Below are 72,089 nucleotides of genomic sequence, written 5' to 3' on the forward strand. Positions count from 1 at the left end.
TCACAGTGTATGTAGTAGACATGGTATAAATAAGTAAAAAATATTAATGACGTATAGATAACAATCCCAACTTCAGTATGACTTAACAAGAAGGGAATTTGATAAAGCATGTAGAGTTAAAATGCAAGACTCACTGTCTGCACATATTTGCTCAAGTGATGTAAATTAGATTAGATTCATCTTTATTGTTGTGCATAATATACATGTACATAACCAATAAACAGATGGGGTAGCTAGGAAGGGATTAAATTGTAATATGTACAAAATAAACAAATCTATATTCAAAATGACATATTGTAATAAATAAATCCATATACAGTGTAATATTAACCTTTGGAATGTTATTTCCTAATTTCTGATTTCTTTTTCTGTATTCATATAATTTTCAGTAGTTCCTTATCCCTTTTGTACTTCTTTAGAATTGTGCAGCTGTAATGGGCACATTTTCCCTCTGGGGATCAATTATATCTCAACTGTATTTAAACTGGATGGACGGGAGCATCACTGTTTTAACTACTACATTGAACATATAAAAAGCCTTTGTAAGTAAAATCAGCTTGAATATATCTACTTCTGTATAAAATGTATAAAACAACACTTTTATCGTGCCTGTTTGTGTGCACTGGCATAATTATAAAAACAAATAAAAGAAAAGAAAAAAAAAAACAGAAATCTAACAGCATTAGTACTCTTCATCTTTTACATGTTAGAGCATACTTCACATCCCTGTACGAAGAATGATCACAGCACCAATAAATCACTGCATGGTCAGGTAAGTGTAAGAATGATCAGAACACAGTATGGGTCGGTGGGTGGTAAATTGTTACGTCAGCACAGAGCTTTGCTGAGAAAGGAGTACAGAAATGTCCATTTTGCCCTTGTGGCAACATGTGCACCTGCTCTGCAGTCACTGACTCTGAAGTGTGAGGGATCTGGAGCCGCTAACTAACACGGAGAGGAACGTCAGGCTTGTCGCCATGTCTGCTGCCGAGGAGTGGGACGACAATGAAGAGACAGAAGGACGCCAAAGGGATCTGTCTGTTGCGGAACGATGAGAGTGACTAGCTCAGCTTTGCATGGCCCAGTCATGTGTCCCCCCAGTGTCCCCCCGAGGCCCTGCGAAATGCTGAGCAGCAGGAAACCAGCACACCAGAACAGACAGGCCCAGCGGTAGAACCCACTCCACAACAACACAACAAGATACCCCACCATCACATTCATTCCTGGCACTATGCACATATGAACATCTGCACATAAAAACCTTCTTGGCTGGTTGCTGCAGTCAAACCCCACAATTCATATTATTTAGTTGTAAACGAACTCAACTATATTTGTCAAAAAAGAAACTGAAACCCACTAACACTATTGCAGTAATCGGCATTTAGACACATTTTCCACAATGCATTTAAAAGCAGATAAGGCTTGTATTCCTCCTCTAAACCACTAGGGGGTAAACCTCTCCACACTAGATGACTGCTGATGTATGCAGCAGGTCTTTCTGCAACTAACCCTGATCTCCAGGGCCAGACCTCCCTCTGCTCTGTTATCCACCAGTCTAAATGAACCAGTCCACCTCTGCTGGATTATCATGATGTAAGGCTCTCTTAATTGGATCCTCCGCAGTGTAAGGACTTGTTATTGTAATGCGTTATCTAGTCTCTTGATTTCTTCCCGCAGCATCTGGGAGATGTTGTCATTCCAATGATAAACACCCTTTTCACTTGAGCATTTATTACTATACACCATGTGCGAGAAATGGAGATAAATGAGTGTGTGAATTCCCGAGCTCTGATATGCTACTATAAGATTTCACCTCCTGTATACCCCAACACTCTGCCAGCAGCCTTGCTTTCACATGGAAGATGCACCAGCTAAAAAATGACCAGCAGGATTACTCGCTTTGGGCAGGAGGGAAAATTGTTTAGTAACCACACATTGAGGAAACACTCTTCAAGAAAAAATACATTTGATGTTTGACCATTTGGCCTTTCTTCTAAACCATTGTTTGATTGCTCAGTTAAACTACCGTTGTCCATCAGCAGCACATTTCCTTACTCATGCATCATAATGTGGTTGTGCGCTAAGTATTTTGGATCCATGACATGTATATGAAAGAGGATATTCATCTTGAAGTCCAGTAATATGATGAACTGATGTTCCTCCAGCATTTAAGGAGCTACAAATTTGAGTGGACATTGATGTAGTGCAGGGAATATGAGGAAACAGTGAAGCATAAAGAGACCCTATGTGACCTTCAGTGTGAGTGACTGTATTTGAATAAGCCTCACATCTGTTTTTGTTGGCTGGAATGTCAGAATAACATTCACTTCATGTCCTGGTGTGACTCCTGACCCAATGCCCTCCTGACTCAAAACCCTCATGTGTTTGACAGAAACATACTGTAGAAAACCACCTCTCTGCATGCAGAATGACTGTCCACTGCCACAATGAAAATTATCTTTTTACATCGCAAGTCATATTGGAATCTAATAAGAGCAGCAATTTTTGGCCCACCTTAACCTGGTGGTGAACTCTATAGTTAATACGCAGCGGTTATTATTTTACCATCAATCAACAGCGAGGCGGGCAGGGTGCTCGCTCACCTCACAGCGCTGCCTTGCCGTCTAATTTTGCCCGAGCTTCATCGTTTTCACAAACAATCAATTCCTCCTTAAGCTTGATTCAGGCAGCCTTGCCTTGGACCACTACACAACCTTTAATATGAGCTCCATTGTCCAGGCCCCCTAACCAGAGAGGCAGGAGGCAGCTTTGTTGGCCTGACGGGCCCTGGCTCTAAACCTGTGTTCCATCATGGCTTTTTTGTGGTATCTCTCCTGACAGGTCAAGTCTCTCCGTGTAGCTTTAAAATTCAAGATGTGGCGAGAATGTGATGGGACCCTTGAGAAAGTGGCTGAACTTTTGAACTGCCGTGCAGGGACAGTCGGGGCTACACAGACAATATTAAGTGGCCTACTGCATCGGCGCTGTCACTAATGGGGTAAACACTGACATACGAGCACAGTCTCAAACAACCATTCATCTGAGCAACTTTGCTAACCTTGAGAGGAGGCAACATCTTCCTGTCTATGACAATTCAAAACAAATACAGAATAGATTATTTTTATAAACTCATTTCAAAGAGGAATCACGCTTGAATAAGTTGCTTTGGCCCTGAAACCACATAATGGGAGTTCTCTTTGCCAAGCTGCACTGTGAAAGTTATTATGATGTTGTATTTATTACAGTACAATAAGTGCACACCTGTCTAATAAGGATTTCATTTGTGTTTCAATAATAAACTTTTCCCTTCTGTTTTATTATGGATGTGCTTGTCAAGAAAAAGGTTTGTATTCATTTATTTTGCTAATTCATTCAAGAATCTCACTATAATGATTACATCTTACATACTGGGATGTGTATCGGAACCCTAAAATGTTGCCTTTGGGTTTCACACAGCGTGGTAAACTTATTTGTTATACGTATGTCATTGCTGAAGATGAAGACATATGGCTCTTTTAAAGCTGCTAACAATACCAATCAATAATCATGAATGTCTCAGTATTGCCATATTTCATAAATCAGCTCCATTGTTTCAGGATGACAGTGATCATTCTCTACAGAGTCGCAGCGTGAATGCATGCAAATAATCCTTGTCTTGATCACAGTCGCTTGAATTGACCACACTGACTATTATTTTATGAGGTCCTGTAATCCTGTATCTAAGATGTAAGTACTTGCAGGCATTAGATGTGAAGCTAGATGGTAAAATAATCCTTCACTACTTGTGACAGGAAAAGTGAAGATTGAGACACATTTCAGATTTACATTCATGTTAGAAACATTTTTGACCTGTTTTAACTATCTATTTAAGCCCTTATAGTTAACCCAAGACCAATCCAACATGCCATAAGTATTGTTTTCATTCAGGCTACTTAGACAAACTTGTCTGCATGTCGAGGAGTTACTATTTAGCAGTAGATTTATGTTTAAGAGCACAGTGGGATAACCTGCTTGGCAAACGTTGCTGGTTCCCAGCCAAAGCTATCTGTAACACACACACTTTGAGTCAGAGAAGTGGGCTGAACTGAAAACAAACCAGTGGTATTGTCATTGTTTTTTTGCCCCTAAATGAAGGAAATTTTCACATGGATGCAAACTGGTCCCTGCGCTGCATGAAAGCCGGGGCTTCCTCTCAAATACAGTATGTGATGAAGGACAAAAGTGAAAATGAATAGGGCTGTCGTAAACACACAACACCTCACGGACACATTCACGCACCAAAAATAACAAAGAGGCTCTTCCTCGTGCTGCCACACAAAGCACAACTTAGAGTGATGTGTGCTGCAGTCAGGCAAAGGTTGAAGTACGTGGGAAAAAGCACAGGCACATAACCGCCGAGAGGCATTCAGCAGGAGAACAATCTGTCACTGGACGTTTTGCAGGGCTGTGACAGAGCAGCTAAAAATGACAATGTAATAGCTGGGATGACATTTTGTTTAAAAACCTGATGACAGAATGATCCCATATCTCTGTAACTGTAGCTGCTGCAGGTCTAGGAGTTAGCCATTATTCTCTACTTAGCCACTGTCTGTCTTGGTGGTCACTGTGAGTGCTGCTTGTAATGGGCTATGATGAGTTTGTATGACTTATGATAGGATCTCCCATGTCAGCCCATGTCATGCAAATATTTATGTCAAGTAGGAGCACTTGAGTGTGCAAGCACATGCTCTGATAGATGTGAATTCCCTGTTGGCTCTGGAATGATAGAACATTTCTGAGGCAGTGGCCCACTTCCTCTCCCACTCCCCAGGCTTGGCCACCAGCACTGTGCCAGGGCACTGCCCCCTCTTCCTCTGAGAGATCCTGTGATTGAGAGCGCTGAACATGGTGTTTACTTTGGCTGCACCTCAGAGAGAGGCAGAAAGAGAGAGAAAGGACAGAAAAAGACAGAAGAAAAGAGGAGCACACAGACTGCAAAAATTTCAACATCTCATTTCTCAACAGGCAAAAATCACTGTCTTCTCTGAGCTTATGGCAGGCTCACAGTCTTTATGTTCCATTATCCAACCATTTATAGATGTAAGATGATATAATGGCATCAAACACAGTCCTGTTTTGCGGGATTGTATGAGTCAGCTTTATTTATTCACTGTTGTAAGCAGCATTTAAAAAAGGGAGTAATTTAAAGTGTAAGAGCTGATAAATACTAGTTGTGCCCCCCCCACCCCCTCCATTGTTAGGGAGCGGTCTAAGTGGTGAACTCTCTCTTTCATCCTCTTCCATTGCCTGTGGCTTTCTCAAGCTTCAACATTCTTCCACTTATCTTTATAGCCATTAGCGCTGTCAGCCTCCCTGCATCTCTGCATCTCTGCTCAAGCTCACTGTGAAGCCCTTTGCCGAAATTCCATGAATATCAGTTGACAAGCGGGATGCCTTAAAACGTGAGTCGCAAACAAATTGAGTTATTTGTGTTTCTTGAAGAGGAAACAATGAAGAACACGATCTGGTGAGAGGGGTGTGCTGGCCTTTGGTTACACCTCCAGCCTGGTAGCTAACACACACAAACACACAGTACAGCCTGAGCTAGAGTGTGAAGTAAAGTGGCCTTACAGTATCTCATGGGGGGCAACCAGGAGGTGATGGTGTTGGGAGGGTCTTTCAGTGTGACGATAGATGCAATGACTGACTCTACGTATGCTCTACTGACTGATATTAAAGATTTCACTGTCGTCTAAACTTGGACTGAGTTGCCAATTTTTTTGGTACACCTGGCTAAAATTCATGCACTCTAATACATTCCTATGAGATCAAGCATCCACTAATACATTAATTACAATGCAGAGTTTTATTTACCTATTTATTGTCTTATTTAGTTATAGATATATGGTTCATAACTACAGTGATATGGGACGTACACTGAGTGGCCACTTTATTAAGTACAGTAAATCTAGCTAAAATAAATGCAGTCTAATACCACAGTCCTAAAATAAGTTGTAATTTAGAAGTGTTGATTTATATCAATGAAGGTAAACTGAATATTATAAATACCCCTCTCATATCTACCTTCATCAATATGAATAAAGGAGGAGAAAATATTAGATAAATCTCTTAGTATAATGGACAGCATCACAAACTATGAACAATTTGCTGGACATGTAAACAAAACAGCACCAAAACAACATATGTTGTGCTAAATGTTGCTATAATTAAATAAGACAAAAAGATTATCACCAATACATAAATAAAAACATAGGGGAAGAATGTTTTTTGAATAATCAGGATTTTAATAATTTTTTTTCTGTTTATATTCTCGATCAATGAGGAGGGTACAGTTTCCACCCCTCACTGAAGCAATGAAGTACTGGAGAAGTCCTATAGGGGGAGTGTGGCATCACCTCCGTTTGTCAGGAGGACACACACACACACACACACACACAACACACACACACCACACAAACACACACACACACACTGATAGAATGTGCAATCCTGTCATCAACTTGTAATTATAGACTTTAAACCTGCAAGATCCAGCCTTCAAAGTTTTATAAAATAAAAGAGGGGGAAAAATGTTCTTCAGTTTCTGCCGGTGTGATGTCTTTCACACCTTCCCACTTTTCGCTGATTTTAGTAAAACGTGACACACAACCCTTTAAATTTACACTTGGTTGTGAAGCTTCAGAGCCATTTAAGTCCAATTAGAACGAGGAGAACAACACATCTTTAACACCACCCTCTTATCCCAGCTGCCTTCAGCTATTGGTAATAGTCTAATCCCTGGGTGTAATAGAATTTGGGACGGACAACATGAGGATTTAGCTAATCCCCTAATAAGGACCTTCGTAATCCTCTTGTAAATCTTTGTTTACACACCAGGTTAAATACTGTAGCAACAGCAAAGGTCAAAAGGATTAACCTCACAGAAAGTGATCTGATGGCGTTTTTAAAAAGAAAAAAGTAAAGCTAGTTCAAAGGTACAAAGATACTTGGCTCGATTGCTCAAAATGTGGTAGAGATTTCAAAGCAATCATTTAATATTACCCCTGCAGATTAATGTCTGTCATTGTATTACACATAATGTTTGTGTAAAATGGTACAATTCCAAATTATTTTTTTTCTTTAAATGGTAAAAGAATAAAGTGATTCAACATGGAAACAAAAATTATGCAAAAGTAATACAGTTTTACAAGCACAATTTGCATAATTTCCTTTTAATGTTGCTTTTTTGTTTGATGGGCAAGTTTTTCTCCCATAATCGGCTATAATTTAATAATCGTATCATTATGACGGTTATTATATTTTAATTCCAGTACTATAATTCCCTGTGTGATGGTAAAAGTCCCTTTGAATTCTTCTGTGGATAGAAAATGTATACACTCCATATGCTCTCTGGCTACTGATGTCAAGGCAGAGTGATTAGGTGGAAGTGGAGTTTATGTAAGCAATGGTGAGCGCAAATCGGCCCCAGATCTCCCCACAAGATGCTCACACTCAGTGAGCGCGCAGCACTTCACACGGAGGATTGAGATATGTGATATTAAGTAGACGGCCATAAAACCTTGTCTGGACCCATGTGGTTGACTACAAGTAATAGGAAACAGTCAAAAATATATTCAAGTTTTCAATGAAAGCCTGTTGAAAGTGTAATGATGTTAAAGTGCTGTCATGGGAGTCCCAGCATGATGTTTTATTGGGTGTTTATTTTATTGGAGGACTAGTCATGAATCTAGGTAGCCTTCAGTGTTATTGCCACAGTGTGGTTGAGCCCCTCAGCCTGCATGAGAGATTTTATTAGCCAAACATTTGTTCCTTCATATTAAAAGCACCCAGGACTGTGTCTTTGCCGTTCAATGGTGAAAACAGCAAACAGATGTGTGTTTGGTCTTCAGCCTCCTCTACACATCAATATGTTACTGTGTTCTTTATGATGTTTTATTTACAGTAAAATGCAAACATTTAGTGGTATAACAAAAAATACAGGCCTCTACCTTTGTGGCATTTGGCATTTCAAGTGTGTAATAATTCTTATGGAATAACTGTTGTGAAGTCCAACAGCACCTGAGTTGATATAATAGCCAACATGAATTTCTGCTTGCATGGATGTGCCGTTTTGTGTAATGTGGTCATGACTCTGTGAAATGTTGATGTAATATATTAGTATACAATGTATCTGCTGCATGACTATGTAACTCTCACTATGTAGTTCTTTTAAAATGTATATTTGGATTATCTGTTTAGAAAGGGCTGACCAGGACCTGGGGTGGGAAATTAGCCTATTAGGTAGAAACCTTTTATACAACACATCTACACAATTGTTATGACCTTGACTGTAATAATTACGTATGTAATATTGTGCGCTGCATTGTCCTTGATAAATAAACTACTAAATAACTAAATAAAAAGGCTGTGTGATTGTTTATGAGTGTTTCAAAACCCCGGGGATAAAATAATCATTTATCAACGCAGAATGCTCAATTCCATAAACGTGGATGGGATGTTCAGCAATTTCTGTTATTCTGCTATTTTCCCAGCTCACTAACTGTTGGCTACACTGCAATAAGTGATAACTATGCCTATAATATTTGGTCCATGGGACTAAAACCATTACAATCAGCATTTGCATAATACAGTAGTGTAGTTGAACAAATGAGGAATATGTAATGAGCCAATCTGTGTGGGACAGAATGAACACTGCAAGTAAATATGTAATGATTTCCACATGGCTGCACATCTGACGAGAGGAACAAAAGCCCTCACTGTGCCTTACAAATGACCCTGATCACACAGTTGTCATTCTGGTCAACACTAAATATATCAATGACCTCACTACAGCTATTGGAAGGAAGTGCTGTAAATTAGGAAAGCATCAGGTGTGCATCTTAAAAGACTGGCCCTTGGCAAGTCAGTGTTGGACACGTAATCAGTACAATAAATACTTACTAGCTGTTTGTGCAAACTGACAGGCCGGTGACTGATGTGGTTGCAAGAGAGTGGGCTGAATGGATGGCACAGATCAGCCTGATGAGGTCAGAAAGCAATGCTCTTGCTGTATTTGGCCCAGCTGATCTCCAATTAAACAGGGCACTGACATCATACAACAGAGCAGACCATTTGAGCTGATCTGCAGCGCTAGCCAAGACAAGTCACACACACCTGCTTGGTTTTCACTACAAGCTCTTAAAGGAAAAAACACACGCAAGCAGACCAAAAGAAATGGTTGCACCTAATTTTGTCTTTATATTCAGACAAAGCAACTGGAAGCACAGTGGAGGTTCATCCCAGAAGTCTTCTGCTCTGATGTTGGGTAAATGATTTAGTTTATGTGCACGTCTGTACTGCTCAGGCAGACCCTGTGGGGAGAGGATAGTGAAACCCTTTAAAGGCTTCCTTGGCTATCACATTTCTGGCGTCAAAATACGAAGCCCCCCAGCCAATATATCTATGACCATTATCTATCAATTAATACATCTGTCTCCATTGTAGGGGTCCACTGCCCTGCTAGCGGCTTGACCAGGCAGTGAACTCTTGCATTCCTAAAAAACACGGTCATCCAGCCTCTGTAATTTGTCATGTTAGAAGTTGACAGTAAAAGGTCATCCACTCCCATCGCTAGAGGCAAGAAAAAGCACTAGGATGAAAGTGCACGTCCAGCTATTGCTGGGCTCTCCCTATTTGTATAAGACTAGGAAGACACACATACACATCTTTATCTAATCTAGACCACCTATCTGTCTTATACTTCCCAGACTATTTGAAAGCAGAAGCACTAGTGGGCCCTTTAAAAAAAGCATTCCAGCGCCTAATAATCCACGCATTACATGCCTTAAAATGAACTACCTAAACAGGCAATATTTCTGAAGCGTCAGGTTTTTGACAGCATTCATAATGTGAGGAAAATGAGGCACCTCTGTGTCTTCGCAACAAAAATATTTACCTTTGTCTAAATTTAATATCCGCTGATTTTAACCAAGACACTTTCACAGATGTTCAATGAAATATATCCCATCTGAGGGAAGTTTGAATTGAAGAAGGAACTATGTCGTAGCACTTATCATATTCATGCTCACTGTAGCTATCATGACATATCAGTGAGCCTCCACCAGCTGTATGTTTTAAGCTCCGGTATAGTTGCACATTTAGTTTTGTAGCCGACAATCTATACATTAAAATCGGGCCACCTCTGACTCCACTCCACAAAAGAGGGCATGTCTGCCAACAGCTCATCCATCATGCACAATAGCAATTGATTCCAAACATAAACAGAACATCTTTGATATTAGGGACAGCAGGATCACAGGGGGCACAGCAGAGGAAATGCACTTATAGGTATCATGGCCGAATAGTCCAGATCCTGTCTGCTGCCCTCTCTCCCCCAGACTGGTATGATTTAGCCAGGTCGCTCTCTTCCTGCAATTATTTTACTTCCGAAGCACAACACGGTCAGAGCCTATAGCACCATGACATTGTGGGGTTGACTCTAATGACTTCTCCAGTTCACCTATAGCTGAGCCATGACAACTATTAACCCATTATCTTCACTATAGTGCTCCCATAAAACAGCATACCTATGCAAAACAGTGTGCTGCTACTAGCAAGGAAGTTGAAAAGGGCTTGTTTCAGACACCAAAGACAGACATATAGGAGGACATAATGTAGGTGTGAGGGAACCAGTTTGTGCTACTGTGAGCACTCAGCATGTACACAAGATGAGGGTCTTCTAAATCCCAAGTAATTGTGGTAATAATGAGGAAGATGTGGTAGACAGGTTTGCGGGCACCTTTGACAACACAACTATTGTTACCATTCCTAACACTGATACCTTTCATTTATAATAGCAGCAAATAAAACCCAACTTGTCATTGCAGGAGAATAACAGTGAGTGAAGTGCTCACAACATGAGTATTACTTTCATGGTAAGCATTTGTTTTATCCAGTACTTTGGCCATTACTACCAGCAGACCACCATCCAATTCTCTTATATTTCAGTTGTGAAATATGGGCATGTTTTATTAATTATTCATTGATAATCCTGTTGCACATGATAGGAAGCAATTCCGTTAAGCTACATTGCAATATTATCAATTATCATGTTTTAATTCTTTCCCAAGTGGCTCCCCTATCTCCACTTACATCACCCTCCTATGCTCTTCCATGAAGCATTAGAGAGGCGTCATTAGTAAAGACCAGTGTGAAGGCTGCCCTCACAGGAGCTAATGGAAGTCGTAAAGCAGTACTACTCAGTGCATGGACATTACACACTGACCCTCCCAATCTCTCAGCTTCTGCAATTGGCTGACAGTGTGCACCACTGACATGGTAAACCACAGGTTCTTCAAACTCAATTTAGTCCAGCATTAAGTATTCTATGCCCACAATAATATTGAAATTCATACATGTATAAGGTTTGGGCAAAACACGTTGTGGTACACTTACCATTGCGATGATACAATTCCCATTTGATGGTAGCCACCAAATAAGAACAGCAAGCTGTGTACTGCAAGACTCATTTATCTTTGTTATAACAGACAAATGCTCCCTTTGGTTCACAACCAGAACAAGTTAAGATTTTTTGATGACTTGAAACTTCCATTAAATTTAATTTAAAATTCACTCCCTGCTGTGTGAGGAACTACCATACGTCCATGTCAATCTATATCTCCATATACCGGACAAAAATGAATTACCCATGGCGCTAAATGGAATTTGTTGCAACACAGCCTCAAATCCTTACAAAGTTTGGTGCTATAAGTGGATTAAAATCTCTCCATGATGTAAAAATATTCAACACAACTATTGGGTTGCTCAGTTTCAGGGAAATACTGCACTGCTGATGCACTTTAGCTTTGTCATCTAAGGTGAGAGGGGTTCAAATTTTTTGCCAGAGGGACCTGTAGTCTATTTGAACCCTTGGCCTTTAGTCCAGGGTTCAGAGGTGCAGACTCTGCTCCATGTCAGACATCCATTGTATTACCCTGTATGCAAATGAGGTGATCATAGGTATGAGATCAGTCTGCCATACTTATACAATAATCTGAATGGTAGGCAAGATATAGGTTTATACTCCAGATGCAAATGAAATCCAAAATTATAATTTGGTTTAAAGCAATAGTTTCATTGTGGAAAACTTACTGTGAAGAAAACTCCGTCAGCATGTGGTTGGAATGAGCCTTAGCCAGTCCCAAACACATAGCAGTCTCTGCAAAGCTGCTGTTATTTATAGCATAATACAGAACAACCGGTTCTTTTTACATGACTTTATTTTTTTTTTCTTTTAGAAGAGTTGAACTTGATGACACAGAAGCTACCAACGCTCTGACTTGAGTTCAATCAGCAATAATCTGTTTTATCAAAGCGAGAAGATAACAGTGTGCACACAACGTGATTCCGTCTCTCACACTAGACAACTTGCACCTAAGATATAATGTAATTTTTCCTGATAAAGAAAGCTCCACGGGCCAACGAACAGAATACAGAACTCCTTTGTTCTTAAGTCTGTCAATTTGTTAAAACCAAGGTAAAGTCCTCAGTAGGCAAGGAGTAATATCGGGTTCTGATGAAATGCATCCCCTCTTTGTGTTACTTGTTCACTGAAGTAGGTCAAACGCTAGCCTCGCATTGCCAGACCTATCTCCACATCGCTGTGTCAGATAGGTCTGCCTGCACTCGTTAACATTCAGCTAGGAGAATTTAACGCTGTGAGTTGTTTGGATTTCTTTAAACCAATCAGAATTGTCTTTGGCGATGCTAAGTTACCGTTGCAGCGAAGGAAGATATAATTCATTTAATTATTATTTAATTTATTAATGTATTTATCTATTTCCTTGCAACAATTGTGCCCTTGCAAAATAGATGGTGGGGATAGCGGATAGCAGGGAATGCCTGACATATACAAAAATAGATTTTAATCTCACCATGACTTTAAAGCTTTGGTAAGTACATGTTTTTTTTTTTATTAACGAATGTCCGTTGCATTCAAGCCATTGCCAAATGAGTTGATACAAAGCTAAATAAGATTGTCAGCTCCACAAAATTCTCTCTGTATTTCTCAACATGGCTATGTTTAGAAACTTGTCGTCCGGCGACTTTTGCGCGCAGAAAATCTAAAGCCATCAGTATGCTCCAAATTGCGTGCTTATGAAATGGTCAAACGGTGTCTTAACACAACTACTCCTGTTACTTTTCGTGTGTACAACAAATATTGCATCCCTCCCTTCTCTATGATTGGTTGTTCAGAACAATTATAAACACTTTGTGTTGAGCATACCTCTGCCTTGATCAAAATACATTTTCTGAACCAGTGTATTACTTGTTAGCACTTTGTCCTTAATATGCATAGCTTACATTCATTAAAGATACAACTGTAGGTGCATCTCATGGCATTGAATCTTTTTACTTCTTGAATATGGGGGAGGAAACGAGTCGAATGAGGTACAAAAGAGATGTTGAATCTCTTTCTTTCCTCACCGTCTGTGGGGATCCTATTCTGCAATAATGGCGAAGGGCTTGTGACATTCACTGCTGATAGAGGACATCATTTCACAGGAGACCTCACAGAGCAGCTAGACCCGGAAGAATGTGGCCAGATGGAACTGGGCTGAATTGTCAACATTTCCCCGTTGACTAGCCAGCTAAGCAAGTTGTACAATGCAGGCAGATTTTTACATCCAGGAGGCAAGAAACACCACACACAGCTCCCAAAAAAAAGCCACTAAAACCAAACTAAAGTAAGTACACAGAGCCTCCTGAGTGCCTCGTCTGAGAGGGATAGGACAAAGGTGAGGACTGTCTGTAATAAAGCCGTATGCCCGCTGTTAAGAAATGAAATGTAAAGCCATCACCGTGATCCATCTTCATTAAATAATTTCCCCTCTCCCTTGCTCGCGAGGGTATCAGTTTCAAGGGGTCAGGTGCTATTTTTCCTCCTCTTGGGTGTCGGCATGTGTTTAAATATACTGTAGAGTGCAGCACCAGTGCAGTGCAGTGAAGCAGAGGAATGGGAGGCTATTGGTCCCGTGCCGATTGGCTGCCATTCAAGGTTACTCTTGGAGGGTTTCCCATCACCCCCCTCTAAGTGATACATTGCAATCTGACAAATGCAAACTGTGACATTTAGGAAAGCACTGGGAGAATAACTACTGTTGTGTTGTTAATGTGGGCTCCTCACTGCTAAACTAGATTGTTGGGCAGGCAGCTTTACAAGCCTGATGTCCATTACACAGCCGGATCATTTCATAATTACACTGCATGCACTTTTCTCTTTTTTTCAGCCCACTGTCGGCAAATATTTTAACAGTTTTATGACAGAGAAATTACAGACTGAAGAACTGTCAGCCATGTGTATTGGCAACTGCAGTAAAACACAAAATAAAATCGGTACACTGTGCAGATATTGAGTATTAAACTGTAATTCCAACATCTAAGCAGGGCATTAAGATGAAAGTACTTTTTATAGGTAAACAAAACTGTGTGTGCAAAGATCAGATGTTGTTTAGACAACGTAATTACATGATTTATGCCCTTTTTTCTAATCTAAGTCAGAGATGGCCTCTCCATTTTTGCTGATTCATAGGGAAAATACACCAGGACAGATCAGATGAATTGCCTTTTTCTCCAAGTAGTGTTTGTCTAAATAAGAACTCTGTGATCAATCTTCAGTCTTTCAGTTAAGTTTATTGTCTTGACTGGCTCCTTGTCTGAGTAATAGCTAGGCATTTTCAAATAGCTGATTACCTCATCGCGTCTGGGCAAATCTGTTATAATTTGAGTGAGCACACATCGCATTAACTCGTTCAGCCAAAAAAAAACATGTAAGAGGTGTAAATCCTTTGGTATCTCAATATAATTCCATACGCAGACAATTGTCAAAACATTAAAACCATGGCAGCAAAATTATATTGTTTCATGTTGAAGAAATTACAGAAAGCAAGAGGGAACCGAAGGACTCATGGGAGAAATTTCTCTCTTTTTGTTCCCAAATGCACTGAGCTTTTCCCCTTCTATGGTTGCAAGGCATACATTAATTATATTGCTCACAGGAATTGCTCTGCTGCCATTGTCGCCGAGTTACCGCCTTTCGCTACATATCGGCTTCTTCTTCTTTAATGTGCCATTTAATGCAGTTTCTCCTAATCCAGTTCATAGATAGAGGTGAATGGAAATGGTGCTGTGTGTGTTTTATGCAAATTGCAAGACAAGGTGATTAATTTATAATGGGTTTCAGTGCAATTGAAGGCAGCGGGAACTGATCAAGGGCAAGGACATTATAGAATGGTACAGGCTGCATAGGGGTGGCTCTGCTTGTTCTGCATTGTACCACAGCATGACAGTATCTTATTACATCTAGACAAAACACCTCCCCCATTGATAATGAGCATTTTTTCATGAGGAGGGACCGTTTTTGTCTCATGCTGTATTTTTTCTGCACTGAGTTGCACATCATTCTTCATCTGGCTAAATCATGTATTGATCCAGCACTATATCTCATATCCATGCACCATAATGTGTTGTGTACTGTGCATGCAATGTGCCAGAGCCTTTCTGAAATCAAACCACTTGGAGATTTTCTTTACTGTGGATGCTACATAAAAATTGCAATGGATCAACATCCACAATGTAATAGTCTTTACATTGGCTAACTAACACGTGTTTCGTACGGACGTTGGCAAGCTCTTCGAAAATAAAACAAACACTCATGCACATAAACTAACAATATTTTCCCTCAAATATTGTCTCTTATTCTCTCTGTCTCTCTCACATGCATGCAGCCACCACTGTTAATGGAACAGCACAGACTGCTGGATATAATTTCCTTGCCTGGGGAAATAAGACTGGAAAACTCTGTTTATACGTTTGATGCTATTCGTTACTGATTGCTGAGCAGGCCTCGACAGATTCAGCAGTGTCAGTTGAGAGATTTGCTTTTGTCTGATAGTGTATAAAACATAATTGCATAATTCAAATATGCAGAATCTGATGCAGTGCCAACCAGCTGCGATGTTCTTTCTCACAGTAAGTTGATCATAACATACAGTGTGTTAGTATTAAAACCCCTCTTGAGTCCCTCTATTGATCTGTGAATACAGTGAGCATGTTTTATTTATAGTCACATTATTTATATATTATATAGAGGCAAGCCACAGAGAAAACCTGTTGAAAGTGCAACTATCTCATTGAAAAAAGGGAAGGTTTAAAAATGTATAGGTATATTTTCAGTGATTTACAGGCATACATTGACTTTCAAATGATGAGCCAGACTTATAGCAGAGTTTATGCTGAAGAAAAAGATACCAAGCATGTGGGGAAATGACACGTTCTGCTAAACAAAGACAAAAATGAATGTATAGAAAGTCTGCAAAAAATAATCAAAATTGACCTTGACTTTAAAGGGTTTAAAAGCTGTTTTATAATTGATCTAAAATTAAAAAAAAAAAAAAAAAGTTATGGCCATTTCATAACAAAGCACTGTGTAGTAAAAGAAGACTCCTTGTCCTCCACAGTGCTATTAAAACAGATTTCTTTCAAACTCACTGGTGGCTATCTGTCCCAGCTGCTTCTCATGAGTTCGAAATTAAATATTCACCAGTGCTTCAACAACATTTATACTATGCCAAAAATAAGGTGTCAGTGCAGTAGGCCTACAGTTACCATTTTATTTAATTAATTGACTGGCCATGTTTTTTTCTGCACCTGTGTAGATGGCAATGCAGAAGCCTTACAATTTAGACTCATGCTTGTGAGTCATTCCTCCTTGCTGCTTAGTGGAAAGGTGCTTTGTATACTTTTTACTGAAGAGAGCAAGAGCCCTGAACAGCCCAAGAGGTTTAACAGAGACACAAAGCAGCAGTGGCACCGTTCATACCTTCAGGTGACAGAGTGCTGATGATTATAGCAAGGACAATGCCCTGCATGTGTCAAACAATTGGCAAATAATTTATGTCATCTTTTCCACTGTTATTTCCATGGAGGGCACTAACTGTGTTGCCAATATCAAACCTCCTGCAGAGGAAAGGCAAAAAAGGGGTGTGCTACAAAAGACTGATGGAGGGAGAGAGGAAGAGGGAGCAAAAAGAGTGGATTGGGGGAGGGGAATAAGTGCCAGGCTCAGCTTTTTCCTGACTGAAGATGCACAGCCATCTGTGATGAGACAAACACACGTATGGCCATCATTTGTCCAACATCTTACGTGATGTGAAGGCTTTTCACTCGCCATGCCAACCTGTGTGGCAGATGATGTATGTGTTTCTTCAGTCCCGTGATTACTAGCATGGAGCTGCAGAGCAATGCTCTTCACCTCATCAGTTCCACAGGCTGCGCTCCAAGGTGGGTGAGGGATTCGCTGCAAGATGGCTTCTGACACACAGCACAACCAAGGCATACCAGCATGAATATTATACAGTGCATTTCACCACAGCCACCCACTGTGAACAGATCAATCGAGGTGGATGAGGTGAATTAGAATTTTAATAGAGTACCTAGGTGCAGTAATTAAAAAGAATGATTATATTTTTCCTAAATGTATGAAAAAGTGGATGGTCCACTGGGGTGTTGCTAGCTGCTTTTGTCTTATATGTAGTGTACACTTATTTGTTTTTATAATGTTCTTTGATGGAAACTTTTAAGTGACACTAGAATTACAACAAATATAAATATGATAAAAATGTATCTGGATTATTGTACTATAATGATATATTATTATTACTTCATTTCTTCGTTATAGTTTTCTTCCTTTTCAAAGGGTGGTTAATGTTTCTTTTTATATCCAGAATTGTTCAGAAAAACAAAGCTTTGTTTATCTACCATGAAAAGCAGTTGACCTGCATGTACATGACACTTTTGCTTTGTCCGCTGACAGCCATTAATAACTGCCAGGATTTAGGCAAGAATTATTAAATTTCACTTAACTTGGAAAATTAAGCCCATTGCTCCTTTTGGTCTATAATTATGTTTTATGGCCATTGGGTGATGCATAACAGGTTTGTATACAACATATACGGCACAAGCAAAAAGGTAAACACAAAGAAGATTAACCCGTTGTCACTAGATAAGCTGAGGGACAAGCGAGTGATAATTGTTGTAGGAGCGACTGGAGCAATAGGCTCTTTGAGAGAAAGGTAACAAACCAGCAAAACAATACAGATGAATCACAGTGGAGGATCTGCTGCTGCACTCTACCATCCACTGAGGCCCTATTAGAGACGGCTCACAAGCTTTATGTTTCAGCCACAGGCTTAGTTACAGCTTTAAAAGCCCAGGCTTAAAAAAACTCCCTTGCTTTTGAAAGTCTAAATGTAATTTAGGTTAATTATTTTTTCGTGAAAGTTGAAGAATTTACTATTGTCTGTTGTTTTTTGAAATAATTTACTCATCAAATATATTGTAATTGAACTCCTGACAATGTGACCTGTCAAATCCTCTAATAGAACAAGTGTCTTGCTATGTTAACCAGCAAGACAGGAAGGATGTTATTGCTTTAAAGTTCACTAAAAAAAATCTGTGAGACTAGTGGACTTAGTCTCAATTGGAGCACCATGGGCTGTCTGTCAACAAAAATATCGCCATTGTTCGGTGGCTTCATCCAGAGAGAGAGAGAGAGATGTTTTTGTAGGGTGACCTGGGCAACTATGCTGTGTCAACTGGTGTCAGGCTACAAGTGCAATATACCAGCTTGCCCGCAGGCTAAACCCCTAACGAGGCCCCTTGTGTCCCAAACAACACAACCAAAGATAAGGCTGCAAGACTCCTCCTTGACAAAGATTTCTGGTTGAAAGGGCCAGAAGAGGTGACACAGCCACACTGACTAGACAGGAAACTGGTCAGCCAACCTCTGTTTTTGTATGTCAGCAGATCGCAGTTGAACTGGACAGTGTGCACAAACATGGGTGCATGAAAAGACACTTGAAGAGGTATCAGGCGGTGCTAACAGTGGGAGCTCATCATCGGATGTAAAAAGATAATCTTCTAATGTGCTTAAGATTTGTTCTTTTGTTCCTCCAGGGCAGAAGTTAAGGACTCTCCTCTAATGGTACCACAGAGGAGGCTTTGTCTCTCATCAAAGAAGAGGAAGTCCTCGGCTGCAGTAACTACGCCATGCTCCTCAGACATGTTACAGACGATACAGAATCTTTCATGTTCCAGTTAAAAGGGAAGAGGGACAAGGGAACAACCCAGCCTTTAACCCTCGCATGACTTTTCAGAGCATGCGGTGATTTGTCTAAAGTTTGAGCCCTCAAAATCGATGACCAATCATTCACTGACCAGGGCAACAGGCCTTAATGAATTCTTTTACATTGACTTAGATTTGTGTAGATTTTCAGATGGTCTAATTAAATTCCATGAACAATGCAAGTTTTTGCCTTTTGGATACAAACCAGGCCATCCAGTTCGGTGGTTCTCAAAATGGGACGCAGGAAAAACTCATTAGGTTTCCCCTCACCTCCCTCAGCTGTGGTTGAGCTACAGCAGGTTAAGTGTCACTCAGAAATTAGCGTTCTCCTGGTAGAGCAGTGGACGCCACATCAGCTGCTACCATTTTTGTAACTACATTAAACAAACCCTCTGAAGGCCTCAATGATGCATGCAATCTTAATTTTTATTACAGCAATTTATTATACACTCCCCAAGCTTATGACAGCCATGACTGTCATTAACAGATTAATTATAATTTCCCCTCGTGCTCAGAGTTAAATAGAAACGTGAACACATGCAGGCGCCCCGTAAAAACAATGAGAGTTGGATAACCGTGTTTCATCATTCCAGTGGCTTTACCCTTCAACCTTGCTGAAAGTAAATGAAATGAAGAAACCAAGGGGCTGGCTTCTCAGGTCTTTTCTGCAGCCACTGTGCATAACAAAGCACTCAGACACAACATATGCATTTCAAAGAGCTAAATCTCCTCCCAGTTCATCTTGTGCCAAGAAACTCTTAACAGGACTAGATTCCATGAAGAGTTTTAGCCTGACCCAAAATTTTGAAGAAGCTGAAAACACCCTAACCCTGGCTTCAAGCAACTCACAGCTATTTGCTACCCCTCAACTGCACAACAGCCTAGTTAAGATGTCTTGCATTAAGTTAGCGTTTATAACTATAAAGTTGTTTAACAACCCTGAAAACTGAAAAATAGACAAATTCTACACTACAACATTTCCCTTGCTTGCTTCTCATTAGACCTAGTTATACATTCAACTCAATTTCCATTAGAAAAAGAAGTCATTACTCTACAAAGAAGGTGAGGACACATACTGACACATCTGTCAAAGTGCCTCAACTATATTCTGGAGGCAACAGCCACAGCGACACTTATGAAACTTCTTGTTAACATTTGAAGATTACTGCACATCAAAAAATAATAGAAAACAAAGTTAACAATAAAAGATAGCATGTTAGAAAAGGTGAGAATAACAGATAAAGAAGTAGCGGCTTGATTTTCACTAAATTTGAAGGGTTACTGACAATAACTACAAAGTTTAAACAAAGTGTAGACATGATGTAGCCTACACATTGCAGTATGCCTGGCTGAATGATCATCTAACTCTCCAACTAACAAAAGGCTTTATCAATGATACTGTAGCTCCAAAAACATGCTCTGAAGAAGAAAGCTAAACGTTTACATTTTTCAACTTAACAAAATTGGTATTAAAATGATGCTAGATGTCAGCATATTTAACTCAAAATAAAACAATTAGGCACTTTGTTGTTGTTTTTTACCAAAATCACACATATAACATCACAAAAACAAGTCAGTGGACGAGGTTTTTGGCAAAGCCAGACTAGTGAAAATCACACATATGGCGTTTTTCCACTGCTGGTAACGGCTCGCCTCGGCTTGGCTCGGCACGGCTCGGCTCGCCTCGGCCCATTCTATGTTCGTTTTCCATTGCAGATTGCGTAAAGCCTGAGCGTGGCTGGTCACTATAGCAACGCGTGATGACGTAATTTTCAGCGCGACTCACAACAGCACGTCGGCTACTCGCCACAGCCAGAAGAAATGTTTTGTTTCAAAAGAAGCTGAAGGAAGCAACAAAAATCACCGCTAAAAAAACGGGAGTTTGGGAATTCTGACGGAGTTCAGACGTCGACATGACGGTTGTTCGCCGACACAACAGGGTAAGTTAAGTTTCCTGGTAACGTTAGCTAACATTTGCATGTGTTCAGCGTCGCAGTCAGTATTTACTATACGCTATAAAGTACATGAACAACCATGATTACACACCAACATGACTGATGCGGACTGTTTGTGTTTTAGAGCATTCACGCTTTGTAAAATCGCCGCCGCAGAACGTCTGGTGGGCGATGTCCGACCGGTGAAACCTCTGGTTCTGACTACTGGGCTTCGTATAATCTTTATGAGAGTCACGGAGAGGCTTATGACAACGACTGGGATGCATCTGGGACAGCAGAGCCGGCGGGGACACTGTCACAGGGTGCAGAGGAAGAAGACCGGGATGTTTGGGAGGGTTTGATGCGCTACTTTGAAAAGCTAAATAAAAACTTTTGTTATATATATTGTCTTGTTTTTTAAAGTAACAGTGTGCAATATTGGAAACGACATGAAGCCGCTAGTAGCCCGAACAGTTGAAAAGTGAGAATAGTGCAGAGAGTGGATAATCTGTCGGTGTCGGGCTAGATTTGTTTTAAATGTCCCGTTTGTTCTGGACACACACTCCGCACTCTTGTTTGCTAACAACGCGGTCATAAGTGACGATTCTCTCCAACCAACCAGCAGTCTGCAGGTAACCACGTCACCTTTTGGTATCGCCTCGGCTCGCTTGGAACCTCGACTGAGGTAGTACTAAAAAAAGTACCTGGTAGCGGGTCCCAGGGACTTTTTTTTGTAATGGAAAACCAAAAAAAGCGAGTAGAGCCGTGGCGAGTCGAGTAGATACCACGCAGTGGAAAACCGCCATTATATGCAGCTCCTAACAGCCCAATTCAAGCAAGCTTCGTCCCATGTACTGTACAACAGAAATACACACTTCAGTAGTAATTACACAGCATTTCTTCAAACTACATGTAGCCTGGCCAATAAATGCTAATCAATTGCGTGTCATTACTGAAATAACCATGCATTGAGCCAACATGGCATCCTTGTTAGCTTTTACACACACTTACCCAACAAAGCAAAACTACAAAAATCTGATATAATGTCTCTCAATAACAATCATAATAGGAAACGAAATATTGTCAAACCTTGTGCCGTTGTCTGCAAGATGCTAAACAAACTTGCGTCTCTTGGAATACACACTTGCGTCTTTTTCTCTTACCGCACTCCTTCAAAATAAAAGCATCGACTTTTATGGGCAGACGAGTCATTAACAGCCTTGAGAAAACAAAATGAACAATCATGTAAAACAACAGATTTTCCAAGTATGCTGGACCATACCGCAGGTCATTTACATCACAAGCAAGTCACAAGCACACAAAGGTGCTGTAGGCCTAAACCAGCTATTAGCTAACATGACGAGCTATGCCCTGAAGGTCTGTCAACTAAAGCACCTGATAAATATTCTTCCATCTTGGAAATCATCAGTTTGGGTTACACTGATGAATTTAAAAACACAGTAAGAATGAGGGAGATTAAGTGAACGCAGCAGTTAAATCAATAAGTAAGTATTAGGTCTAAATCAACAATTATATAGATAGGTTCCCCATATGGACAACTTTTTAGAGATGAATTTGTATGTAGCACTCTTCCTCACATTTCCAAAACGTTAGTTTTCTTAGTAAACCCTTAGAACAAGCACATTTTCTCAGAATGAACGATAAAAGAAATGTTCAATGGGAGATTTCATTAAGTCACAGAAGCATGTGGAAGCTATAGTCTGCAGGGGAGTTAATGACTTTGGCTCACTATTTAAAAGCACGTCTGTACCAATCGGTTCCAGGGCACTTTACTCATAAATAATATCTTACAATTGGTATTTACAGTACAATATTTCTTAAAATACATTATTCATTGCTATGCAGCACTCCTAAAAATAACTATTTCTTTATTAAATGCATCCAGCAGTTTTTTCAAAGGAACTGGTTGAGACACTATTGTACTGGCTTCACTATTTTGTTGCAGCATGCTTAAATAAACAATGTATGGAGCACTGTGTGAGTAAGGCTACAAAGTACACTTATTCATTTTTTTGAGTTGCAAGACACAATAGTAAAGAGAGACACATTTCGTTACATTTTAATAAAGGCAAATGATTTGAGAGGCCACAACATCTCTGAGGTGGCTCTCACACACCATGTGACAACCAGATGGACACAACTGCTGAGGACGGAGAAAGGAAACACAGAGAATAAGGCAATGATGGCAACTGCTAATAGGTGACTATAAACATTTGTCAATATATATATGTATATTATATATATATATATACATATATATATATATATATATATATATATTATATATATATATATATATATTATATATATATATATATATATATACTGCATGTCTCATACTAAAAACAGCAAAAACAGGGGTGGTTGTAATAATTGTGTGTGAGGCAACATCTTTCTGGCAGGTGGTGTGAATCATGATGGGAAGACTGTAATGAGAACATTTTAGCAAAAAACATGTCATCAACAAGGTTTCACTGTAAAGAGGCATCCCATGGTACTGTTCCCAGTTTATGGTGTCTTAATCAATGGCTTGAATAACATGAATGTCTTGTAACTGTGGCAGGCTTGTGATGCAATGTCCTGTTGGTATGTACAGGTGCAATTTCTGCTCAGGATTTATTTGATTTAAAAGTGCAAAAACATTTTAGCCACTTTGAGCCAACAAACAACAACCATGTTTTAAGTTGATATTTTCACAGTCACAAGTTGTCAATTTTGATTGGTTGCCAAGCTTCAACAGGACAGGTCCTATTGGGTTAGACACCACCAGGAGGAGAGTGGAGATATGGACTCATAAGAAGGTAGCAAATAGCAACAATGAATGATAATCCGCACCCCTGAAGAACTTCGGTTGAGTCTCCATGGGTCTAGGAGGGGCTGGCTAGTTCACACAGCATATAGTGGTAATTAAATCCACTAGACCTAACAACAAACATTTTACAAGTACTATCTGTGCCATGACAACATGCTGAAATTGTTGGCCAAGATTGCTTATTTGAATGATTATCATTTCTTTGGAGTAACGTTTCTGGCCACCTGATGAATGTCAAAAAATGAAAGTCTAATAATTACACTTGTGTTAGGTTTTTACCATTTCCTGAGGGAAATATTTAGTTCTTTAGCTGAAAAATGTTCTGCTTTGTTCAGCAAGGTAGTTGCTAACGTTGTCTGTCTGCTGTTTGGTGCTTGAAGGGCATCATAAAGGTACCAGAGCTTTTCCACTGAAAACAGCTACCTACTGTGTCTGAATATGACACAGATGTAAGCTGTGAGGGTGAACCAAAAATATTAATAAATATTGATTACAGCAGCTTGAAGTAAAAGACACTAATGAAGTTGATGATTAAGTTTTGTGCATCACTTTTGCTGATGCAGCTTTTTCACCAACTTCATATATAAGAAGTCAGTAACATTTTCCATGGCCTCTCGGGGAGTTTTAGGCAGGTCAGATTCTGAATACATGGGGCGTGATATAGTTATGCTCAATGAGACAAAATATTATGTGGTGTTGTTGCCCTGTGCACTGATTCATTATGAGGGAACAGCTCCAAACGTAAGTCACATTAGTAGAAAATCACATTCCTCTCCAACCCTTGACTAAAGAAGTCTAATGTCAGCACTTGCCAAGAAGAAAATCATGTCATTTATTTTCCTGTCAGTCCGACCTGACACAGCCATGAACACACTGTTCTGCTACCTACCATTAAGATCGGAAACAGTCACATTTTCAAGAGTTGGTGCACCAAGGTTGTCAGCAACACATTTTTTGTGAACAATTCTTTTGGATATGATCCAGCCCTCAACATGTGACACCATGTGGGATACCTATGATTTTTACAAGACACCGCAGCTGGAAGAATAAAGAGCTAGAAGCATTTACAGCAATAAGTAAAGCAACTCAATACCAAACTCTAAAGAGATTGTAGAATTTAACATTATTTCCACCAGTTTTTTGTTTGCTTTTAACAGCAAATTTTATATCATCAAAACTTGAAAAGATAGTTATGCACAGTGTGTACAGTGCGGCTCGAAAGTTTGGGCACCCCATGTAAAAATTTGTATTAATGTGCATAAGAAGCCAAGAAAAGATGTGAAAATCTCCAAAAGGCATCAAATGACAGATTAGACATTTGTATAATATGTCAGAAAAAGTTAGATTTTATTTCCATCATTTACACTTTCATCATCGTCTGGAAAGACCAGGTGATGTCCATCTTAAGGTTTCAAATGCCCAGACTCATTTGACCTTGCCCCAACAATCAGCACCATGGGTTCTTCTAAGCAGTTGTCTAGAAAACTGAAACTGAAAATAGTTGACGCTCACCAAGCAGGAGAAGGCTATAAGAAGATAGCAAAGTGTTTTCAGATGCCAATATCCTCTGTTCGGAATTTAATTAAGAAATGGCAGTCATCAGGAACAGTCGATGTTATAGCAAGATCTGGAAGACCAAGAAAAATATCAGACAGAACAGCTCGCAGGATTGTGAGAAAAGCAAGTCAAAACCCACGTTTGACTGCACAATCCGTCCAGAAAGACCTGGCAGACACTGGAGTTGTGGTACACCATTCCACTATAAAGAGATGCTTGTACAAACGTGGTCTTCATGGAAGAGTCATCAGAAGAAAACCTATTCTACATCCTCACCCAAAAATCTGCGTTTGAAGTTTGCAAAATGAACATATAGACAAGCCTGATGCATTGTGGAAACAAGTTCTGTGCACCAATGGGGTTAAAATAGAACTTTTTGGTCGCAATGAGCAAAGGTACGTTTGGAAAAGAGAGGGCACAGAATTTAAGGAAAAGAACCTCTGTCCACTGTTAAGCATGGGGGTGGATCAATCATGCTTTGGGGTTATATTGCAGCCAGTGGCACAGGAACAATTCACAAGTAGAAGGAAAAATGGATTCAATAAAATTTCAGCAAATTTTGGACGCTAACTTGATGCCGTCTTTGAAAAAACTGAAGTTAAAGAGAGGATGGCTTCTACAAATGGATAGTGATCCTAACCACACCTCAAAATTCATGGTGGATTACATCAAGAGGCGTAAACTGAAGGTTTCACCATGGCCTTCACAATCTCCTGACCTCAACATAACTGAAAATCTATGGATAGACCTTCACAGAGCAGTGTGTGACAGACAGCCCAGAAATCTCAAAGAACTGGAAGACTTTTGTAAGGAAGAATGGGCAAAGATACCTCAAACAAGAATTGAAAGACTCTTGGCTGGCTACAAGAAGCGTTTACAAGCTGTGATACTTGCCAAAGGGGGCAGTACAAGGTAAAGTATTAACTCTGCAGGGTGCCCAAACTTTTGCAGATGCCATTTTTTTGTTTTCTGTTATTTTGAAAGTGTAAATGATGGAAATAAAATCTAACTTTTTCTGACATATTATATGAGTGTCTAATCTGTCATTTGATGCATTTTGGATATTTTTCCATCTTTTCTTGGCTTCTTTATGCACATTACTACAAATTTTACCTGTGGTGCCCAAACTTTCAAGCCCCACTGTATGTATGTATATGTGTGCAGTCATTAGAGGCACTTTAGAACAGAAAGAGATTGATGGACTTGTGTGGAGTCTGTGTTGCTTGGTCATACTTAGGCGAACTTCTTACAATGGTTTTCCCCGGGCTAGCGAGACTATTGGTCAAAGTTTAGATATAACTTCATTTTCTATGTGGATGAAATGCACCTTAAGGGTAGAGGCAGCGGGTAGAGGAGAGGAAGGGGCTGTGCAGAAACTGTGTTTCCAGCTCACACAGATGCTCACTGAGAGTCAGAGGCTAGGGCATAAAAGAAATCCATTGTGGCTGTGGAGCCTGACTGCTGACAGAAATTAAATTGTATGTCCACGGACGTTTCATATAACAACCCAAGGTCTATGTCAATAGTGCCACAGTTTCAGTACTATTACTGAGCAGGCAAAAAAGCCTTTTTGTTTGGACTCCAAATGTCAACCTTACAGTTTCCTTTATCTCTCTTTCACATGAACAATTTCTAATAAAGTAAAAACATCACAAATTCTACTGTGAAACACTTCAGTACAATCAACAAACAGCAAAAAATATAAACATTGAGTAGTTTATAATAAAGGTGCCTGTTCACTTGTTCTGTATTTTTGTTTTTTCACATTAAGTGTCAGTATAAGGACTCTCATAAAGTCACCAGAATTTGTGAGAAACATATCATGTCACGTATTTCCATTGATGATGTGATGCTACTTTATAAAATATGTAGGCTGACATTGGAAAGTAAATAGAAAATTGTCAAATTACCATTGCTAAAAAATTGCATTGCTCTCAGGAGAGCCACAGTTTGGTATCATGCTGTTCCCATCCTGTTTTACTTGCCTGCTTTTTTATTTTTTTAAATACAACCAGTCAGATCCAGCCCACAGCACTGAAAACAACTTCCAAAGGTAGTGCTGTATTTGAACGTTTATGTATACGTATCAGAATCCCTCAACAATACAATTTTAACAAATCTGCTAGTAGATCCCCTAAACTAAGAAAAAACATGCTAATCTCCTTTTCTGATGTTTTTTTTGCAGAAACAGGCATCTTTTTCTCCTCTTTGTAAACATGAATGCAAACCATAAGTCTCCAGAGAAATCTTCAATCTTTGATTCTGACACCAAAGCCATTCAGTTAAAAAAAATAGTTTTAGTATTTTGGTAAATACAGTGAAAGTTCCCCCCGCCCCAAAATCTTTTGGAAAATTGATCTTAATGGAAAAGATTTGGAAAAATCCAACCTTTAAGGACACCAATTTTCTTTGTGAATGAATAATGTATCGCATATGAATGCATTTTCTTACTTAAAATACAGCGAACATGAGTAAACACACCCCTATGTTAAACTTCCATAGAAGCAGGCAGATTTTTATTTTTAAAGGCCAGGTATTTCATGGTTCCAGGATACTTTGCATCCTAATAAAGTTCCCTTGGCCTTTGGAATTAAAATAGCCCCCCATCATCACATAGCCTTCACCATACCTGGAGATAGGCATGGGGTACTTTCCATTAGATCATCTCTCAATACAAATCAAACCAGCTATTGGGCTAACTGAAATAAAACCATGGCACTGTATGTCCCACTGTAGCATTTATATTATATATCTTAACATATCCTAATCCCGGTTCAACAAGACAAGATACTTACAAAAATTCCCAGTTCAGTCTAAGTCTCTATTAAATCTTTGGAGACAGATACAGTGCTCAAACAAATATCAGATTGACAGACTGATACATGAGGATGCTGGACGTGTTGATAGTACCAATCTGTATGAAACACAGGCCAGAGCAGCAAGAGAAATGACTTATTTTTTGATGCATGGATCCTGCTGTTGAACCTGGTTCACGGAAAGTTCAGTTGAGCAGCAGGCTCTGTTTGGTCCTTTTGAATGGATTCACTCTCCACTATCTCTTTGGCAGGCTGAGAGTAATGGATGAGGTGCAAGATTCTAACAAAAAGCACATCTGCATCCACACGATAAAGTGTCTCACAAAGGAGAGCCAGATTTCTTTGAACAGGGACTTGGAGTTTCCCCCACATGTTCCTCATAAACAGTGGAGGTCCAAAAGTTTAAAAAAAATAAAAAATAAAAAAACACAGACACTTACATGCATTTTCACAACTGACCACAGTGTTATATAATATAATGACAATACCTGACCAAGAATATTGTAGTAATGTTGTGGGCATTGGTGTGAAATGTTCTGAGATGGTTTTTTTCCTTTGCCTTTGGTCCGTTATTGAGCACATGCCATTGCTCAGGGTAGACAGTATTGTGTAATTGACTGGCTGGCCCTGAGGCAACTGGAGATGTTAGGCATCTCTATGGTCACACCTCAGTGCCTCACAGTTGGCAAGGCTGGGCTTGCAACAAATCACACTCCACTGACAGCCACGCTCATCTTTCGCTGCTCGCATCCTGTGGAACTGCAACAACAGCAACATAAAGGTCTGGAAGCCAAGGGCAGCGTATTTAAATATTTATCAGCACTGAAAATTTAGCACAACTCTATTTGCAAATAAGGACCAACTAGTTCCGATCAGAGAACTGTGAGCACATGGTGGAAGTGCTTACCCTGCCTGTAACCTTAGAAATGGCTGGGAAACCTCTGCTCTAGCAAATGGGGAGGTCTGGCGGGGGGAATGTATTGTCTGGGCACTCCAGAGAGAGAGAACAGATGGGGACCTGGTCCTGTTGTTGGGCCAACAGGACATTTGAACAGGCTGATTGCACATTTACATTCACGCCTCAGAACTGAAGACATTATGAGCCAGCGGTTTATACAGCGTATCATTTCCTCCAACATATAGTCTAGGGGAGCAGATACACATGTGATATATATAGGTTTTCAATGCAGACATTAAACAAATCAACATTAGAATGGTTGTTTAACAAATGTGATGATATTAATCATTACCTCCAAACTCAAAATGATCAATGTAAATCAGTTATTCTATCTGGGGACAGACAAGAGGCAGGGGAGACACAAACACAAACAATTGCCAGCGTCGTTCCTGGGGACACAAATGTATTCAGATTATGCCTGGTGGTCAGAGTGCATCCCAAAATCCTCTAGTTTGATTTTATCCCATCTATCATTATTCTCTTTGGCAAACACAATGCCATTGGTTCCCAGAAGAATTATAGGGCAGCACTGCAGAAGACAAACAATTTACTGGCACTTTGCCTCACTGAACAGCACTGTCAGGCTGCCAAGAACCATCCATTTTAAACAATACATGTTTTAGTCACCAAGCCGCACATTTCTTGGACACAATAACTCACAGCATTCATAAAACCATTGAAGGCAAGCCAACTACTTAAAATTAGAAAAGCTATTCAGACACTGAAAATGTGTACTGTCATGACACAGATTTCATGTTATGCTTAATGCATTTAAGATAAACAAATATTACGTCTTCAAATGAGCAGGCAGGGTGTGCTGGAAACATACCATCACCTTCCACACCTCTATATTGTGCTCTAAACTACCTCACCTTTAAAGAGGGAAAGCAGATAAGATTCTTCTTGGCAGGCTTTTCTGCATTAATTCCCTCTCCTACCAGAGTGTAAATTAAGAGGGGAGCTAGTGCAGTGTACCGAAGCAGGAATGTGGGCCTGAGGCAGAGCCGAGCCAAGCAGCGGCGATGCTCCAGGGGAGACAGAGGCCACATTATGCTGCAGCAGAGCCAGAGAGCTCAGTGTCTGACAGCCATGCGCCCTCGGTGGACACTCCAGGACCACTGCCACCGTATTCTCAGGACATTTACATTATTCAAAGATAAATGCATTGTCAATTTTATGTCTCCCAACACTAGATATGTGTGCCGCTTCACTCCTCTTGCAGCCAAAGGTGGGCTCACCTCTGTCCGCTGCAAGACACACTACAAATGAAATCAAATGTCTTTCTCAACGGTGCAGAATTACTTAACCCTGCACGCTGCCACTGTGCTCTTGTATTTTAGATTGTGATGCAGAGGGCTGTAGGTCAGGAGAACGATAGAGGGAAGAAATGTGTCTTTGCATTTTGGTAGTTTTAAAATGTAAGATACACCTTGTTGCGTATGGCACACTGAGATTTAACACTCAGGATGAGGATGGTGAGGGGATAGGACCAAGAGAAAACTATTCTTCTATTTTATTCTTACATAATAGAACACTTCATCTTGACAAAGCAAGCCATTTCGATACCAAAAGTGTCATCTGTTGAGTCACATTATCTTGGGTGAATGGGAGGCTTGAGAAGTTGCACTTTTGAAACAAAATAGCCTATAATTTCATGTATTTGGGGCTAATATACTCAATTCTAACCCAATTCACTAACCTACTCTGCATGCTACTCAACTGCACTACTTGAAAGCTGAAACTCAGAAAAGCTGTGCTTGGAAAACTGAAAGGTTTGAGAGAGTAAGTAAATATTGATAGTAATTTGTAACACATTTGTATCAAGTTGTGAAACTATGCAAAAGATGTCAAATTTGATCGAAATGTCACAATTTTGTGGGCATTGCACAAAATTCTGGGCCCTGTAGAAAGGCATTTTCCTCTGGGCCCTTCCCCACATGCACAGCCATTCATTCTTCCATCTGGTTGGGCTCTCCTCACATGAGGGCCCTGGGTACTCAGTCCCTCCCACCCCACCCACCCCCAGATGCCCCCGGTCGGCCTGCTGAAAAAGTTAAAGCCAAACATGAGTTGTGGTCCAGGTTACCATTTCAGATTGAGATACTGTGTCATACTTAATATTTCTAATTTTTAATGTGTGCTCAACCTAAAACAAAGCCAAATTGGTCCTTTTTGCTCTGACAGTTAAATGATACGGCTGGTGATATTCTGTATTTTTATTATTGTCAACAAACGAAATTGAATCTACCAATGAGTTGTCCCTTGGTGCTTGATGTATCTCATTCCTCTGCTGTGGTCCAAAACTATTAAAAACACATCAGCGAGGCACGCTGTTGCTCTGGTGACCATAGGCATTGTTTTTGAGTCAATTGCACATAGGTGCTACTGCTAATACTTACTCAAGCAAACGTGTATTAATCCGTCTCTCCAAATAGTCCCCTACAAATGTGCTGTTTACTCCTGTTTGAATCACATCTGCTAAAACATACAGTGCCCAGCTGTTTTAGGAGATGATAGCCGTTTATGAAAAAGAAACAATATATTTGTCATGGGTATTTACAGATTTATGTCTTCAGTAGGAACAAATGGGGCTTCATGACACAGACAGTGAAAGTTGGAAACGTTTGAGACGTACTTGGTTTTGGTCTTTTTATGGGCTTTGTTAATAAGAGAAATAGAAAATATCCCCAGCCTCATCCTTTAAATGTGCATGTCTATTGATTTCCATGCCACTTACTACAAACCAATCTTAATATTTCAGATATAACTTCTGTACATTGCATTTTCACACAGTTAACCATCCTGTGTGTCAGACTGATAGAGGTCTACCTTACCTCCTCGGGAGAAATAAGACCTCCAAAGAAGCAGGATCCAGGTTCTGTCCACTGTGAAGGAAAAGTTACACCGGACAGACGATGGAATTGATGTTGAAACTTCCTGAATGAATTGTTAACTTTAATACTAAAACTCATGAATATATTTATTCATTCAACAATCCATCTCTCATATCTAAAAGTCACAGACTATTTTACTGAAATAATGTGCCTGGGATTACAAATGAAAACCACATAGGATCATTCTTTATCCAGCAGACAGGTTAAATTCCAAACCCTGTTACTGTAATAGGCACACTTGTAGCTTGCCATGAATTAGAACTCTAATTATATTAGGTACTATTTTAAACAAAATAACACATTTCTTATGATCCATAGGTGTAATTTATAGCAAAGCCAGGTTCATTTTCCTGGGCAATCAATTTCGTGGTGTAGCAGAAGACTAATATAATTATGTAAAGCGCTGAGAGCTGAGTATCGCAGTCAGCACAGAAGGGTTTTTCGAAGATAAATGAAGATGCAATTTATTCACTCATAATTTCATACAGAAAATGCCGTGGAAGAAATCCATATGAGCATCAGAAAAGGGTAGAGGCACTAATACTTTTTGATATAGACTACCAGAGCATTGTAGTCAAGACTTGGGTAATGTATGAGTTACTTCAGGTTTCCTTACATGAGTGAGCTATCTTTCAAACAAGGAAGGAGGAGAAGAGCCTTTTGGCCAAGCCCTCTAAATCATACCCAGAGGAGTGAGTCATTTATTTTAGTTACAATTATATCACTATCACTAACACATAAGAGCTGCGATAAATCCAAGCACATCAGTTTCTGTGACAACATGCATGATCAATGTAGGGAGGTTCCTCAGCTACAGTTATTCTAGGCAGAGCGGCTGTAGTGTTTGATGAATCAGCAAGCCTACATGCTCAACTCAAAACTCAGTGTGTTAAGGAATAAGATTCAGAATTTCAGTCTCTAATCAATTCTCATCTTTCTTTGTGGTTCCTCCTTATATTTTGCGTGCACAAACCCATAACCCTGCTGTTATGGCACACTGAGTGTGCAAAACAAAGGACCACCTACACTTCACTGGAAATCCCTTTCCGTCAGCTGCAGAGGCCAGTTACAGGAGAGTGGGAGCTGGCAGGGCAAAGATTCATTTTTAAGCTTTGTAGGTGCTTGACATGTTCTGTAGATCTTGATGTTCCTCAGTGGATATAGTCCAGTATTTAACTAAATATTTAGTGATGATTTTACTTTGCTCTGTGTGTGGACGTTTACCATTCAACATGCCCTTTTAGAAGGACAGACGTAGCCCCCTGCAACTAATACACAAATAATGAGTATTCACATGGATGTGAGGTTGCCCTGCAGTTGATGTATAGTCTGTTTTCTTTCAAAAGGAAAATGCAGTGTAGGCTTTATGGTTTGACAAACAGCACAGAACAGAATGTGTGCCTCCTCTGCTCATTCACCTACATACTGTGCGGTGAATCCTTAATGACAGCAGAGGGCAGAGGACAGGAAGGACTTCTGACAATGCTGTTCTCTAACAGTCACATCCTCTGTCAGTATTTACAGAGGGTCAGGGTGTGTGATGGAGATACAGATCAGTTGTCCTTCCTCCTCGTGTCTGATACCAAAGAATTACTGAACATCAACCCAAACAAGGAAAGAAATGAAATCCTGTCTGTCAGTTTATTGGATTGAGACCAAAATTAGGGTGTAGAACCCTTTATATAAAATTTGCACTGTGTGTGGACAACTGTGAGTTGTCAAATTTTACAAATTAAAACAAAAAGGCTCTATTGTCTCTCCTTTAAGATGAATGAATATTTCACACAAGTAAACGTGCATCAGATGAAAAAAAACACACAATGACAAGGGAAAGTAAGTCCTTTATTTGAAGAAAAAAATGGGTCATTTAGTTATCAATACATTATGTTTTATCAATACACATTAAATAAGGTCACTGGCAATTTCATTTGTTGCAACTTTTACATCACATAATGGTATAATACTAGCAGGAATACTGTTATCATTAGAAACGTGTAGCAATTACATTAAACACAAAAGTAGTTATTGAGTTTAGGCCTATATTTAATTAGTGTTGTTCGGACTAGAAGAGACAAGTATGCCAATAAATAAACAAACGAACACAAGTCCACAGCAATAATCTATTAACTTTCCCAGCATCATAAAATGTATATTTAAGCACATTAACTGTATACTGCAAAAAGGCATTTAAAGCTGTTTGTTGTGTATTAAACAACATTAAAGTCAACAACAATAATAACTCCTGCACTTTACAGTAACTTCCCTAAAATAATCACAGCTGGAGCTTTTCAGTTTAAGAGACAGCAGCAGAAGTCCCCGACAGGTACTATAAACTACTGCTCTGTTACAGAAAATAATTATGAGTTTAGGGATGCTGTGATAAAATCAAAGCAGACCTTCAGGGCCCCTTTTCTTTCACGTCCTCTATCCACGCATTTCTTTAGGTCTAACACAAACTACGGACCAGTCCTGACAGTTTGTGGCAGATTATGTTGAGATGAAAATCCTTTCTCTGTTCACTTCCGTCAACTGCTTCGTTGTGAAATTCAGTCTTGATCCGGTGATAATCCACATTAACTTCGTACGAAAGGACGCGTTTAATAAAAGTCACAGAACGAAGCATTTTCTTAATCACCTTCATTTTTTTCTGCGGCGTTTTCACAACTCCTGCTCCTTCTTGTCTCTCGAGCCAGGCTGCGCGTGTAAAAAAATAAATAAAAGCCCTCTTATGGGATGGAGGTGAATGCTGCTCACTTGCACAGAGGTATCATCGCGATATGTTCTGTGCACCACCAACTTTCTTCTAGGTCTGATTAAAGAACAAGTGTTGGTGCAGTGGGATGGAATATTTCTTTCTGCACCCAATTCATTAATTATAAAAACAGCTGTGACTGCACCTCTTTTGTTCTACAAGCATGTAAAAAATAGCCTACCTATGGTTTACTTAAACCACCGGCTGTCTCCAGTTAAGATAGCCTGTATCTAAATGAGCTTTGGCTGCTAACACCTCTTGTTCGCATTAATAGTTAGCCTACCGTAGGGCTACTTCCCCATATGTAAATATTACCCTCCACTGAGCAGGCGTGGTCTGCTCTGTTATTATCCAATCAGGAACACAAAATGAGCTCCCTGCTCGAACACAGCTTTTATTGCTTCACCGTTTTATGGCTATGATTCAATTATTAAATTGCAAATCAAAATGTAAGCATGACCTAAAACAACTGCATATTGCCAGTTTACATGCAACACGATCCTGACTCATTTATAGCAACAAAAGACTATAGTCTATAGTTTTCTAACCAGACTCCACTTCACAAAGTAGTCTTTTCTTGCAGGGCAACTTTAATCAAAGAAGCAATGTTGCTGCTATTTCCAAATTGCGTGAAACTTCCTTTTCGCATGTCACATTGTTAAATTTGATCTCATCACCACGACCAATCACAGATAAAGGCCTAAGGGGCAAGGATAACGTCTGAATCTCAATTTGGTCCATTTGGTGCCACAGCAGTGATTGGATTTATATATTTCTTAGTTTGATTCTCCATAGTAACCTGTATTTTTACCATTAAGTTGAAGACTTTATAATTGAAAATGTATATTATATTTTCATATTTAAAAATGTAAACAGATCGAGGAATAGCCTTCCAGAAAATATGTTTTAGTACAGTTTCCAATACATTTCAGTTAATTTTTCATTCAAAATACTGTAGATAACAGAAAATGTTTTTGGATTACAAACAATTATTGTAATAGTCCAATATTCAGTTGGTTTTGGCGGTGGGTCGTTCAGTTTTCCAAATGTTACTTAATGAAGAGCATAGGGTCTCAATAAAGGACCAGTGCGGTGCAGAAAGCTGCAGTGGGGGAGAAGGAAGAAGGAAGAGCTCACCCAGGGTTAAAATGGCCGCCATCCACTGAATACTGAGCTGATTTGTAGCCTATAGCCACAATTCAGCAATACATTAATTATGAAATAAGATGAAATCAATATAAAATCTATGTTATTAAATAATGTAGGTTGCAAGTCAGATTCAGTTAACTGGCTGAAACTTTTCGGGACACTGGTACTGTGGGACCTGTACGCATTTAAAGTCATGATGATGATTGCATTTGCCTTAATGCGCTCTTAAATCCAAAGATGTACCATCTCAGACTATGTGACCAAAGTAGGGTTGTTGTTTTTTTAAACTCTCCCCCAACATTAAAGATTGAGGCTGCTCGGTTTGAAATGTGTTACTTGGATTTGGAATGCAAATGCTTTGTTCAGGAGGAGGAGGGATCAGCAAGGAGTCTGAAAGCGACGAGTTTTTGATTAATGAGCTTTGAAATGGCTCTCCAGGAGCAATAAAGGATGAACTGCTCTCTCTCTCTCTCTCTCTCTCCCTCTCTCTCTCTCTCTCTCTCTCTCTCTCTCTCTTTCTCTCTCTCTCTCTCTCTCTCTCTCTCAAACACACACACACACACACACAAGCGCGCGCGCGAGCGCAAAAATACACGCACATCCATCGTTGCATCATTTCCAATGTCAAAGCAGGTTTTTTTCTTCTTTTACTTGTGTTGTCACCAATCTCTTCTGCCGTACCCATCAGTCTATGGCCATATTTCTATATTTACACTTCATCCAGTTTATGAATTATTATTTTAAATGTTTGTAATAATCAATTAGACAGCTTGTCCCATCAGAAAGGAAGGTAATCATGTGGCCAAGCCTAAAAAATGATAAGTGACATATGGAAGATGCAATAAGCCCACAGACTCACTTCCCTCAAACCAATGAAACATCAATAATCTCCAGAGCCTTTTATCCTGCTGAAATGCAGTTTGCATTGGAAGCATAGAGCCGTCTGATGAGTTTTAGATATCCTGGTGTCTAATTATTGATTGGCTCTCCCTGTTTGGACTGTGCAGTAGAGCTGTGGAGTCAATAAGCCTCTACTGTTACCTGACAGTGTCACTGGGAGGAATCAAAATAATCAGAAACAGTGGGTGACCACTGCTGCAGGGTGTTTTACAAAATCAACAAAATGCAATAAAAAATACAAGTTTGAGCACTTTATTTACAAAATGTTAAACACAATAAAATATAACATTTCAATATCATTAAGGTTTCATAAATTTATGGATATCCAACTAAATGAATAACAATGGAAGACAACTAAAAAATATTAATGGACTACACGAAATGACATGCTGGTGTATAATATTTCATACTTCGATAGTCTACGTTTTGCTTTAGGTTTGAGACAAGATTAATCATGGACACATAGTGGTGTTTATACACTATCAAATGCCCCATTTATCCCAGATTTACAATTAGAAATGCTCTTTTTTAACAATACACTGCGAGTCATCGCATTTTTCAAACCCTGTTTTGCCCACACTTCCAAGTGCACTGATCTGTCCAATCTTACAAAAAACTCCACACTTATAAATACTCGCATATAAACGATAAATAATGTGCAATACAAAAGTACTTAAATAATAAATATGCTATATGCTAGTACGAAAGATTAAGCAAAATAATACAAAATAAATAAATAGGATGCCCGTGAGGAGAATGAGATCCTACAAAACAGACGAAAATTTCCCTAATAGTCCTTCTCTCTAAAGAGCTTCTACTCGTGATCTACAAGACTTACCTTCAAGTAACGGCATGAAATATTCAGTCAAAAATTGCGCATTGCACTTGAGAAAACAAAAACAAAAAAGAGGAACAATTGTCTGCCTCTGCGCATCTCCAAATATTCAAGAGAAATGGGCAAAGCTGTATTATTTAGAAAATAATTACACAATAGCATTAATAGTAATATCAATAATACTGTAATAATACACACGACTCGCTTGGAGTGTAGTTATTAGACTAGTGAGGTAATAAAAAGAGCGCAACATAATTTTGGCACACATACATAGCCTACATACACACACGCACGCACACGCACACACAAAAACCACATATTACAAATGCGTGAGTTTAGGCGCTTCCTGAATCCTTCCCTGAGACGCTTGGTGAGAGGTGAGATCTGTGTATGTGGGATGGGGATCACAGGGTCCATGGTGGTGGTTTCCTGGGATCTGAGCGGCACAGCTGTAGTCCACACTGGTGGATGAGGGGTGGGGAAGATGGCCGAGGTTGAACATGGGGCCCGAGGCTGGCATGGAATCAACAAAATTCCCACCCACGTAAACGGGGCTGCCTTGCAAATTGTCGTTGGCAAAGCTGCCGGCGCTCTGCATGCCGTGGTGCTCGTACTCAGAGCCCGGGTACCTCTTCTGTTGTGGGATGCAGCCACCCAAGGGTGCCGTGTAAGCGGCCAAACCGTACATGTTTGGCTGGGGTTTGGCGAAAGACGGGGGCGAGGGTGCGTCATAGCTGAGGCTGTTCACGTTTTGGAGCTGGCCAGAGTATCCAATGTGATTTGGGCCACTCAGCGGCGGGCTTCTATCCGGGGAGTGTCCCAGGGGAGAGTGTGCGAGCCCTTTAGACTTCTGGTCCTTTTTGTATTTCATCCTCCTGTTTTGAAACCAGATCTTTATTTGACGCTCGGTGAGATTCAACAGATTTGCCATCTCCACTCTCCGAGGGCGACACAGATAGCGGTTAAAGTGAAACTCCTTCTCCAGCTCCACAAGTTGTGCGCTGGTATAAGCAGTTCTGACCCGTTTGGAGGCTGGTCCCGGTGGGCTCTTCTCATCACTCACCTCGCCACCTGTAAAGGAACCACAGCTTCATCTTAGCCTTTTTGTATTACCAATGCAATCATAAACTGTAAGCACAACAAGGCCCAGTGCCCCCCGTCCCCCCCTCCCACCCCCACAACAAGGCCCAGTCCTCCCACCCCCCAGAAAAAGACTTATGCACGCACCATCATGGTCTCTACCTGCACTGGTGCAGTTGTTGCTCTTCTGCTTTGAGTTCTGCCGGGTCTCCTTCATCCAGGGGAATATCTGCTTTGTGAGGGTTGGTGTGGCAGTACTGGAAGCGCTGCTGGAAGGGGATTTCTTCTTCTGGTGCGCAGAGCTGTTGGAGCTGGGAGAGGATGCGGACAGTGGAGGTGCTGCCTGCTGCTCCCCAATACTCGTGGCTTGGCTGCTGCTGTTGCTTTGACTGCTGCTTTGCCGCATGCAGTCTCCGTTCAGGTCGCTGTCTTTGAGGGTTGGTGGCCGGACAGCAGAGGTCTGGATGGGACACACTGAGCTCTGGTAGTCATTCTCAATGTTAGAAGCAGGGTAGGACTGATGAGCGGGGCCATAGTTGTACGAGTCTGGTTTTGGGAAGGTGTACCCTCCAAAAAGTCCAGAGTTATCGTAGTATGTTGCTTTCTGCATTTTGTGGATTCAAAGCCAATGAGACAGAACAACTCGATCCAATGGCATGGATGTTGTTTATTCACGTGATTGGTGCTTCCCACCGTTGCTCCAGTCTGTGACCTATACAGAGAAGTATACCAGAGTCATGAGGGCACATATGAATAAGGCCTATACTCATTAGCTGCAACCTCCTCAACCTTAGACTGGTCGAGATTCAGGATTTAAATGAACAAATTCGGATAATCTCTGCTCATGTTGCTATGGGCTACAGCAGCCATTAAATTAGAAACTACCAATTGTCTCTACAGTGTCCAACAGTGATAGATCTCCCAGCCCCAGGTTTGAGCTAGTCTGACTCCTTTCTTGCACAAAACAGTTAAAGTTTAACTTGCGCTAGAAAAGACTCTCTGGGAGCCTTAAAGAGTCCCTCAGAAATAAGCTGAATCAGCATTTGACACACAGACACAATACCCTTTTCACTAATCACGAGCCCTGACAAAGCCCGTCATGCATTGTTCCCTGCAGCAGAAATATAGCCCACCAAGGCCTCGCACATGCGTTTGGAACAAATATTTACACACACAAGGAAGCTAAATACTAATCTCCTCCACTGTTTGTTATTAATGTTAATATCACACACAAATGTAGGTAAACATGTGTGTGTGTGTGTGTGTGTGTGTGTGTGTGTGTGTGTGTGTGTGTGGTGTGTGTGTGGTGTGTGTGTGTGTGTGTGTGTGTGTGAGTGAGAGAAAGAGGGAGAGAGAGAGAGGGAGGGAGAGAGTTTTGTTGGGTGGGGGTGGGAGTTACATATTTCATTGCCCTTTACACACATGCCTTAGTCTATATATTTTGGCTGATTGGTTGGTTTTCTGCGTCTAGCCCAGTCAAGCAAAATGTATTCTACCTTTAATCTTAAACAAAACAAAAATATTCTGAAGAAATTATAAAATGTTCAGGAGACGTTTGATGGCAGCTACATTTGTTTTCAGAATATGACAAAGAAACGAACGCCGGCATTTGAACTATAAGTTGAAACACAAATATCAAAGGGCCGTGTAGCCTACTGTATGCTGGTGGCTCGAGGAGGTGAAGCCCGCGCCGTGCATAACAATTGCACCTGTCAGTGTGGACCGCGGCAGAATTTATGACCGCAAATGTTATGGTTGTAAACGGCCTCAGAGAGGAATGAAAAGGAAAACAGTCCTCAAGACTCGCATCCCTCAGAAGTGTAAAACTAAGCGTAGGAGGAAGGCAAGGGAAAGAATTTCATACTCCTTCATACGCGACTTCTCCCATACAGAGGCTCAGTTTATAAACGATGCCTCCATTCTGTCTGGCGCGAGTCTGCAGCCACACACCGAGCTGAATGACTGGAGATATTTTTGCTGGTTAAAAGAGAGGGAATATTGACGATTACGAATCGGTAAAAATGTGGTAATCGTGGGATGACATGGTGAATTTATTTCTGATTTTACATTTTAGAATTTGCATGTTTTTTTATTAATGTTTGAGAGGAATGTAAACATAGTTACCCTGATGGTTCTTTTTTTTTTAAATATATTTATATTCGTGTGGAAAAATAGTAGGCCTATTACGTGCGCTGTTGTTGGCTTAATTCATGCAGCTTTGCAAACGTAGAATTATATCGGAACGGGACTCTGCGAAAATAATTACCCGTACAAGCAGAGTTAAAGTCATCCCTCATGTCTGTGTTCGTGTTTTAAGCCTCCTGTGAAGCACTGTGAGCGTTAATATGTAGCCTAATAACAAATCACCCATTCACCTTGTTAGCAGTTGGTCTGTGCTGTCCAGTCCCTTAATTAAAGAATTGTTACTCACCGAAATTTGCGTAAATCTCTTTTATATCCCTCACGCATTCATCACTGCTCCCACCTCGACCTGGAAGAGAAGTTTCTTCACATTAGGATTTATTTTCAATCACATGGGCTTGACATTTGATGCATATATTTAAAAATAAATAAAATAAATGTATGTATATCATCAGGCCCAATCTTCTCTACCACTTTAAAAAATATGACTAAAATTATAGTAATTTATTTATCACAGCTAAAATACGTTTTAATTCAAACGATTACTGGACAATACATTTTTTTAATTTTTTGACCCATTTAATTTAGCTAAATTGGAAGACACTGCCACAGCAATGACCACATGGGCCTATGGGGTGCCCCCCCCCCCCCCCCATCCCGTCTCAGCTTGAAACAGAAAAGTCTTACATGTGCACTTCTTACACAAAGAGCAGCCCAAATATTTAGCAGTCATAAGCTTTTTATGTGACCTTTGGGTCATTAAGCATTTAGGCAAAGTTTAATGAACAACGAGCAGTTTGGCTTCAAGTAGACTCAACCCTCAACTCAATTTTAATGCAGCTTTTCAGCGGGGACTGAAAGAAGATGCTCGACCGACGGCAAGAAAGTAGAACTACCTCAGGACATTTCAGTGATTTTTTTTTTTTTTTTTTAACTGTAAAACCACCCATGTTTCCCTGCTCGTATTTGGGGATAATTAAAATATGATCATGGAGATTAAAGATTCCTTCGACATGGAATATTTGAAAAGCTGGTCGATAATCTGCGCCTGAAGTGCTATTTGAGCACACAGGGCTGCTAGTAGCAGACATGGTCCTCTTTTCAAACAACAGTGTTTTTCGCCTACGCGTTGTTACGGTAAGTTTGGTTCACACAATGGGCCGGACTCAATGTGGAGAGTTATTATCCCAGTTGGTCGTTACTCCTGGTTAGCCCTTCAAATTATGTTCATATTCAAGTTTAACAGCACTCGAGAGGCGTTTTGTTATTGTTGACAAATGTTTGTTACATGCAAGAAATAATAATAACTGCAGTGGATGACAGTGTGTTACTGTTGTCTCTAGGCTGTGCAAGGTCTGTTTTTCCTGGAGAAAATACAAACTGCTCACAACATGTGAAATCACCAGTTGCAGGAAAAAGATGTGCTTTAGGTAATGCTGCCTTTTGTTCATTTCTGTGGAAATTCAGCAGCTGCACAGGATATAAAGATGCAGTGCACATAAATTAAATCCAAATCCATCGTAAAACAGTCAAGAATATGTGAACAGAATGTAAGCTAAATTGGGAATAATTAACTTAAATATGCCATAAAATAAATAAGCTGTTATTGTCTTTGCGACTCAGGCCTATTCATTTTTTTTTATTTCCAACCCCAAAGAAGAATTATCAAACTTTGTATAAGTTCTAGTTAACCGAAATCAAGTGAGCCAAAATAGGTATCCAAATAGTAGGAAAATTAAGTATTTGCCTTTATCCTTGTTCACTATTCAGCCCGGCCATCCCTCAAAACATCCAATATGAATTCGTGTATAATATAACGTTGCAGGTTAACAAAGCCATGTAGTTGAAACCACATAAATCACGGCAAACGCCACTGTGACGATAAGACAACAAATTAATGTGATTTACGATCCAAGAGTCAAAAAGAAAAGTTCCTTTCCTACTTCTTCCCTCCGAGCCGGTTTTCATTGAAATGTGAAATCAGCTGAAAAGCAGCTGTGCAGCTGGAGCTCAATCTGACGATAATATTTGAACGGCTTTCTAAAAATATATATATATATATACATATTTACATCTTCTTTTGAGGAGGTTGCTGGACTTGATATCCGCACGGTCCCCGGCGAGAGCGACATTAACAAGCATCACCTCCTTGAGTGGAATAAATCATAAATATGTCCTTGCATTATATTAACCCGTGGTTAAAGGTTGCTTTATGCCATGCGATTGCTTACCTGCGAATCAATTCATCATAAACCAGCTTCCCTCTCAGTCTCAGTTCCTTTCCACGCAGTCTGTAGAATAAATCCTTCACCCTTTGTCTGTACACAATGCTGTCCTAAACCTGATCTTGCTGTTTTTCAGACATTTCCATATACCAATGGAGACAGTATTCCCGAAAGAATGGAAGGACTCGCATTCAACTACCAATAAAAAGCGAACAAGGTATCCTTATTCCAGAAAAAAAAAATACCCTGGCAATCAATCACCCATTGAAATATACAGAAATTCAGAAACGAAACGGCCTGTACACATTTTGGAGCTAAGATTAGGATTTTGGGGTGTTTCGGAAGCTTTGTGATGGCAAATAAAGGCGCTGCCTTAAGAAACAAGCATATTTGTTCACGTGATTGTTCTCTTCTACAACTGAGCCTTACCTCACCAATCCATTTTGATAAAGGGTGGCGTTTATTTCCTCATCTGCACTGTGTGAAAATGTCCCACTGCCTATTTCTTTTCATCTCCTCCTGAATTACAACTCGCCTGCACTTCATTACTTAAACACAAACATTTGATTATGATATTGTTAAGGTATTAATAATAAAGACTTGCACGTTCTCTATCAGAGCAGTAGTTGGCCTATGCAGTGCAGTATGTTTGCGTAGGTTAAAACAATTCTTTGCATTTTAAATGTTACATTTTCAGATTTTCCAGGTTTTGGTAGATTTTCTCCTCACTGCTCTTACGAGGAAATTTCACAATAAAACGTTCAAAGTGGGCCTTAAACGCACCAGAGTTCAGTATTTACACACTATTGTAAAACAATACTATTATATTCCCTTTCGATGTCCTGTTCACTTGCCCAAATGACTGCGATGATGTGGGATGTGCATTTTCTTTTTTTAAATGATTTATAAAATAAACGACATGTGGGTTTTTTCTTCCAGCTGGGACGGGATTGTATTCAAATTAAACCACATTATCATCTTTTGTTTGTTGTGTCTGTCTTCACACACTGCTCAAAACACAAAGAGTGAAAGAGCCATGTCTTCTCCGCATTGTTTTCAATAGCAATCACAGCAATGGAAAAAAAAAAAAAAACAACGGCAGGGTTTTATAACCAATAATGCATATTTTAGAAAAGACTAGAATGGATTGGAAGAGGAGGTTTTGGAGCCGCAGAGAGCGTCGGCTAGTTCGGCGGTGGCTTGTCTTGCTGAGAGGAATAAGAAGAAGGGATGCAGGACTGGTAGCGTCGCAGCATATGTTCACAGGGTAATAAAAGTGAAAGATTTACAGGTTTCGCCCCCCCCAACAGCGTCAAACCCTTTCAGGAGTTACTGAGAATGATTTACAAGGAGGCAGAACTGTCAGCCTGCCCAAACTTCCACGACTTCTTGGAAATCAAAATCAAATCATCTCCCACTAACAATAAAAAAACTGTAGAATCCACCTCAAGCAAAAAAGAAAGATAAATAGCCTGTTATTTATCTTATGCTGAAAGCTAAGACTATCAGTTAAGATAATTTCTACAAGCAATTTATAAATCTAAAATCTTAAAAGTAAAATAGTTTTAATAGCTTTTTTTGCAGTAAACTGATAAAAATCTGAAATAGATTCTGAATAAAGGACAGTGGGCCCTGTGGAGGGACCACACGGAGCTGTGTCCGAAAGAGCATTTATTCAGAGCGAGCACCCATAAATACATGTCACTGCCCTTAAGTTTTTACCATTCATCCTATCAATCCCTTTCAAGACATATGCGTAAACAGCAAGCCCAAACATTCTACCATTTCTAACATATTTGATTTAAAAAAAAAAAAAGACATGCATGCAGCGACTTACACAGCACACAGCCCTGCTCAGAGCGCACACATCAAAGGCAGCAATTCATCAAATATCACGACATTTGATATGTCATTTACCAACTCTGGCAACATGAAAAATGCTGAAATATTTACCTACCCAAGCATCCATCGGTTCGGATGTGTTGCTAAAGTGCGGCGCTACGGTTGTGCCGTGTATCGGATATTATTTTCTTGGGGGATCTCTTCAGTTTTCAAGTCTGATAGAGTCCTTGCGATTAATGACGACGCCGTGTTTCTAGGGGGACGTGCTGCATTAATTATTTAGACAATCACGTGGTCGAGAATAGAGAGCGGAGTGGTATAGTCTCTGGATTATATCTCTGAATGCAGACAGCGCACTTTAATATATCTTAGGGGGGTTGTCTGGCTCGGAAAGGCTTCTGCGAAAAAACAGCTGGAAATCAAATATGGCCGGATGGAGAGCAACGACGTTGTATTCCTGCACTGGGTGCAGTGTCATTGAAAATGGCAGTGCCTTTGGCTCCCATTTATTGCTGTTCAGACATGTAGGTCAGTGTGGCTACACACTGTACGTTGTAGTAGGCTGCTCTGACCTGATAATTGAAGTGAGGGGGGGGGGGGGGGGGCTGTGTGATAGCCCATGTTTAATTTTATGTTTAATTCATGTTTTAATACTGGAATCTTAGACAAGTCAAGGTTAATATTAAATGTTTTAAATATAGAGAAAATAGCAATCACTACTTATCTTAAAAAAAACAACTAGTTGTCCAATGTGCTGGTAACACACCCCTCCCCCACTTTTCTCATCTCCCCCTCTCTCGCTCATCCTCTCTTCAGCATCTATGTGCAGATCATTTATGGCAGGATGGTGGATTGGTACCATCACTTTGTCTCAGCTTCTCTCTGAATCTATATGACACACACGGGTATTTCACACGTACACAACCATATAGGCTAAGAGCCATGTCCTGTCGGCCCGCGTGCGCACAGCGGGGATCACACAGTGGTCACTGGGGATGAAAACACGGCTGAGTGACTGAAGATTGTCTTTCCACATGCCCGTTTATGGCCACTTTTGGTTGCATCAGGACTGATTCTGCCTGTGGAGGGTCGGAGGTCAATGTAGCAGTGGGTCATATTCAATAAAGGCATAGCTCGTGAAGTACATCGGGGTTTACCATCACATATGTAAACCTAGTTTATTATTTGTGTATGTCTTAATAAATGTGACTTATTCTTTGAAGGAAGACCACCGCCTCTGAAAGAGTTTTTATTCGTCAGTTTGAATCTACGAGGCCAGTAGGCCTACGTTTCATTTGTGTTTCTGTTCTGTAATACAGACCAACGTATACTATAACAACTAGCCTATTTTGCATTAAAGGTCAGGTCAAAGTCTTCTAAAGGACTCAAAAAGTTTTCACTGCAGAAAATCACCTTGAAAAGCTCCATCATGAGCTCATGGGGACGTTTTTGCGCAATCGCTCCTTTCGATAAGAGCTAATCGGAGAAAATGAAGACACGCCAGAGTAAAAACTCGTTCAATAACGTGGTTTTAAATGCAACAATTATGGTAGATCAATGATCCTATATGAATTTACCCATGCAGCGCACATTTGGTGCATCTGTGGATGTCATGCGTCCATGTGGCTTCATACGATGTGACTGAAGAAAAACTCTTCCCACCAAAAGATATCCTTTTGTAAATGGCGCAAAAACTGGCAACAATTGTAGTAAATAACCATATAAAAATGAAAGTAAAGTTTTGAGCACGAGATCAATTATAAGATAACTCAGTGTGCCCGGGAAAGTTTATTTCCACTAAATCTATATATTTGGAGAGAGGAGAAAATTAAAATCTCGCGACATTATGCCCTCTGAAATCATTTAAACGCAATGTTCAGTAGAAATCTTTATTTTTTTTTTCAATATACTTCTCGCATCTCAATGCACAATACAAGGTAAAAAGCATGTACAAAAATAAAAACAAAAAGATTGCATATTGACATGGGGAGACAAACGCACAAATTGCTTTTAAGGGCTCGATATAAATACTGGTAAAACATGTGTAAAAACTATGGAATTCACGCACTGACTCTTGCTTTGAATGCTTTGGCTTTGTAAGAGTGGAAAAGCCCTCCAAACCAAAGCGGACAGCGCCTGGGACAGAAAAGGCTGCCTGTCCGGCGGGTCAGGGGTGCTGGGGTCAGTCCTTGCGGCTGAAATGTGTCCCCTGGATGAACCTGCCACTGCTGCTTTGTCGACCTTCGATTGAAATACCTTTTCAAGCCTCTCATCGCGAAGACTTCACAGAGAAGACCTCTTCGTACTGGGAGAGCTTCTGGGCTTTTTTTGTCCGAAGACAATGACGGGTATAAAACAAAACAAAAAATATCTGTCTTGAAACGTGACGTGAAAGCCCCCCTCGGTTAGCTCGGTGTCAACGAAAAACTACAAGATTCCCACATGAACTAAAGACTAAAACTTTGCATAAAGCCATGCTGATAATCCACAAGAGTTCAAACGTATTTTGGATTAATTCAAGTTTAACGAATAACCTACTTTTAATTAAAATTGTGTGCTATGCGAAAATGTACACGTTTGTTTTAAACAAATAAATAATGACGTAAAAAAAAATCATATCAAGTACAAAATAAAACTACATATTCTGGATCTGATTATTTACGATGAGAAACCTCCATTATCAATTTGATACCATGCAGGAACAAATGATCTTTCATTATAAGACTTTCAAATGGCACGAGAGAGCCTCTGAAAATGTACACTGTTTACAAAGATGTCAGGAGAGATTTATAAGGGCACCAAAGTATGCACGAGGATGTCTTTTTGGGGGGGAAATTTAAAATTTGGGGCTAAAAATTCAAAGCTTTTATGTACAAAAAGTTAAAAAATTTTAAAAAGAAAGTGGAACGGAGAAATTCAGGGGGGTTTTCCCCCTTACAAAGGGGTTGGGTTTTTTGGGGCTGCTCAAATTGAAATAAGGGGTTCCTTAAAGATATATATATGGGTACAAAATTTTTTGGCTTTAAAGTGGGTTTAAAAATCCCCAATGGTGTGTGTGTGTTTTTGAACCAAGGGTTTCCCTATCTCAAAAAAGATTTTTCAATTTTTAAAACCACGTGAAAAACTAAAAGCGCACACTGCTTAAATCCTGAAACCGCCAGGTTTTTCATTAAAAGTCCCCGGGGGGTAACGTCCAAAAAAAACTCTTTTGATGTTTTTGTGTCTCTTTTAGGGGGAATTTTAAAAAAGAACACTTTCAAAACCCTCGCCTGATTGATTTTTGCTCACTAATCCACCTGCTGGGTTTTTTTTTTTAAATAAAAAAAAAAAGAGGCAAAAAAATCAGTCCACAAAAATCGATCAACCTCTGTCTTTTTTTTGTACGTTTTTTCGAAAAGTGTGCCCTTCTTTCCTCTTTTAATATGTTAATCAGCTGGTTTTCCTCTGGGGTGCTTTGCAATTTCTGGGGGTGGGGGAGATCTGCCCTTTTGTTAGGTAGTTTGTGATCTTTTTTTTTTTCACCTTCTTTTTTAAACCCTTTTGATCTGCCTTTCGGAAAACAAAAATGGGGCATCTCAATCCTCGCCGCCCCTCGTCAATACCTGTTAAAAAGAAACTCCTTAGCTCCAAAACCTGCTCCCGGGGAGCTGTTCTGGCCGTTTTTGGGTCGGGGCCTTTAATCCCTTTTTACTAAAGAAAAACAACAAAGGGGGGGGAAAAATCCCCAAATTTGGGCCTGCATGCAAAAAAAAAATACAAAAAACGATCCCTCTATCCCGGGCCCAAACTTGCGAGAGCAGGAAATAATGAGTGATTTTTAACTGGATTTAAGCAGATTTGCAGCAGATTTAACCACCATTACAACCGGTCAATATGTGTTTTCAAGAGCTTTCAGGCGCTCACCTAGCGGCCTATTTCCTGAGCTATAAAAATTTATGACTTGTGTAATTGGCGAGGCCTTTCAAAGACTCCCATAAATATTACACTGAATGATTTCTAAAGTACAGGTCTCAGTTGGTCCACGAGAGGAGGAGAAGAAGAAGTGGAAATCTTACCATTAGTTACGTGGACTTTCTTCATCCAGGGGTAAACTACTGCAGGCTGCTTGGACTGTATCCCATTTTGGCTCTTTGTGTTTTGCTGCTGTCCACAAGTCCGGGGTCCGGCCACTTGGACCGGGGGGCCCTGCTCAGTCTGTGCGCTGAAAGGGCTCGAGCGGCTGGATCTCTCGTGCACATGACCCCGTGGCTGCAATGTGGAGTCCTGCACAGTGTTGCAGCTGAAGGGCTGCTCCGTGTAGTTTGACCGTGGGTAGATCCCTGGTTGCTGAAAGTCTGTGCCCTGCGATGGACTGTAGTAGTCCGAGCCCTGCTCAGGTATATAGCTGTTTTGTGAATATTCCTCACAGGGAGGAAATTTTGGATCCACATACTTAGAGTTCACCATATACGAACTCATGGCCATTAATTTCTGAAGGTAGAAAACACTAATTTTTTTTCTCGAGTTGTCTTTTTTTCCTCCCTCCATAAAGCCCTCCTACTTGGTGTCAACTGAATAAAGTTAGCGAACCATGTGACCAGATTGGCCAATAGAGGTGATGCTGGTCCATAAACGGGTAAACATACAACTAAAAGCAATGTTATCTAACTTAAGATAACCTACATTAAAATCAGACCCCGGTGGCGAAAAAAAAAAAACAATTGCACTTAAACATATGCATGCACATTTGGATAATAAAAAGGCATGCTGGAAAAAAATAAATAAAGAACACATAACTTAAACCTTGTTTCAATATTTAACTTTACAATTATATAGAAAAATTGAAAACGCTGATTGTGAACGGGATTGTTTTACTCCATGGAGATAGAAAATATATCAGTTTCTACGGTCTAACTTGAAGGCATGGTGTTCAACAGAGAAACCAACAAAAGATACAAAAAGCCCCTTGGCATAAAAGCAGGGAATAATGACTGAGGACAATTGATGGACACTGTCTTTGTCAAGAAGGGGTCATCCAAAAGTTAGACGAATCTCATCACTTCATCTGCTCCCATCCCTTTGAGAAAAAAAACGGTCTCAGGAGCCCATTGGCCAGCAGCATTCTCTGGGAATCAATAAAGTATAAACCCACAGGAGGAAGAAGCTACAGAGGGTGCTGTTTATTTTTAGTAATCCATTTGGTATTTCATACTGAGCTAAATAGAAATAATTCCTAATTATGTTGGTTTTCATGTGAAATATTTTGCGTCAGAGTTCCATTGAGCCCATATAGTTTCAACATGCCCTGACCCTTCTTGTGAAGTGTGATGTTGTTGGATTTACTCTCATTCAGAAACCAACAACGTCACTGTAACATCTGACAGCATGTCGGGCACCAAACGCCTCATAACAAGATGGCAATTCGAAGTTTTTTCATCGACCATATACTCCCCTAGAATCGAATCTGTGATTGTGGTTTTAGCACACAAATTCGGTTCTACAGGGTATATATAGACGACGGCAAGCGACACTGCCCACTTAGCAACCAAAACCACAGCACTTTATTTGTAGAGCACTTCAGCCAAACAAAATGTAATAAATGGCTCACAGAAACAATATTATATACGAAAATAAGAGGCATGCATGCATCACAACCCGATGGGGTAAAGCACACTGTGAACTATCCTATAGGCTATAATAATATTGGTTATTCTCAACTTTCTCTCATTGAAGCATGCCTTTTCTTTCGTTTTGATGATTTCCTTGCAATGTATTTTTCTGGTACAAACATCTTATTGACTTCAGGTCAGTGGCTGCTTCAAAAAAAGAAAAGAAAAAGAAAGAAAACTGTAGGCCTACAGGTTACTTGACATTCCTGTCAAAATAATACTGAACAAAAATATCAGGCAGTATCTTAGGTCAACCCAGGCGTATTGTGCAGTGGGTCCTCTTCCCTCAATCATAGTCCAAGTTCATAATTAAGAATAAAAATTATATATTTAAATAAGGTAAATAACGTTTCACTTTTGTAATCAAAGATTAACCATTGGTTACATAGGGCACGCATGCTAAAACCTCACTAACCGTTAGACAGCCTATACTTTCTGGCTAATATAGGAGAGCGCATCACAACTGCACCAAAAGTTGAGGCTCGAGGCCACGAAGGTCAAACTAATTCATTTAAAAACATATCCAAAAGTTCAATTATTTTCGATCGTGGTGACAGCTCTAAGGGTGCAAAAGTTTACCAATTCCCCGTCAGCCATTAACCAAACCGCCATGGTGGCTACTGCCCGTCCGCCTGACACTTCCCTGCAATGAATGAAAGCTAATAATGGATCAGATTTTACAAAATGACCAGAATCATCTAAATCTTTTTTTCCAAGCACACAAAAAGCAATACAACAATATAACTTCATCCAAATATATGATATCTACCTAAGAGTTTATTAACAGTCCTAAATTCGTATGCCACCTGTAGGCCTACATGACGCTTTGTCAGATTTGGGAAAATAAATTATTTATATTTATTTCGTCCATTATATAAGCATTATTGGTCAAATGTAACTCAGGGTTCAAGTTACAGTAAAAAAAAAAAAAGCTTGTATAAAAATTGAACCAGTTATTCAGCCCATGTTTTCTTCTTTAATAAGAAAAAAGACTTGCAGGAACATTTTACTGACTTACTGGACAGTGCATCAAGTCGTTTGGTTTAACGTTTGGGCAACATTTTCAGTTTGTTTTATTTATTATCAGAGTTAAAACACACTTTTCAAATGTGAGAATCAAACAGTAAGCTGCTGGAAGTCAAATTGAGAATTATAGCATTACGACTATCATTACGTAGGCCTGGATATTTGTTTGTATCTCAACTCTTCAAATTTGCATTCATATTTCAACAAAAAAAACCAATGTATTCCTTTTAAACCCTAGTTAAAAGATAAATGATAGGATCTGTAAAAAATCGTTCTTGCACTTCACATTTCAATATTAGTTAGACAGCCTGACCTGTCTTTCACCTTCACTGCCAGCCCTTCAGACGGGTCAAAGACGAGAATCCCAACAAAAAGACTGATAAAGTCAGCGTTTCCTGGCAGCTTGTGTTAATCGAAGGCCTAACTAGTTCAACTCGATTCTTTTTTTTCATCACAATTACAAGCTTTCTCTATCCCAATACTCAAAATTGAGCGTTTTAGAGAAATAGAAAACACGAGGCCTATCACATTTTCGGGCGAAGCAGGGAACGTTTTTTTGACGGATATTAGAAAATAAAGCTAAATTCCCTTTGAACTTGGCATAAGATATTACTAAAACAGCACTGAACTAGACTGCCTAACAAGGACTGAGAAGACTAATAATGTAAAGGCCTGCAAAAGAAACACATTAGGCCAAATGAATAAGCCGCAGCAACAGACAAAAACAGAAAACACCGATTTTATTGTTGTAAGATCCATGCTGTTTTTAGATGTCTATTTATTTTAATGTGGTTAACACTGCTATAAGCGAATTGTGAATTCTGAAAAATGATAGCCTATAATTGTAACATTATGACGGCACATAAACTTGTATCGTTTTGATTGGGCCTTCAATATAGTTCACCTAATTGGTTCTTCAAAAACTCTGGTGACAACAGGTTGATTTCTCCGCCTCCAAATAAGCAAATAAGAAGCTCAATGCAATCAAGTAACTACATCATGTTGCAGTGAATCAGGCCAACAACGTCAATAGCACCATCCGAAAAAGCATCGATTGAGTCTTAAGAGGTTTAAACCCAAACCAAGCGCAGTAATCGGATTAAAGGCGATTTCCTCCCAGCATTATCCAGTCTGACTATGTCTGTCCTGAACGCGCACCGTTGCCGCTTTTAGAGGCAGGAAACAGTACAGCCTGAGCACTATGCGTGTGACATCACACGCCCATTCCACGAGCATAATGATAAAACACAGCTTACCACAGAGACCGCAACGCATGGCACACCGCGGGTCAAACAACATCCATGCTTATGGAAAAGTCAGCCTGGTACAAGCTCCCTGCCAATACAAGCTCTATTCCAACCCATCTGGATGGTCTTACTAATACACAATGAGAATTATATTTTGGCTTGTCAAGTCCCGGGCCATAAAACAAACTTTAATGGCATCACGTGTTTCCTCACAGCCACTCACAACACCGCGCAAGCCCATAAATAACCCTCAAAGTTGCACTTACTCAATAACGGCGATTACACTGATGTGCACTGAGCACAAGTCGTGGAAAGGAGGAAGCTGGGAGGTTGTAACTGCCATGATAGAAATGGGAACAGCGGTGCACTGGGACGAAATAGAAAAGATTTTGTATTTTTTATTGGCATTGTAGTAGCAGGTATAGAAGTTATTAATGAAATTCTTGAACAAACAAGAAAGTCTTAACAGGGTCTCTGACCATTCGTAATAACATTATTGTGATGTTCTCCACCAAGGTCAGTTTAATTCAAGAATTCCTATTTTTTCCTCCTTACTGGACAGCCCTGATTTTATTATCTTACTGAAGCCTCTTGGCCTCTAAAGCGTTAACAAAAACATGCATCACTGATTTGTGCTCAAATATCTCCCCAGTGAACATGACACAATGAGACTGATGGTATTCATTGTTTCAGGCCAATCCCAGAGTGCCGAGCAGTCTTGCTCCTCCTCTCTTGTCCCTGCAGAGGGACTCATGATGTTGAGGTTGAGGTTAAGGTTTGGCTGGCTGCCACTGTGAGGCAGGTATGATAAATGGAAGGCCATCAAATCAGAGGCTTGTCACTTTTTACATGCATGTCCTCATAAAAAGTTATTTCCCTGGAGATAATTTGAGGGTAAACCTCTACATGGCCTCAGTGTTTTAAAAGAATCTGCACTTAAATATGTCCTGCTGTTAGCTGGTATGTTTTCTGTGGTTGAATTGCAGTCATTTTTTTCAGCTTCATCAGCTTTCTTGAACATCCTTTCTTTTTAAGTCATGATGATGTGTGAAAGTGTTGAGTTGTCAATGGAGCTACGACATCTTTAACTGAAGTGGTCTCTGGTTACAAAGCATCCACTGTGCTCTCTAATAAAGCCATGGGAATAAACAACTGTTGGTCTTTTTTTTTGCTGTAATAAACTTCATGGGTTTGTAGAGCTCTTTAACACAAACATTCCACACAGCACCATCAGAGCGCATCAGAGCAGCTGATCTCATTAGATACCCAACAGATCTTTTCCTGGCAAAGCACGGTGATTGTATCTCAAATCTCCAAAAACACTTTCAAAAAGGAACCAGGACACATGACCACCTGTCTCAGCCAATCACTGTGCTCGGGAAGCTGCTAGTGAGACTGCTGAATGGAAGCAGAGAGGTGACTGTTGGGCAACAGCGCCTTCTGCTGGCATTTTAACGCCCCCCCCCCCCCCCCCCCTCCTCCTCCTACTTTCCACTGCAAAAAATGTCCATCTCTACTAACAAGTAATTTCACCTAATCATATGTTTGATGAAACTATTGATAACGATGTGTAAGGAGGAAGAAATTGCAAATGCAAATTAGTGTAGTCCAATATTCGTTTAAGTGTAAGTCTCTTAGAACAAGCGCGTTGATGAATGTTGATTCCAGACTTTGGTTTAATTGAGTTCATGAACCAAATGAAACTGCAGAACAAGAACAATCAACCTATATATTGCAAATTGTCTTCCTTGATTTTTATAGATTTGTTGACTGAATTTGAAACAATTGCCATGTGAATGTAGTGTAGTTTTGCAGTGCAGATCTTGTTATTAACGACTGTATTAATAACATCTACGCAGATTAATAAACTGGTGTTGCTAGTGATGATGGTGATCATAATACCGAAAGGCAATCAATCGATTAATTATTATTTTTCTATGTGGAAAACGAAAAAAAAAAAAAACGAATTATGAACAGCATGTGAAGAAACATTTGTTTGCAAAAACTCTCACTGTCACATGCTAATCCAAAATAATAGTCTAATATTGGACCAGGCTTCCTGTCTGCGGGGATTTAAATGAGAGGGGAAAAGGAGCAACCATATCCACTCATTGAAACTGCTATCTGTTCAAATGTGTGCAGGGCCTGCGGTCACACAGTGTCCCATAATTACAAAGAACAAACAAGACATGTTCTAAGCTATGCACACTGTCCAGTTAGAAAATCACAGAGTGAACCCTGTCTAATGTCTCAGGCTTCTACTGAAGCTACTACTTCTCCTGCCTGTCTCCCAGGGTCCATTTTGCCGCATTGCAGTAAGGCTGTAAATACTTTCGCAGCTGCCTGTCAGGCAACAGTGAAATACTGTCTTTGTTCAGTTGGCCCCATCTCCAGGCAGCTGAAGACGGCTATGAAAACTCAACGTCTTTTGCCAGGATTTTATATGTGTCGCATTTTAGTAAGTGAACAACATGTGGAAATAAAGAGTTCATCAGATCACTGCAGCCTCTACGGTAGCTCTACGGCAATATGAAGTGAAGAATATAAAAAGGTTTGTCAATGTGCAATAAGCTGCTTCAAACTTAAAACGAAATGGAGAATGTTTGGTGCAATATATATATATATATATATATATATATATATATATATATATATATATATATTTTCCAAACCATGGGGGAAATGATTGCTGCAAAAATACTTATGACACCATCATCACAGATTTCTGTAGAATAATCCTGAAATAGGAGGCATGAGCCACAATGACTAATTATTCAAGAAACGAAAGAAATGTCACTCTTTGATCGGGCAGTATGATAGCAGTCAAATCTTAATCAACACTAACATCATTACCCACATTTTCTGCGTGTCAAGTATGAAAACTATGTATTTCAATACATCCAGCAACATGTGAAACCACCAAATAAGCTGAGAGTCATTGCCCTGCTGCTAATTAACATGGCTAATGAAACAGGAAACTGTCAAATTCCATGCAAACACACCAACGTTAATAAAGTCCATTATCACACAGAAAGCTTACCTATAGCTGGAAGGTAATCCATGTTTATTCTTGGAGGTTTACCTCTACAATGCATTTTAATAAAGCAGTGACGAGCCAGTGCTGCTATGTGTATGAAGAGGTCAGATTATGTAGAAAGTTGAAACGCTCCTCATGTCATCCAGGAGAGCGAGCAGCGCAGTGCTGCAAATATGTGCTGATCAGACGTTTATGAAACGAATGAGATTTTTAAGAAAGCCGACCGTGGCGTATCGGTTTGAACGCCATGGACGCAAAATGCAGTGGGAAAAAAAATCGCTTGGGAAATCAGGAAAAGAGCCATGAAGACGTTTGCCTCTCACACATGACCAGTGGCATCCAATGACAAGCGATGGAGGCACATAAAAAGGTCTATAACCAAGTTGTAAATTGTCCTCTCACAAAAAAAGGAATTTCGACTGCAGCAGTTCTCCCCATCTCTGCGCATAATGGCAGAAGCCCCTCTGGAGGAAAACAAGAGGGCCCCCACCTTTTTTTGTTTCCATCTCACTCAGGCATAAAATGTTTTATCGCAATGTGCAAAAGAGCAGTTGGACTAGTTTCAGCTCCATCATAATGTAAATTCGTTTGAGCATATAACCTAGAAAATAAGTCCATATTATGTATGTTGTCCAACATATGGCAAAAGTATGATGACGGAGTATTTACTTTGCTCAGAATGAAAAGTGAAATATTTCAGTTTAACGTTATTGACTCGTATTTATTACTTTAAAATGTATTAAAATTAGGTGCCTGGAGGCACAATGCGTCCAACGGAAGCTTTTTGCACCAATGAAAGAACGACATTATGGTTGTTTTTCTTTTTTTCAGTAAGCGGCCTATATACGCACCGACTGACCAAAATGTCATTGTAAAACCAGCTATCTTACTAGGCTCAATCAAAGCTAACTAATACTGGTGTGTAAATGAAATAAAATGTATTATCATTAAAATTAGTATATTGTATATAGTAGCCTATATTGTATATATAGTATATCAAATTAGTATATAGTATAGGCCTACGTGTTGATGCTAAATTATGGGTCTTGGCGACAAAATGTGTTTTGAACAATTTGCACATCGCAGTCCTCTATGCGCTTCTTACAGCCCTGCTGACAAGGAGACCGAATTTAGGGAGAAATAAATTATTGTATATAGGCCTATGTGGAACCCTATATGACACATTTTCACACTTTTGACCTTTAGAAATTTTAAGGCAAAATATTGCAAATTGTTGTCCCGCCCATGTGTGCAATTCTACAGCAAAAAGGAATTTCTTTCATTTCATTCTTGTTCATCTGGTGGCATGCCAGAGTCAGCACTGTGCGATTTATAGTCATGCTATGGCTCGGTCTCTGGTTTCCTGTCTCAGCTGTGTGTGTGTGTGTGTGTGGTGTGTGTGTGTGTGTGTGTGTGTGTGTGTGTGTATGTGTGTGTGTGATACAAGAGATCAGGATTTGTTGCATTACACTGGAACTCTACGGTCTAGTGTAGTCCATTGGTGAAGTATAAAATCTGGATTATCATCGCTTTTAGTCTCGGTGCAGAGGTAGGCCTACAGGAATATTTGTCTGCTCATTCTTTTTACATGATGTTACGTTAGAGTCGCCACGTTGCACCGGACGGATGGTATTAATCTCAGTAGGCCTATGTGATGTGGCGGTGGACCAGTGCACACTAAATGAATGATGAAGAGCCAAAGACAAATCTAGCGCCCTCACATTGGCCATTTCCTTTGATTGGGGAAACAAAAGGTGTCTGCTATTGGCCCAGATAGCCTAATACAAATAATAAGCCTTAAAGAAGGAATAGTTAGCCTACTTTCCAACGCTTTACTTTAAAATTCCTGACTGATTTGGTGAATTACACACAGCTGCAACACAGTTGAAAACATAGGGAACTAATAAAGATGTGGCAACCACCAGAACAGCAAGTCTCATAACAGACAAACATAATCAGGCCTATTCCAATGTGTCCGGTTGAAGACTAGAAAGCCAAATGAGTTTTCTTTATCCATTAAGTTAAGGATGCTAAACACCCAAGCAAATCGTAGCCTACAGCACAGTAGCCTACATTTACTATTGGATATTTTAAGGTTTGTTTTGAGTTTAGAAGTATTTAAAATAAAGACACATTTGTTCCTGAGCAAATTCCATGAGCTAAGAAGTGTAACGTGCTAACAAAAAGAAGAGGAAAGTTAGGTAGCCTATGATAGCCTATGTTTTACTTTCACCACAGAGTTCTCCAATTGTTCTTTCTGCCTTCTTTCGGCCTGATTTTCCCGCAATCAACCAATGCACACCAACTTCATAGCCTAGCCTACTGCCAAGCATAGGCCTACTGCTTTTTTATTGACTGATTCTGAATTGGTTATTAGACCGGCTCAGATCCATTAGCCTACCGTAAACTACGTACACACCGCCACCGAATTGAGCTGCGAAAAAGATCTGGCCGCCCGCCAAGGACGCTCTTCAAAAAATACGGGAAAGCTTTTTGACGCTTTGACCTCTCTGACGCAGCCACGGCACGGCCAATACACGGACACTGACATCGTTTCTAAATTACACATATAATGACAGAAGTTGTAGGCTATTGCTAATTGGTTGCAGCGGAGTCTGTTAGCAGTTAGCTCGCTCGTTAGCCGCCGAGCCGTAGCGGCGTGCAGGCAGAGCGAGCAGCCGCCGGATTAAATCTAGTGAACCGTACGGACCGCTTAGAGACGATGGGACCGGAAGCTAACGTTAACTGGCTCCTTGCAGCTAAGAGAAGCCATTGAAAATGAATGACTTCCGGTAACTTTAGACGCTCAAGTCAGTGGCCGTGTGAACGTACGGTTATAGACCCCATGATTCAAAATGCATTCCACACTAATGCCACATTGCTGCATTGACGTTTCATTCTGCGTTCCAACTCCTTTTCTCCCATAGAAACACAGTTTAGGAGTTCTAAAACGCTAGACGTCACAATTCACTCTATGCTTCTTGTCAAATTGCGTCACAGACCTAAACGGTTTTACAGTTATTGTGGTTTCCGTTAGTGGATTGGGATGGACACAATATAATGCAGTCCGTAGGTAGTGATGGAATCTACTCAAGTAGCCTACTCCAAGTAGAAGTGTGAGGTATCCCTAGTCTACTTTACTTGATATAGGCTATGCTATTTTACACCCCAGAGGGAAATGTTGTAGCCTACTTTTTACTTTGTACTTTACATTTATCTGACAAGTTTTGCAGACTAAAATTTGACTTGATGCTTTGTTATCATGTTTTACAAGTTCAATTTCTACACAGAATATAGGCTACACATATATTATTAATAACACTACAGGCCTATATGACTCTTACAAGGGGCATCTTTCAGCAGGCCAACTTTGACTTGTGATGCCTATTTGTTGACAGTACTTGTTACATAGGACTATTTGTAGAGTCTTGTGTTTTAACTTAAGGATAAGATTTCAGAAAAAGGCCGCACGCACACACGCACACGCACGCGCACGCGCGCACACACACACACACACACACACACACACACACACAGCTAAGAAAGGAAACCAGAGACCGAGCCCTAGCATGACCATAAATCGTAACTTTCACATATTGTCCATTAAATAAACTTTTCTGCTACTTTGATGATAGCATACAGCCTCTACTATTCACCACGTGTCTGGAAAAGCCAGAACATTAGTCCAAGTAAGTTGTCAATCGGTCACAGCTCTTATTTTCATACAGTCTCCACAAAAATAACACTGGGCAGATATTGTGTGACTATGTAGCAACACAACATAGACGAGGAGAAAAAAAGCCACTGTAGCTAATAACAAGAGTGAAATAGCTGACCCCCACTCATGAGCTGAAAAGAAACACTAAAAAGGTGATAATTACTGCGTGGAAATGGAAATCCCCCCATAATCGTTATCAAAGAGAAGCTTTGATCCAGTTGTTGTGTGCGTGTAAACAGCATGTCATATGTTTTAATGAAAGAAGCTGAGCATCGTCAGTCTGGGGTCAAGGTTTCAGTCGTGACAGTCACCAGTCCACTGTACAGCCCAAGTCACAAACACGCAAACAATCAGATTAACATTTCCTCTAATTACTTCAATGTGTTACATACACAAATACAATGTCCAGCTTGTCGCTGCCATTGTCAGTGTTTGGATACTTTAACAACTGTGAATCTCATGACAATCATCACTTTTACCGGCAATGACAGAAGTAATGTTCACTTTAATTCCTCAGGACATGCACAGCGAGGGAGGCGCCTGTGCTATTCCACCGAAGACTGAATTAAAACACTAAAATAGGCCTGCAACATATGTAGGCTATAGTAACTGCCTCAACCCTGAAGCTTGATGGTTAGTAGGTTTTGCGTCTGATGATGGAAATAAGTATAGCCTACAGCCTAGAGTGTTTGTCCTACAGAAACCTTCATTGTAGATCATTTTAATTATTCTTTTTCAATGTTATGTTAGATCATTCTAACACTGATTATGTGCAGTGTTTGTGTTAGTTGAAGCTTATTTTGAGAGATGGGGTATAATTTAATTACATTTTTTTAAAGAGAAATAAACATAGCAGAAAGGCTAATTTCTTCCAGATGCCCAATATACCACGGCCTCAGTGCTATCACTCCGCTTTTTATGTCAGTGATGTAAACTAAGGTGAATTTGAGCATTGTGGGGATTGGGGAATACAACCCAGGCACGGTGTTGCCGTTATTTGGTCGCTGTTACTATTATCCATATTTTCATGTTCATACAAGGTTAACAAACTTTTTCGCTGTGACAACATTTAAAATACTAAATGAATTTGACGTTTAGAGGGGGACATGGCTTTCAGGGAGCATTTAGGAATGCATTTCTTAAAGTTGGCTATAAATGTTCCTGTTGCTGTCTTCTTCAAACTGATGATGGACTGAGGCTGCTCTTTTCTGTACCCTATAATTCAATTTGAGTCCGTATAGATACGGACTCAAATTGCCGCTCTTTGTGCAAATGTAAAGGTTAAAACAAATTGCTGGGATGTAGAATCTGAAAATGATCACGACATTTAAGAAACAAAGAACTGCAATAGTCTATTCTAAAATATGAATTGGGACTTTCAGCTTGCAAATGTTAAAGAAGTGTGCTATTCTAGTGTTTGCCCAATAACAACAGCTTTCGATTCAGGATGTACAGTATTATTAGGGTATTATTTTAAAAAACTGCCCTCTAAGACTGGACTATCCGAAAACCTCAAGTTTTATAAAATTAACGTAAAATATCGTTTTGTAAAAAAATATATATAGTTTTTTCTTTGAAGACACGTTTGTTTTTATTCAATATAAATCAATGGATCCATGCATGCATGTTGTGGTTCATGGTATGGTCCATGTGTTGCCTACCTGTTCCAGCTGTGAATGAGTTGTTGTGACTCAGACTTAAAGACCAATATCGCCCTCTAGCGCTCTCATTACTTTTCCAATGAAGCCACACTGCCGTGTTTAGGTCTGCATAGTTCAGTTTTTCTTCCATTTGATTTGTGCCGTTAAATTGTTATAATTAATACATTTGCACAAATTTAAGAACACTCCAGAATTATCTAGGTATATTTTGGGTCCTCTGGTGCAAGCCTGAATGAGATTTAAAAAAAAAAAAAATAGGACACATGGCCTGGTTTAACATTTAAATGAAATAAAGTTTAGTTTTATCCCATCGGTGGTTAGTGCAGTTAGAAAATAAACGTGACCATTAAGGTGGGGGTGATTTCCTCTGAAACAATTCATTGACCAGACACCCTGTGGAAAAGTGTCTACATTCTGTTTGTCAGCAGCAAACGCCCCAGAAAAAGGGGGATTTCAAAGAAGAGTGTAATTACTGCCCAGGACCATAAACTCATTTAGGCCAGACGTCTAGCCATTTCTATAGCTTTATTGGACCGAGTTTCTTCCTGCTTTAAAGTAATTATTCGTACAAGTTGGACAATAAATTGGAAATCCGTCGCAACACCTCTTACAATCGTAAATACTTTATTACTTCTACGTTTCAAAGCAACAATTTGAAAAAAAGTGAAATTCAATAGGCTATGTTACAGGATTTAATGTTAGCTGCAAATAATAGCAGTGCTACTGTCGAGCATTGACTTTATTGGGTTAAAGTTTGAGTTGTGTTATTAAAGTGTGCGGCTGCAAGGTATTGTGCTGCAGCTGCGGAAAACAAGCTGAAAAAGCTGAAAACAAGGCCTTAGCAGATATATGAAGAAAAAAAGTTAAATAAATTAAAGGAAAATTTCAATCTATGCATTTGTGTTTGAGATCAAATGGATCATTGAAAATGCTTTAGCAAGGTTTTCTTACTAAGAAAGGCTATATTTTCCATTTCTCCTTATGGGAAACAATTTCAAAGTAAAGGTCTTTTCGAAAATAAGTCAGTGTACGGTGTACTGATGCAGTATCTCCGTGTGTGTATACTGACAACAGACAGCAGTCGAGTAGTTGAAAATGTTTTATATATACAACTCCAAATTCTTAACAACTATAAAAGCAATACACATATGCGTGTTTCCTACTGGGGGGCTCAACAAATCTGATGAACTGCTTGCGGTTGTGTAAAATGTAAATCAGAGAGCATTTCAGATGAAACATCGCGTATTTGACAAATTCCTGCACATGTGATTTTGATGCATATTTGGCTAACACGTTATGACACTGCCACGCAATATCACGCTATACCTATGGACTAAAAAATGAAAATGGCTACCGAGGCTCCTACCAAAATGAAATGAATTGATCAGATGGCTTCCTTGGTACAAATGTGTGAAATGGCAGTTCATAGCTGCTCCTTGCCGTCGCTCCTTTCTCTCTTCATCTTCTTCATTTTCATCCTCCTGTTCTGGAACCAGATCTTCACTTGTCTCTCGGTTAAACAGAGTATGCGGGCCACTTCATAGCGTCGGTCTCTTGTCAAATACATGTTGTAAAGGAACTCCTTCTCCAGCTCTAATGTCTGATATTTTGTGTACGGGCATCGCTTCTTTCTCGTGGAGCGTGCGTGAATCCAGTTTGCTGCAGGGTTGTCTGCAAAAACAGATACATATGAAGTAAAGACGTGATGAATATGTTTTTCATTTTCAACTTCAATGAATGGTTCTCAAATTAGGGTTCGAGGACTTGTGAGGACACTGGTGCTGTTGCAGGAAATCAAAAGCAAACTGTAAAAATGTTTAATGTGACAGACAATGTGTTCCTGTTTTTACTGGTAGGCCTAGGTAAAATAACATCACAGAGCATTATTTATAATAGGCCTATAATTTAACTTATCCCTAAAGTCTACTTCAGGTAAAATCTCATCAAAAAGAAACAATGTGTGTACATTTTGGACGTCCTGTGACATGAAAAACTTCAGGATCCCCTGTAATAACCCTAGCAGGGCGGGTTTCCCCCTTCCCGAGCCGAGGTAGCCTATAGTACGAGACACTTTTATAGGTTAGTAAAACCTCCAGTTTTACACACCCAGCTCATGCAATTCTTAGGGCTGTAAATCAGCATTGGCTATTTCGTTTACTTACTTGGGTCAAGTTGTTGTTGTTTCTCCTCTTTGGGCTCGCTGTGGCTCGAAAGCTCACTTCCACTGTGCTCTTTGGTCGCTTTTTCTGGACACTCCGATACTCCACACGCAAAATCACCAGCGAGCGGCCGAGCCTCTGCATCCAACGTGTCGCACTCTGCTTTCGGTGGCAATACCTCTGGCTTTGTCCCGTACGGCCGGCTGCTGGAGTGAAATCCGGCGAAAGAAACGTGGTTGGAGATGGGGTCCATCCAGGAGCGGACGCCGACATATCTGCCGTCCGAGCCGGGGAGATGGGACTGGTGGTGGTGGTGGTGGTGGACATACGGATGATAAATCCCCTGCGGGTGAACAGAGGACCAAGACGACGAGAAAACGGCGGACTTTGGTGCAAAATTGCAAGAGGAGAAGTCTGCGTTGTCCCCAGCACCTGACGGCCTCGGCGCAACCGTGTGCGGAGCCTGAATAAAGCGAGCACCGTACACATCCTCCGGCTCCTGCCCCATTATAGCGTCCACATAGCAGTTACTGAGAGTTCCACTGGAAGACATTTTTGATCTCTTCCTACTCATATAATAGGGGTTGCACTGTTAGGGGAAGCTTCCCTCTATGAACAATCATAGTATTTTTGCTGGCCTGCATCTACAGGGATTGGTTACATGGATCACGTGGTCATATTTACCAATACAGCGAGTAAATCAATCCGGCCCTTTTTTTTTTTCGTCGTCAGGTTTAATTTAGCTTTTCATTTCACAAATAATAAAAAGCCCCATCAGATGTGACTGGGGGGAGAAAGCAATCGCTCAAATGAATGCAAATGGTTTTGGGTGTTTCTCATGTGCGGGTGGCCGCAGGACGCTGCAACCATACAAGCAGATCAAAAAAGGAATAGGCAAAGACATATTTCCCGTCCCAACACACACACACACACCCCACACACACACACACACCACACACACACACACACACACACCACACCCCACACACACACAACACACACACACAGAGTGCACCAACACCCCGTGTCTTTACTTAATGTTGGAGAACACGCTTCTAATATCGTCCTCATGCCCTCAATGCTAGTAAAATGCTTTATAGACTTAAAGAGTCCTTGTAAAATAGATGTAATAACATGTTGTAAAACAACAGACGCCATTTCCGTTCACATTGCGGTGTAGGCCTATCCATTGTTAATATTCGGCGAATAAAAACACATTTTCTGGCTTGGTTTGATTTTTATAAGCTAAGATGGAAACTGCAGTTGTGAAATTATTGTATTCATTCAAAGACAGGCAATAATGTCTTTATGTATCAATAAATATTTTATGAGGTGTGTGTGATTATACATGCCGTCAATAAAAAAAAACAGACCGGAGGAACGACTTGGGGAAGCAAAGTCCGTCTGTGTGTAGCTGTATCAAAAGGTGTAATTTAAATAGAATATCTCGCCTTTTTTGTGGAAAGAAATTATTATTTTCTTTGTTTTGAAAAAGACTTCAGGTCAGAAAATAAGAAGCAAATTTTAAGAGAAATAGTCAAGATTTAGGTCAAATATGCAGACTGGGGCAGACCAATAGTTGCGTGTAATTTTATCACATATAATCTTAAAGTATAAAGTTATCCTGCAGTACAACGAAAAGAAATGTAACGTGGCTGTTGAGGCCTCGGAAGGAAGGTTACAGACAAGCCTTGCCTGTGAATTTGTGCTTGAACATAACTTAAAGACTGCTGGTATAGTCCCAAACAGAAAAACACTAGATTTGTTTGATTACACGACCTCCCCCCTTTGCGTCTCTCTGCTGCACTGTTCGGACACACAGAAAGGCTGGACAAGATTTCTCTCCTTTATTTAGGTTAAGTTATTTGTGCTTAATTTCACGAATAGTATCTGATTTTCCGTTTGTCTTCAGTGAGCTGGAATATCTTTAAGATCATGCAATAATATGCTAAGTGTTGCAGTATCCTAACAACTAAAAACCGCTCTTGGTAAAACTGCGGGTAGCACACACTAAATATTTTCATGTTTTTTATGGTTGTGTAGGCTCATCGTCCGCTCATGTTGGAAATAATTATACTCACATTTAATAAAACTAGAAATACAATAGGGACATTTTTAGAACATTTATGTTCTTTCAGTAGCTAACGTACAGCTCGTTTAGAAGATGTAGGCTAACCTATTTTTTTTTTTAATTTTCCTCTCTTCATAACCGCTGTACGCACACTAACGTCTGCGTCAATGCAAACAACACCGAAGATTTCCACGGTGATACAGGCCTAGTCACTAATAACAAATTAATTGTAGACCAGAGCCTTGGAGAGCATATCAAACACAAAACAATATTATTTGATAATTTATTAAGATACATGCCACAAACATGCAGTCAATTCACAGATTAACATCGTTTTCAGCCATAGAAACATTACACTGTTGAGCAAATGGCTTGCACTTAGTGTAAAACAAATGTTGCACTACATGACACGAAATGTGCTTTCATGACTGAAAATAGGAGTAATTTTTTTTCCAGCTCGCCATCGCGACACAATAGAATATCCACGTCTGCAGGCTACAGGGAGGAAATCTACTTTTCCAATAAGTTAAGACCAAAAAGTGTTACCCTGATGAAATATAATAAAGACACGACGCCACACAAAGTACTAAAAATGGCTTATATGCAGTCACAGTTTCGTTGAAATTGAAGATACACGTCCAATGCCAATAAAGCATCAAACTGAAGATGAGAGAAAATGAAAAGACAGCTAACCACAGACACATGCACGCTCACGAAAACGTGAGATTTGAGGTGAGTTCACGGATGCGGTTTTCTCTGTTCATTTTCTTCAGTTTCATCCTGCGGTTCTGAAACCAGATCTTGACCTGCCTGTCGGTCAGGTTGACGCCCCTGCTGATCTCTAGGCGGCGCTCTCGGGTCAAATACATATTGAAGAGAAACTCCTTCTCCAACTCCAAGGTCTGGTGCTTTGTGTAGGGACATCTTTTCTTTCTCCCACTTTTTGCAGTTAACCAGTTGCTTGTCGGCGTGTCGCCTTTGCAGTCTGTAAACAATCCAAATCAGAGACATTCAGTCATTCAGGGATCCAGCTTGAACAAACTCTTACCTGCTGCTTTGGATTTTACCTCTGGGAAATAACACACGATATAAAATGTTTTAATTAGTCACGTAGCCTACATGACACCACCAATAAAAGATACTTTAAATGACCCCCCCCCCCCCCAACTGATTGAAACGCGCATCAGGATGACACATTTATAAAGCTTGAGACATGATCAACAAATCTATTTCACAGGTTTAATATGCATTAACATGTTTGATTAAATTGTTCAAATGATCAACTTGAAAGTTCATTTCAAACACTGATTTTCTCATATTCTAATTAAAGACACAGACTCATATTCAGAATACACAGCTGTAAATGAGCCAATTCTGGAAGCTCCATGCGTGATTACATGTTGCATTCATGCAACAAATTATGGCAAGCTGTGAAACCCATGCAATAAGCCAAAATATAAAGAAAGTGACGTTTTTTGAAATGCCCATTATTTGTATTGACATTTATCTGAGCAAAAAAGGACACAGTCTGCATGCTGCATGGTAAAACCATTCACTGTTGCCCATTACTGCAACCTGAGAAAGACTCTCATTAAACATTACGACTTTAGGGTTGTTTGTGTTTTATACTTGGTTTTATGATGCTGGAGCCTTCTCAGCACTGCAGCGCCACAAGATAAAAGCTTTCATTGTAGCCAACCCACCTTTCCCCTCCTTCTGAAGCAGTTCAGGACTGGACACAGAGGCGTCCATGGAGCAGCTTTTCTCCCCAGAGCTGGACTTTAGATCCGGGCTTTCTGCTGGGACCGGTGTCCGTGAGGTATCGGGGTTTTGAGGAACGTCGTCACATTTCTTTTCAACCTCTGTAAAAGTATGCGCCGAGGAGGACTGCGGTTTCGGGGTGAGCCGGCTGAGCTGCATCAGTGTTGGGTTTGGACTCGGCGGCTCATGGCAGTAGTTTTCCTGATGTTTCCCATTCGCATAAGTTTGGCTCAGTCTGAAATAGCCCGGAACCGGGATCTCGGGACCATCAACAGGACAAGACTCGGAAATAACGTTAGAATATACGGGGACATCTGACGAGCTGACATTTTGTACTCTCTTATCGGAGTACATGCAGCAGTTACTCTCTTCCTTTATGCTCTGTGAAAATGTACAGTTTGACATCTGACTGGACGACTCTATTCTGCAGGGTCTATTCGGATCAGTCCAGTTATCTATTTGAGGTATGTACGAGTGGACATTCATGCCCATATTTTGGTGGTTGACCTCCCCTCTTTTGCCGAAAGACGGCAGGAGTCCACAGGTTTGCATTCCGTAAGTTCCCATTTGTGAGCCAGACGGCATGTACATGTTGCTGCTGGAGTAAAAGCTGTCCGACCTGCATGCACCAATTAAAGAGTCCACTAAAAATGGGTTTGCCGCAGGAGAGCTACTGGGAAAGGACATTTTGGGGGGTTAAGTTCTTTAGAGGAGAGAGATGTCCTTTGTAAGCTGACATATCTAGGAAAAACAATCTCCGCGTAAGTCAGGATGCCTCCCGACCACATGACAAGCCCACCAATGAGATTTGAAAATGGCCTTGAGACGCAGCCTCCTCTCCGTGCGCGCGCGCACACACACACACACACACCACACACACACACACACACACACCACACACACACACACACACACAACACCCACACACACACACACACACACACACCACACACACAGCGGATGCAGACGTGGTCAACAGCGACACCTACAACACGGACTTGAAATTGGTGTAGGACTTAACAGAGACTGTTCAACCAAAACTGAAACAAAGAGGTGTTTTAAAGACGATTCATCAGAAAACAGTCCACCTTCACTTGTATCTGAAGTGGGCAACAACTGAAGCGCTATGACATGTTTTAAATGAGTTAAATGTTTCAGAAGATATATGTGTCTTTGTGTGACAGACCGAGGAAAGCGAGTGTGTATGTGTGCGTGTAAAATGCACACGTATGACGCATACAGGCGACAACTGCAGACTGTCTGAAAGAATGTAACCATCTCAACTGAATTTAATGTTTGCTTTTATTCATATCAACCATTCACACCAACAACCGAGCTCACACTAACTGTATTTAGCATTTTACTGTCTCGAATATCTTTGAATTGAAATAATGGAAAAATAGAATAAAGAAGACAAATTGATTTACATATGCCTGTTTGCGGTGTCATTTTGTTCATCATTTCAGGTTTCAATGTTTGTTTTATTTCTTGCTCTTATATTACAAAAGTGAAACAGTTTCATTTTTGTAAGAAAACAGCATCAACCCCTTCGATGCAAGGACAACGGTCATTCAGATGTCTTGCAACATGTCAGCAACAACATATGTAAGGTAAAATGTATGTTCACACATTTAAATTGAGTGACTAGAAGTGACTAGAAGCTCTGTAGGCTACGCATGAAGGTCAACATTATGACCTATTATTGTTTACAAATAAACTCCACTTCAGACGGATAGAAAATGGCCTTTATTATTTGCACAGATTATTATTAAGCACATTATCTGTATTTTTCCAGAGGTATTTCCAATGTTCAAAATAAAACCTGGCAGTGTGTAGGCTGGCAATTATTTTGCCCAGGGATCCATGTTTTGTCTGCAAGGATGGAAAATGTGGTGCAAGATAAACAGTGTGGCCTGTGAAACTGAGGGGGGGGGGGGGGGGGGGGGGGGGGGGGGACACATTGGACCTGAAAAATATCCTTCGACTGAAAATCCAATGTCAGGCCAAAATAACTGCAACGCTCCTGCAGGACTGGTGTTACAAATACACAGCACACAGGAAATGGAGCTTGATATAATTATATCTTTGGTATTGATGCGATAAGCTTTAAATAATCCTACAACTTGTTTGAGAGGTCATGTAGAGCTGTCTTCAAGGCTCTTAGATATTTACAGATGGCTGTAAATAGCATAAAGCCGAGTATGCAAATCATCTCACATCACAGGATTCACAAACAACAAAATAAAGGCTTGTTAACCCAAGTATAATCACTTGTCTAGAAAATACATTCATCGGTGCACCACGTTCCGTTATTTTAGCCTACAGGAAAAAAAAAATAACGGTAATGGTTTAATAATGGTTTAATTATGTTTCTTATAATAGAATTTGCTCAAATATAACATTGGGCTATTTTATATTCTATATCATGTGACGCACTCATTTCAAAAAAATCTTTATAACATGGTAGTATATTCTCCAGGTAGGCTATAATAAATTCATATATGCACACAATGTACCGTAAAAGTGGACAAACAAATTGGACCTCGGATTATGCAGCAATATTTAAAAAAAAAATAACAATAAGAAACCAGGAGATCCACAAATATTTCAAACAGAAAAACGCATAAAATAATAAAACAAGGAAGCAGTTAATCGAAAAAAGACACCGACATTTGTTCTAGTTTCGGGTAAAACTTTCCTTTTTGGTAATAACCCTTATATTTTAAGAGCAAATAGCCAGACGCAGATAAAAGATCATTTAATAACAGGTACAGCTGCAAAATGAAATCAAATGAAAGGAAACGTTAAGCAACTTTTCTCAATAATCCATCAACAATATCTGGAGAGACTGCAGTGGCCTAAGGTTGTGCGGCCTTCAGGTAAAGATCGAGGTCTGTATTTTTTGAAGGTTACGATTAAAAAAAAAAAGACAGGAGTAGAAATACTTCTTTAGTTTGTCCTTTCAAAAACACTTGTATTTGCCGTCTGGAAGACACAGGAGTTGCATCAGTTAAACTGCACTGAGTGTAATACTTCTTGTGTATTAAGACTAACAGTTCTTGTTTTCTTAAAACGAACTATAGCCTGTAAACTACTGTTGAATGATTGGATTTCAAAAAAAAAAGACAAAGGGATTTGGGATTTACTCATTTTTAAATAATAAAAGAGTACAATCTCTTGAAATCAAAACATAATTTGGGCCACTGGGTGGAGTTTGAATAAAATAAGAATGTAAACATAACCTGGGTTGAACGGATTATTCGGACACTGAATGCTTTTCATGCAGGTGGATGTTAAATGTGGCTGAACTCTGCCTTTCCGCTTCCACACGAAGCTGCAAGTCTGCCCTCATGTGGATACAACGAGAAGCAAAGTGCAATGCCCTACACAGTTGGTAATGCAATTCCACTGTAGGATATTAAGACAACCCAATTAAACGCTTAATGAAACCTCAGTTTTATAATTGCCTTTTTGGGAAATAAGTGTAGATGTGATGCATCACAAATGAAATTACATTAATCTCCAAACTTATTTTTTTCATAAAAGAAGATGAAAACAAGGGACGTATTTGTTTCTGCATATAACTAAAGTTAAAATAATCACATGCATGATCAATAAAGCGACTGTTTTGTGTGAATGCGTTTATTTACTCCGCCCCTTTGATTATAAAAAAAAAAAAACAGATACACACCACTGAGGTTAAGCATGGCACTCAGCCTGTGGTCAGTGTATAGTGGAGCTGCACAAAGATGGAAACGTTTCGCCTGCATTAAATCAAGATTTAAAAAAACGCACTTTTTTTCGCCAGCAATCAGATTGAAGATTAAAATTGAATAATTACAATATTTCTCCTTCGCAGCAGATCTAAAGGCGTCAAGGGCACATTTCGCCTAATGAGAAAAGCAGATCCAAATAAAATGTTACTTACTCTTTATGGCGGTCCTTTTTAGAATAGCATTACAAGTGTCCCAACATGTCAAAAGGAGCTAAACATGGACGGGATGCGCAGAAATCTCTTGAATTCTCCAAACATTTGTAGCTGGAGTGAAACTACTTTGGTCTGGGGGCTGGGCTGGGACACGTTCAATAGCCCCCTATTTAAACATTTACAGCTGCGTTTATTATACTGTCTAGACGGTTCAAGGTTTAGTAAACAATCCACTGTTTGAAAGCAGAGGAAATAACGGTATTATACAGGCCTACAAGCGCCACATTTCTCCACTGATGAATCTTTAGAAGACGACAAAGCCTTTTCTCATCTTGTTTTGGTTGGTTGGGGATAAGTTCATGTGACAAGCTTTGTGACTATCATACACCATTTGTCGTGTCTACTTTATTTCACACCACAACGTGCATTACATGCGTCGTATGAATGGACAGTACACAAGGAAAAAGCCTACATATATTTTATATAAATAATTTCAAAGCACAGCTCACGCTTTGCTGGAATATTTGTCAATAACGCCCCAAAAAAAATGTGTGAACACAAATAAATAGATGCAGAAATTGTTTGTAAAAAATATGGCATCTGCAAAATGAACTTTTTAGACGGGATTACGAGGATTCAAATATGCAGGAGACCAGTCTTTAAAATGTGTGTGTGTGTGTGTGTGTGTGTGTGTGTGTGTGTGTGTGTGTGTGTGTGTGTGTGTGTGTGTGTGTAATGTCAGGTATCAGAATAA

General features: G+C 40.0%; 5 protein-coding genes and 1 long non-coding RNA gene across 7 annotated transcripts in view; all 6 read right to left on the reverse strand.

Moving 5' to 3' along the window:
* Window positions 1-12,966: 12,966 nt before the first annotated feature.
* On the reverse strand, window positions 12,967-24,059 carry LOC116697568 (uncharacterized). The gene is made up of 3 exons (XR_004334007.1): window positions 24,048-24,059; window positions 16,870-16,875; window positions 12,967-13,100 (listed from the first exon to the last, which is right to left on the reverse strand). It is a non-coding gene; the product is annotated as an uncharacterized LOC116697568 (long non-coding RNA).
* Window positions 24,060-37,191: 13,132 nt separating this feature from the next.
* Window positions 37,192-45,605, reverse strand: hoxd3a (homeobox D3a). Of its 2 annotated transcripts, none has more exons than XM_032530072.1 (4): window positions 45,195-45,605; window positions 41,302-41,361; window positions 39,033-39,582; window positions 37,192-38,861 (listed from the first exon to the last, which is right to left on the reverse strand). In XM_032530072.1, the coding sequence occupies exons 3-4, from the start codon at window positions 39,478-39,480 to the stop codon at window positions 38,110-38,112; spliced, it is 1,200 nt and encodes a 399-aa protein (XP_032385963.1). In that variant the 5' UTR covers window positions 39,481-39,582; window positions 41,302-41,361; window positions 45,195-45,605; the 3' UTR covers window positions 37,192-38,109. The 2 variants fall into 2 exon arrangements, with proteins under 2 accessions (XP_032385963.1, XP_032385962.1); XM_032530071.1 differs by having other exon boundaries at window positions 39,018-39,582; window positions 45,195-45,602.
* Window positions 45,606-49,018: 3,413 nt separating this feature from the next.
* hoxd4a (homeobox D4a) lies at window positions 49,019-50,487 on the reverse strand. Its single transcript, XM_032530074.1, has one exon. The coding sequence runs from the start codon at window positions 49,604-49,606 to the stop codon at window positions 49,076-49,078; it is 531 nt and encodes a 176-aa protein (XP_032385965.1). The 5' UTR covers window positions 49,607-50,487; the 3' UTR covers window positions 49,019-49,075.
* A 12,289-nt stretch (window positions 50,488-62,776) lies between these two features.
* On the reverse strand, window positions 62,777-64,460 carry hoxd9a (homeobox D9a). Its single transcript, XM_032530121.1, has 2 exons — window positions 63,579-64,460; window positions 62,777-63,087 (listed from the first exon to the last, which is right to left on the reverse strand). The coding sequence occupies exons 1-2, from the start codon at window positions 64,147-64,149 to the stop codon at window positions 62,840-62,842; spliced, it is 819 nt and encodes a 272-aa protein (XP_032386012.1). The 5' UTR covers window positions 64,150-64,460; the 3' UTR covers window positions 62,777-62,839.
* A 1,455-nt stretch (window positions 64,461-65,915) lies between these two features.
* hoxd10a (homeobox D10a) lies at window positions 65,916-68,195 on the reverse strand. Its single transcript, XM_032530120.1, has 2 exons — window positions 67,350-68,195; window positions 65,916-66,631 (listed from the first exon to the last, which is right to left on the reverse strand). Exons 1-2 carry the CDS (start codon window positions 68,092-68,094, stop codon window positions 66,357-66,359), a joined length of 1,020 nt encoding a protein of 339 aa, XP_032386011.1. The 5' UTR covers window positions 68,095-68,195; the 3' UTR covers window positions 65,916-66,356.
* Window positions 68,196-69,216: 1,021 nt separating this feature from the next.
* Window positions 69,217-72,089, reverse strand: part of hoxd11a (homeobox D11a) — a 4,330-nt gene continuing 1,457 nt past the window's right edge. Inside the window, exon 2 of the mRNA XM_032530287.1 lies at window positions 69,217-72,089. This exon is cut by the window's right edge and continues 227 nt beyond it. Within this exon, the coding sequence (XP_032386178.1) occupies window positions 72,081-72,089 (9 nt within the window). The 3' untranslated portion in view covers window positions 69,217-72,080.

The sequence above is a fragment of the Etheostoma spectabile genome, chromosome 11 (genome assembly GCF_008692095.1).
Source record: "Etheostoma spectabile isolate EspeVRDwgs_2016 chromosome 11, UIUC_Espe_1.0, whole genome shotgun sequence".
NCBI lineage: Eukaryota > Metazoa > Chordata > Actinopteri > Perciformes > Percidae > Etheostoma > Etheostoma spectabile.

Bases quoted from the DNA above. Each gene is read 5' to 3' on its own strand.
- hoxd3a (XM_032530071.1), bottom strand. From the start codon at position 39,480: ATGCAGAAAGCAACATACTACGATAACTCTGGACTTTTTGGAGGGTAC. The intron at 38,862-39,017 runs GTGCGTGCATAA...GTTCCTTTACAG, and splicing joins TGCAGGTAGAGACCATGATG to GTGGCGAGGTGAGTGATGAG.
- hoxd4a (XM_032530074.1), bottom strand. From the start codon at position 49,606: ATGGAGGGAGGAAAAAAAGACAACTCGAGAAAAAAAATTAGTGTTTTC.
- hoxd9a (XM_032530121.1), bottom strand. From the start codon at position 64,149: ATGAGTAGGAAGAGATCAAAAATGTCTTCCAGTGGAACTCTCAGTAAC. The intron at 63,088-63,578 runs GTAAGTAAACGA...CTGTTTTTGCAG, and splicing joins ACAACAACAACTTGACCCAA to ACAACCCTGCAGCAAACTGG.
- hoxd10a (XM_032530120.1), bottom strand. From the start codon at position 68,094: ATGTCCTTTCCCAGTAGCTCTCCTGCGGCAAACCCATTTTTAGTGGAC. The intron at 66,632-67,349 runs GTGGGTTGGCTA...GATTGTTTACAG, and splicing joins GCTTCAGAAGGAGGGGAAAG to ACTGCAAAGGCGACACGCCG.